Here is a 72,089-nt window from a genome sequence, read left to right on the forward strand (position 1 = left end):
ACTAATAACTTTTATAATACAAGATAATTACAAGGATTTCATATGTGATCAATCTAGCTAACCTTTAATCATTCTCTACTTCATAGCAAGGTAGATTTAAATAATTTTTTATATTCTTCTTAGTAATAATTAGTTATAAAAATATTATTAGTAACTTTTTTTATAATAATGGAAACCAAAATACCTAAGTAGAACCACATGAAATCCTCATCCAAATGTCATTAGAGTTCAGTAAAAGAAGTAGATACCATATGTATACCAAGTTAAGCATCAAGAATGCAATATACAAAATAATCTGCAATATCATTTGCATCTTGTGACATCGACCTGTACAACCTTAATGTCCTGATGTCATTTATGTATTTGTATGTAAGTAATAATTTATATGTAATTTAACTTGATTATAATTGAAAGAAATAGGCCATTAAGATTTTAATTTATCATATTAAAATAATAGCTTAATAACATAATTCTTAAAAAATATACGAGCTATATATGTATAAAAAATGATGTATAATACAAAATTAAACTTAGTTTATCTTTACTATTATTCCTTTTGTTTTACCATACTATATATCTTTTTTTTTCTAATTCTATATATATAATAAGAAATTTAATTTCATAAATATCTTTTGAATGATTTTATTTAATTTTAAATTTCTAAAATAATTTAAAAGAATTTTTTAACAATTTAAATGATAATTTTATAAATTATTTCACATAATTTAAAATTACATTTAATTTTTTAAAATACTTTTAGTGGAAACAAATGTTATCACTAAAGGTAATTATGTATATTATTTTTTATAAAAATACTTTTAGTGAAAACAAATATCATCACTAAAATTCACTTTTAACAGTCACTTTGACTTTTAAATGTTGTTGCTAAAAATATATTTTTGGTGAAAATTTTTTTAAACTTTTAATAACGACTTTGATTTGTAATTGATCATCATCACTAAAATAATTTTTTTTTGTAGTGTATGATTACTCAAGGGAGCTACTTTTGAGCAGGATATATAGCCCGGTTTCTTTTTGTTCCCTAAAGTTTCCACCATGTCAGCCACATAGATTTCACCATTAGCCATCTCACTAGAAGCTAAACGGTGTTAATGGCTGGGGACCAATGTCTTTATCATTAGGATCTACACGAACTTGATTGAAAGCACTAAAATTATAGCTAGGGACTTAAGTACAAAATATGTGAAAGTACAAGATTAAAAGACTAAGTTTCCCTTTCAAGAATATGATTCCTTATTCAAGTGCCAATATATAACATATCTTTTTGTACATTATTATTTGACTGTATTAAATTTAAACATTACTGGGCTTATTGGCAATTACTCTCTTAAATATGTTTTTTTTTACAATCACTCAAACTTAAACTTGAAAACTTATATTTAAGCAATCATAACTTCTTTCACTAAACCCAACACCTAATTATATAACATGTTTAGTAAGTTATTACTAAATATATTCTTTGACCCTCTCCATATCTTTTGCTCCTCTTTCTTCCCAATTCACACAAAAATGTTTCTTAAGCTTCCTTTCTATCATCTCTCTCTTGTTAGTCCCCTCCGATTTTAGCTTCCCTAATTTGAACCTTCATCGTGAAGCTTATGTATTTTTTATCATATTTGGATTGTTTACTGCCTCTCTGCTACCCCCTCTCTAATATATCTAAAATTTCAAACCTTTATGTAGAAAAGTTAGATGAAATTTCTCTGACCATTAATTAAATGAAGGGCTAAGATTTTGAAAATTAGTGAAGTAGGTTTATTTGCTTTTTCCGTATGTGCATATTATTGAGGTCAAGTTGACTTGGCTTCTCAGAGTTTTGATATATCTTGTGCATCCGTATAGTAGAAGAGCGTATGAATTTTGTTAAAATTGTAATCAGAGTGTTTCTTTTTTCTTCTGATGCGGTCGACGAATCATCTGGTCGTTTTAGTTTGCGTTTTGTGTTGAATTTTGTCGTTTGTGTTTATAATCTCCTTTAAAGGTGTCTCAGGCTATGCTCTTTTATAAGCTCCATCGTATACTCATTGGCTCACGTTTGAGTAGTGTGGCTGGAGAAGATGGCCCAGAGAAACCGTTTTCTGTGCTCATATTATCTTTTGGATGCTTCTGAGTCGTAGTAGCATGACCTATGGGTCTGAGGATAATATCTTCCGCATTAAAGAGTATCAAAGACTTACTCGAACACCCATAAGGTTCGTTGAATTCTTGGGATTTCATCAACAACACCACCACCACACAAGATTTTATTTGTGGATTCGTCGGGGTTGAATGTTGGGTCGCAACAAACAGAGTCATGAGTCTCGATCTGTCAAGCAAGGGACTAATAGGCCGGTTTCCTTGTGCCATTCAAATTTTTCATTTACAATTTTAATTGTGGATTTGCCATTGAAAATTTTTATTTTTCAATTGCAAATATTAATTTAAACAATTGCAAATTTAGGGGCCTCAATTGCAAATAAAATATCTAAATTCTAAATATAACTCTTAATATATAATTGAGATTCCTATTTGCAACTATTTGAACCAACATTTACAGCTTATTTTTTTGGAAAAAAAAAATTCTCATACCTAATTGTTATTCATTTTTTTTTTAGAATTTTGCTATCATTCTCCTTAAAAAAAATAAAAGGACTTCATATTATAAGTTGCAAATTGACACGATTATTATGATGGATTTTTTAATTAAAACTCAGCAGAAGTTTGGGTGATCTGATCTTACTTACGTAGTCAAGTCATCCCGATCGAAGCGTGGAAGCTCATCAATGGCTCTGCGTTGTTCTTTCTTCTTGATTTCCATGATTTTTCTTAAGAGCTAATTAATCTGTCTCATTATATACTATATCACAGTCATTTCTTGTCCTTAATTAATCCTTCGATTTTAGCTTCCTCATGAATTATACGTTTTGTCTTTCATTTGTACGTACCAATTTCTTTGATATTGAGCCCGCCCGGATGGAAGATGGTAATTAGGGTCTCGATCCTAAGTGTTTCAGAAGCATCCTCATCCACACCGTTAAATGCATCCAATGTCTCATATATTGCCATGTCATCCCAAGTTGCAGCAACCAACACCTTTGGACCTGTTTGCGTTTGATATTATTTATAATTATTTTTGTTTAGAAAAGTGTCTGTATTTAATGTTTGCAGTATCTTTATAGGATTGTCTTTAATAAAATGACATCTATAAAAAAAAAAAAATATTTATAATTAAATTTTATTAAAATAAGTAAATAGGTTTGCAGGGCCTACAACCTAATCTATTTAAGCTTTACCTGATCTATTAAACAAAAAATCTGTTTTAAAACAATCTACCAGTAATTTTTTTAAAACAAGTTTTGAAAAAAAAAAACTATTTGCCTATTTAAAGCATATAGTGTCTTTGAGCAGATTGGTTTATATAATTAAATTATTTACAATTAAATTTTATTAAAAGGTTTGCAGGGATCTATATAGTTTATCTTATTTAAAATCTTGTCCTGACCTATTTAACAAAAATTTATTTAAAAAAATTGCAGATTAATTTTTAGAACAAATTTTGAAAACAAAAAAGTTAAAAAATATGTTTAAATTAAATTGATAAAATAAATTATGAAAGAATTTTTTTTTTCAAATTTCAATTATTTTAATATGGGATAATATGGCAATGCATGCGACATTGGATGAATTGAATGGTATGGATGTGAGACGCTGAGAGGATATGTTTCCATGGTAATTATTATCCTTGTTCTACGTTGAAAAACATATTAAAAAGGTTTTAAAATCACTTGGATAGTCATTACCAGCACTGGATCGATGAGCTTATCATCACTCAATGCGAAAATTGTTTGCCAGAGCAAAAGTGCTACATATTCGAATCAATTTACATAAATTTATTCTCAAGGATTTTTATCTATCTATTAACAGTTCGAAGACCAAGAAATTAAACTCACAAGACAGCTACAGTAGTTGAGTATATTAATATTCTTATGTCATGAACATATAACAAAGATGATGAACAGCAGCAGAGGAGCAACTAGCAGAAGAGAAGAGAAGCAAATCCACAATCTAAATGCCTATGGCCAGAGGGAACGAGACATCAGAGGGAGAGTTTCTTCACACAATTCTTCACACCTCCTCCCTTTGGTTCCACTATCAATATAACCTAAAATCTCTTTCCATGTCAGCCCACTCCTCCAAAGCCCAATAATCCCGTCCTCTTCAACATTGACCTTGTCCTCAAGGTCAAAGAATTTTGATGCATATCAGCAAGATATTGCCCAGTCATAACCTTTATAGACTCAAAACTTTGACACCTTGACGTAGAGGACAAATAGAGAGGTCTAGCGATGATATGTGGAAAGCCAAGGTATCCTATTTGTATAATGACTCAAACAAGGATGAGCTCTATAAGAAAATCCAAACTACTCCATGAATTAAAAATGCAAGCTAACAGCTGGGTATGCAGATGGGCGTATAAAAGAACATAGTGTCCACTGTCAACAAGACCATATAGATGACGCCAACTTTTCAAAGTCTGCAAGGTTAGGCCTTAAGGAGTTGAAATAAGCATCCCAACTTAAAGGATATTGGAGTAGTGTAGCTTCTTTTGCCTTATCAAGAAGAACCAAAAAAAAAAAAAAAACAGATTTATCACAGTAGCCAATTTCAAGCACCAACACCAGGTCTCTCTTAATATCTATAGGATCAAACACCAAAATATAATCTGGCAGTGAAGATACAAATTTAATTATTGAAGCAGCATCTTCAAATGGAGTTATTTGGTCGCATGGTAACAAGGAAGTGGTCCCTGCCCTTTTGCAAAACCTCCTTGCATCCCAGATAACACAGTCACCGAATATTTCAAAAAACATAATCTGTCAGCAAGGCAGCATAAAGTCAGTTAACTCTGCCTTGTAATGATTTAGCAACAATTTGTAAGATATAATTTAATGATTTAAAATATATAAATATATATATATATCTGTATATAAAAAAAGGTGCAAGGATTATTTTGTGCACTCATTTTTGATTTTACACAAGTCTCACATCGATTGGCTGTGGGTAGAGAAATGATCTCCTTAACTATAAAAATTGTGGGAACGCGTCGTAGGAGGGAAAAAAGGTGGGTGTTGAACAATTCGTGAAAATTACAGTTCATGACCTAAAAAAATAAATAATTAAAAAATACACACACACGTTTGTATATGTAAAAAAGTGTAAGGATTATTTTGTGCACCCATTCTTAATTCCACCCAAGTCTTACATTGCTTGGTTGTAGATCCGATAATTTAAAAAAGTCAGGCTTATTCAGGCCGGGCTCAAATCGAGCTAGGCTTATTTGAATTGGGCTTAAAATATCCTACTCCTTTTAAAAAGCCCATATAGCTAAACTCGACCCTAACATCGTTGGGCTTATTTGGGCTGGTCCCAAATGTCCAAAATTTTTTAAAAGTATTTTTTTATTTTTTGAACTAATTTTAATTTTTAAATAATTTTATTAAGCATAAAATATTATCTTAATTTTAAAAGAATAAAATAAAAAATAACTCATCAACTTTGTACTCTATTATTATTTTGTTATATTATGTATAATTTATTCATGAATGTTTCCTTTACTTGTAAATTAATGTCTTAGTTATTTAAATATTGCTCTTATCATAGTTATATATAAATATTTTATATATTTTAATTAAATTATATTATTTTAATTATGATTAAGTTGATCTTAATTTAATCATAATTAGACTACTAACTTAAAATTATTATCTCAATTAGTTCAAAATTTTTAATAACTTTTAGGTAAATTGTGCTTTTCATTTTTATGAATATAAAAAAAAATCATCATCATTATTTTATATAAAAAAATTATTTAATTATGAGTAAAATATTATTTTTTTGAAATTATTTTTTTTAACTTTTTATATTGTTTAACTCTTATATATAAGGGATTCTTACTTTAGTTTACTCTTAATTTTTAACCAAATCTAGCATTGACAATAACCAAGTAATTATTCAAGAATATTATTTTATTTATTATGTTTATCTAGTAGTAGAGTCAAAAATTCGTACATGCCTAAATTTTATTTTTCAAATTATTTTTAATTTTATTTTTACTTTAAAATTAATTATCTTAATTTGTAAAAAATATAAAATTATTTTTTTATATGAAAATTATTTATAGGACTCAAAAAATTTTTAAAAAATATTGGGTCTTAAAATATTAAAATAAATATTAAAATATATTTTAAATATTATTTTGAGATATTTTATTGATTAAAAATAATAAGAATATGAAATATAACTATTTTTAATTTTTTTTAAAAAATAACTATATTAAAACACTTATATATATAGTATTTTGGTATAAAATGATATAAAACTTAAAAATTTAAGTAATATTTATTATATTCTATTTATTTTTTTAAAATTATTTTTTTATTCGGGTATTTGGGTCAAGCCCGAACCCGATCGAGCTTGGCCCGAATTGCCTCTAACCTATTCGGGCAGCTTGAATAGGTTTGGACAATAAAAAATTAATATTTTTTAGATTTGGTCTTAAATTTTTTGAACAAATTTTAATTAGTTCCTCGGGCTTGATTTAAATTATCGACTCTACTTGATTGTGGGTGGAGGAATGATATTCTCAACTATAAAAATTGTGGAATCGCCTGGCAGGAGGAAAGAAAGTGGTTGTCGAGCGAAAAAGTAGGTGTTGGACAATTTGTAAAAATTACAACTCACCCAAAGATTTGTTGCCCAAGACCCACTTTTTTCCTCGTATTATGCGTTTACACAATTTTTGTAGTTGAGGAGATCATTCCTCCACCCATAGCAAGCAATGTTGGACTTGTGTGGAACCAAAAATGGGTACACAAAATTATTATTGCACCTTTTTTATATACATATACATATACATACATATATATATATATATATATATATTTTAAATTCTTAAATTATAACTTAATTAAGTTAATAAACATCTCTCATATGACTCTAAGCCTAAATTTAATTCATAATTAAATGCCTAAACTTATGATTAATCCCAAATAACCTTGAATATAATTTTTTTAAAATTTAAACGTCAAACAATATAAATTCTAAAATTTGAATCCTTAATAAAACTCAAATTTCAAAATTTATTTATTATTTAAAGATTAGGATGTTACAACTCTCAAAAGTAAAGAAAAATGACACAACAGGGATGTTATCTTCAAGGACAGAATCTAAGCATGTTGGTGCTAAATTTGAAAGGGGAAAAGAAATCGAGCATGTCACCCCGATGATTGTTCGCGCATCCACCCTTCCAATCAATAAGATAAATGCTTGTCTTCAATGCCCAAGCGACGATTGATAACAGCAAGGCAAGCATCAAGAAGGTCAAGGTGAGGAAAATCATGATGTTGATGTGGCTCCCATCAATCATGAGTGTGCTAAATTGCAAAAGGTAAATGGCTACAACCTTGACATCATCGCTCGTCCATGAAGGGCAGGAGAGCAATGAAAGCACCATTATCATGAACATATAACAAAGATGATGAACAACAGCAGAGGAGCAACTAGCAGAAGAGAAGAGAAGCAAATCCACAATCTAAATGACTATGGCCAGAAGGGAATGAGACATTAGAGGGAGAGTTTCTTCACACCTCCTCCCCTTGCTTCCTCTATCTGTATAACCTAAAATCTCTTTTCATGTCAACCCGCCCCTTCAAAGCCCAATAATCACATCCTCTGGCCCATTACTCACTATCTTATAGACCTAATTCATACTATCATCAAGTCCATTTATTACATCTTATTGATTTCACATGTACAAAATTTGATCTCAATACGTAGAAGTACACATAAGATTTGTTGTAGTGTTTCAATATGCTTGACCATGCACCTATGATCACTGGACGAAAATTGTCAGTGATTGATGGTTCTCCCATAATTGATCCCTATGTGTATATAGACAAGCCATAGGTACTTTACAATACCTTACTACTACTCGCTCGAACATAACCTATTCAGCGAACAAACTTAAAGTCAGTTTATGGCCAAACCTACTATTGTCCACTTTCAAGATATTAAAGGGATTCTTAGGTATAGTAAAGGGACTTATTCTTATGGTTTACACCTAAAACCTATAGCATCTATTAGTCTCATAGCTTTTATAGATGCTGATTGAGCTATTGATGTTGATGATAGAAGATCTATGACTAGGTTCTGTGTTTATCTTGGTGGGTCACTGATTTCCTTGGCTACCAAGAAGCAGAAAGTGGTGTCTCAGTCAAGTAATGAGTCTGAGTACAGAGCGTTAGGCTGATGGTGCTGTTGAATTACAGTGGATATGGTCTCTCATATCTAAGCTTGGTATTCGTCCTTACAGACCTTCTTGATATGGTGTGATAATATAAGTGCCAAAACTTTCTTTGCCAATTCAGTTCATCATGCTTAACATATAGAGATAGATATTCATCTTATTTGAGATCAAGTTCTTGCAGGTGTTTTTGATATTCAATATGTTCCCTCGTCTCATCAGATTGCCGATTGTTCGACTAAGGCTCTAACTCCTTCACAGTTTTCTACTTTCAGATGCAAACTCAGGCTGTCTATCACATCCTCTCATTTGAGGGGGATGCTAGAACATAATCTTAATTATGATTATTTAATTAATATCGCTGTGTGTAGGTCATTCTTTATAGTACGTGTTTGTTATGATTTTGTTTTTGTAGATATGTCCTCACTGTGCTACTATACACATGTAAGTACGTCATTGTATATTGTATAATAGAATGTATTATATAATGAGTAATACAAAGCATCGCCAGATACAACCATTTCTGGCTACATATTCATTGATATCATTTTCTTTTGTTTTCAATCTATATTAATATTCTTATTGATTTTACACGTACAAAATTTGATCTCGGTTACACGTAGAAGTAGAATTGGTAAACGATAATTTGATTTAATATTCACATCTCGAAAGTTCTATGATGTTTCACCTTTCTCATTTGGCGTTCAACTTATAACATTAGCTATACTATTGTTTACGTGTTTCCTATAACATGCATTAATAATTTGACTGCATTGACTTGTTTTGATGTGAATAGCCCTTTTTGTTTAATTTGGTGAAAATAATATTAATTAAAGCACTAATAATTAATCGATCTTTTCCATAAGCGGAGAGTTTGAGAGGAGAAGCAAGAGCTCTGTATAAGTGGGTTTATTATTTTAGAATTACGAGTTAACCGAAGTCTATTTGGGATAGAAAATCATGATAAATATCAAGCTTGTCATATTCAAGATATTAAATCATACTTTCATCTGACCACAATATAGGATACTACTAGAAGCCTTGTTTATTCTAAAATATAAAATATTGGATATGTTTTATATAATTTTTTCAGTTATACCCTTACTTTACTATACTCCATCCAAGTAATAGGCAGTTTTGAATTTTTAAAAAATTAAGATTTTAACTAATTTTTAAAAAAATGTAAATTAGTTAACAAGGATTTTATTATACTCAATAAAGGAAGTATTAAAGTATCAATTAATACAATTAATAAGCTAAAGAAAAATACTATTAAAACAAATGTAAAAGTTGTTATCATTATTATTTTGAGTGGAAACTGGGGGACACAAAATCAGCTACAAAAGGCAGCACTGGGATAAGACGCAGCATATTTACGCGTATTCTTTTCGAAGTGATTAATTGATCATAGCGCAACCAGCAGTAAACCCTAAATAGGAAAAACATAATTTTAAACTCTTTTACTTTACTCACATTTTATTATTAATTTTATATTTTTTTATATTTTTAATCCTTATACTTTTATTTTTTATTATTTCAAGTCTCTTGATAAAAAATAAAAATACAAAGATTGAAAATATAAAAAAATATAAAAATTAATAACAAAATGTGAGTAAGGTAAAAAGATCTAAAGTTGTATTTTTCTCTACTAAATACATGTAGGCCTAATTAATTATTGGCTTTAATTTAAAAAAAAAACGTGTAGACCCTGCTTTGACTTGATCAGTCCAGCCCGAAAGGTGGTCCATGACTTCTCGTTTTTTTAATTACTACAAGAATTCATGGGTAAGCTAAGAGGGCGAGTTTCAATTAATTAGAAGAATAAATTATTTATGTTTTTGCCCCTTTAAGAGTAGCCCTCGATCTTTATATATATAATATTTTAATCAAATCAAGTAAATCAATAAAAACTAATTATTCAATTAAAAACACAGTAATATTTTAATTTTACTCTTAATTATTTAAATAAAAAATGAATCTCTTTTTTATAGCAAATTAATAAAAATATTTATCTTTTTTTCTTTCTAATTCAGTAAAAATATAATAGTTCATTCATTAAAAAGTATGCCAATAACATCTTATATTTAAAAATAAAAAAATTTTAAAATTTTTTTATATATAAAGACAGAGGGAGCAGTGGAGAAGAAAATATTTCAATTTGCGAAGTCTCTTCAAGTCCACTCATGATTGTTAGGTTGTTTGGATAACCTAAAATAATTAAGATACATATTCTTCGACCCAGTCCACATGTCTTTTTTCTCCTCTTTATTCTTCCAATTTCACACACAGGTGTGTAATCGCTTGCTTTCTATCACCACTCTCTTGTTAGTCCCCTCCAATTATGGCCTACTATGTGAAGCTTAAGTAGTTCTTTTTCTGGATTCCTCGGCGGGTTTAGTTTCTTTATCTGTACGTTACATGTTATTGAAGTCAAACTGACTTGGTTTCTGAGAGTTTTGATATTTCTTTTAATTTAACGGTGTCTCAGTCTGGCTCCCTGCTCTCTGAGGGGACTATAATCGTATACTGGTTGGCTTACGTTTGAGATTGTTCGTGAAGGCGATGTTTCAGATAGGCCGTTCTTTCTGTGCTCATCATTTTATCTTTTCGATGCTGCTAAGTCGTAGCATGATCTATGGGTGGATAGCTGGGAATGATATCTTCTGCTTGAAGAGTATCAAAGACTCACTTGAAGACCCACATGGCGCTTTAAATTCTTGGGATTTCATCAACAACAACACGCAAGATTTTATTTGCGGATTTGCCGGGGTTGAATGTTGGGTCCAAACAAACAGAATCATGAATCTAGATCTGTCAAGCAAGGGACTAAAAGGCCAGTTTCCTCGTACCGTTCAAAATTGCTCCGGCTTGACCAGATTAGATCTATCACTGAACCAACTTTCTGGGACAATACCAGCAGATATCAATTGGCTACTTTTATTTGTGACGACTCTTAATCTATCCTCAAATGAATTTTCGGGGACGATCCCTGAGGCCTTGGCAAACTGTAGTTATCTTAATTCCCTCAGCCTTGATCGAAATCGACTGAGCGGGCAAATTCCTGGACTGTGCAGCTCGTTGACAAGGCTAAAAACATTTAGTGTGACAAACAATCTTTTGAGTGGTCCAGTTCCATATTTCCAAACATCACAGCGGATAGCTATGCAAATAATTCAGGACTGTGTGGTGTCCCCTTGCCTGCTTGCGTGACCAAGATGACTACGAGTGCCGTTATAGCTGGAGCGGCCATTGGAGGAGTAACACTAGGATTTGGTGTTGCTTTTATCTTGTACCTGTCACTAACAATGAACAAGAAGAGGAGAACAAGAGAAACAAATTAATGATCCATGAGGATATACACCGATGATCATTATTGCACACTTTTAATTATATGTTATATAGTTAAACATGATAATGATAACTTTTTTTTCAAGATGATTTTCTTTTTGGGATAAATTTGACTTCATCGTAGATGTTCTTGAGTAGTCTTGATTATTGGCTTCCTTAATGGCTACCCTTTTTTTAAAAAATAATAATAATTTGGGCCAGTACTTCCTTAATAAGTTTAGATAAAAGGAAGTGGCTGATCGAAATTAAACTAATGGTATTTTGTTAGCTAGATGCTTTGATATGGAGATTCAATTGATATTTTTGCTCTATATAACCTATCATCTTGACAAACCCAGACTAATAAATTACTCGTTAAATTCTGAGGACACAGCAAACACGCACAACGCTCCCCCCCCCCCCCCAAACAAAAAAAGAGAGGTGATATGATGCTAGCTAGCCTTATGTTTATATCTAGTTCCTTTGAAGCTTTAGTAGAAGCCTATGATACACATGTATTGATACACGTACGTATAGTATCTGATATATCAATATTTTCATTTTTGAAAAATACAAAATACAACATGTTTTTGATAAGAATATGTATATTTATTTTAAAAACTCATAAAAATATAATTTCAATTCATAAAATATCCAAACTAACATATATATATATATATATATATAAAGTCCTTTACAGTATAGCAAAAACAAAATAATTAATTATACTTTTATTCTATTTATACCTAATTGCTTGCTGCACAGCCCCTATTAATAGGTATAGTGTCAATATCTCCTCCTCCTTGACAATCATATGAAAAAAGGATAGCTACTATATTTGGTTCATTAAGAGATAGATTTGTCACACCCAAAATTTCAGTACCATCAAGGTTATCCCACTCATCTCCATAATAATGTTCCAAAAAAGATATTGTAATAAAAAGTTTAACACCGAAATCTTTAATAGAATTTAATTTCTTAATAATTTTCTAGAAATATCAACTTATAATCTAGAAGTAATGAATACGTATTAAAAGTTAAAAAATTTTAAATTAAAAATAATATTATAATACCAAATAGATACCTATCAAAGAAGTATCAGCGAGCATCAGTATGATAATAATATGGATATGTGAGGCAATGTGAAGTATCAATACTTTATAGGTAAATACAATTATTTCAAATAGCATTTGAATTGATAGATTTGAATTTAAATTTTAAATGTAAAAGAGTCAAGTATATGATATCCTAAACTTTTAAGTGGTGTAATTTTCCTTTTATTATTTGAAAGAGTTAATTTTAATCAATAGTCAACTTAAAAATTATAGCAAAAAAATTAAAAATTACAGAAAAGGAAATATAAAATTACACATAAGTACCTTATAAGAAATTTTATTTGCAATTAAGTCTCATAATATGATTTTGACCAACCATTATTTTAGACACTTCATCAATATTAATTTTTTTATAGATTACTTATTTGCAATTTATAGGTCATTTTCTACAACTTTTGGATCATTTTTTGTTATATTTTTAGTTAATTAACTATTAAAGTTAACCTTTTAATGGCAAAGTATTCAGTATAATATTTTTAAATGTTGAAGGAGAAAATTACAATAACACATACAAGTTTAAGATGCTAGATACTTATAAGTAAATAATTGTGGGATAAAAATACCCTTTAACTCAATTTAAAATCATATACTTAAAATTTATGTATTTAAAATTTTTTTGTCTGGATAACATAAAAATTTTAAAGATAAAAGAGAGGTAAGCTAATGTTAAAATAAAATTAAAAGATTGAAAGGACAAGTTTACTTTCATTTTTTAATGGTAGAATGAGAAATGAAAGGAGGGGCTATAGTAATAAAAGACACAAAAACAATAAAATTTATAATTAGACCCAACCGGTTTCTTGAATCAGATCGGGTTTTAATTTTTTTAATAAATAAATAAAAAGTGAAAAACCGAGAAACAAAACAAGGGTTGGCACTTGAAAGGTGTTAGAGTGTAGCACAAGTCGTAGAATAGTCAATGTTGTATTCATTTATGCTAACGAGGGGGCGTAGGTGTTTTTGATCTTTTTTTTATGATTTGACTTGTTGACTTTAAGACTTGTTTGAAAAGTTATCTCTGAACAATGATTTTTTGGAAAATGACAATTGTGGACCCTTTAAAGCTATTAATTACAATTAATAACCCAAAATTATTGAGATATCAATAAGAAATCATACTCCTACTTGGAAATATGAATAGTCTAAAATACCTCTCAAAAATAATTTTAACAAATTTTTAAATAACTATTATATATTCATAAGTATTCTTGAAAAATTTTAAAAACGAATTTTAATTTCATACTAAAAAACAATATATTTTAAACTACTATTCATTGATTTTTTAATTAAGATTAACAATATTCCCATTATATAATAGAAATTTCAGTAGTATCATTTCTTTATTTTTCAAGTGATTTGCTTAGTTATATATTAAGAAGTATAAAAATTTACAAGTGATTGAGTTTATACTGAAAAATAATTTTAATAAATTTTCAAGCAACTATTGTATTCACAAGTGTCATTGAAAAGTTTTAAAAGTAAATTTTAGTTTTATATTGAGAAATAATCTTTTCCAAATATTGTAACCTAATTTTCTAATTGAGATTAATAATATTCTTATTTCATAAAAATTATTTCAACATTGTCATTTCTTTATAGAGCAATTTTGTAAACTTATGTATGTTTAATTCCAAGTAAGAACCATAGTTCATTATTGAGATTGAAATGTCAATAATTTAAGATCTTTAATTGTAATTAATAACCTTATGAGTCCCTAATTGTCATTTTTTCTTTTTTAAAATTTCAAAAAATCGTGCAAGGCAAATTGATTAATTGAGATCATGATTTAAAATAAAATAATGGGATAAATGAAAACATCTCTAGATTTGATACGGTGCTTGAATACATCGTCAAATAAGCCATCCAATCTATGCATTTATTAATAATTTAAATGTTTAGATTTTTTATAATTCACCTTTTATTGTATAAATTTTTTGTACGTTGATAAGATTTAGATTATCTGTCTGCAAGGGATAGTCCTATGGCCTTCTATTCCAAAAAAATAAAAAAAAGGTTATTAGTATTATTAATGTCTGGCTTCTTCTGCTTTGAAGAGTATAAAAGAGTTATAGGAAAATGATAGCTAATAACCCTCTAAAAATATTAATTATAATTAAGGTCCTAAAATGTTGATTTTTAAAAAAAGAACTATGGTGTTGAAATTAAAATTCTTTTGAGTAGATTTTTTCAACCTCATCTTCTATATTTTCAGTACTCAATTTCAAAATTTTCAATAGCACCCATGCTCCACTTTTTCAGCACTCCATTCTTTAATTTTCCAATAGTTATCTTAAATATTTTCAATATTTATCTTCTATATTTTTTTAACAATGCTTGTGTTTGATTTTTTTTTTTTTTGTATTGAAAGACGTTGAAGATGAGTATTAAAAAAAATCTAAGATGACTAAGAAAAAAATAAGTATTAAAAATATAAAAAAATGAGTATTGAAAATAAGAAATATTAGTACCCACAATAAATAAATGAAAAAGAAATTTTAATTGCAGCCAAGGTCTATGGCTCTTGTCTAAAATTTCAAGGTCTTTAAATATAATTAATATTCTTAAGGGGTCATTAAATGTCATTTCCAAAAGATTCGTTTGGCTTGAAATTTACAAGATTCACTCGAAGACCCACATGGTTCTACTTCATGGGATTAATTTCAACAACTCCTCAGAAAGATTTATCAGTTACAAGGGTTAATTGTTGGCACCCTGGTGAGAATAGTCTTAAATGTGATCGAAGTTGTCAAACATGGCAATAATCAAGGACAGTTTCCTCGTGAATCGTGGCCTTGAAAATTACTCAGGCTCGAACAGTTCCAGCAGATGTCAATGTCTCACTAGTGATAAAGTCTTTTGATCTTTGGTCATATAACTTTTCTGAGCAGGCCCTTTCAAACTGTAATACTCATCTGAATTTCTCTTAATAAACTTGATCAAAATCGACTCGCCGGAAACATTCCTGGAGAATATTGATGAACTTGCTGATCATATAGTTCCTGATAGCTTCACAAATCGTGGGTGATATATAGCAATGGAAGAAATGCAGGGAGAGAAATTCAATTCAAGTGAAGTTATATATAAATTGCTAGAGCAGCTTTTGGATGAACTATTTTAGGATTAGGCATTGGTTTGTTCTTCTACATTTCGACTCTGCGGTTTATAATAAAATCTTTGGTTAATAACCTAAGACTTCATCGAGGCATGAGACTCACAAAATTTGGTTACAGAAATATTTGATGAAAGATTTCAATGGCACATGACGTGACCGAAACACGATTGCCTTCGTGGTGGGCCTCCAAGTAGCTGGTTTGAAACTTTGAATCTTTCTCGTGATCATTATTTGCTGTTAGAAAATTTTTTTAGTTAAAAAAGAGGCTAAGCCCGCGAAGAAATAATCATTAACACACAAGACAAGGGACCGAATCTCAGTCAGAATCTCGATATGTAACAAAGACATAATCTTTTTTGGAGACATCTCAATAATAATATAATTATCAGTACGGTTTACACTCTTCGTACTGAGTTAATCTGCACATTTGTTACCTTCTTTAGACATATGTATGGTTAACCACAGCGTCAATGTCACTTTCAAGAGTGTTAACTCCATGTTTGAGCTGCCAGAAATCAATCTGTCCTAAATCAAAGAGGGATTGTAGTTGTTGATAGATAGTTGTTGAGTCAGTTTGCTGTTAGAATAATTTTATTAATTAGTAATATAGTATAATTACGGTATCTTAGTGTGCATAAGAACATAATTTCTTTCTCAAGTTTAGGTCAAAAAGGTAAAAGTACATCTTTAATTCAACAATAAAATTTCAGTTTAGTCTTTTAATTTTATAAAATATCTTTTTCAATTTATAATTTTGATATCATTAATTTTAAATGATGATCTTTTGTGTCAATATAATCAACCATCTTTATTTAAAAAAACTTAAAATTATATATTTTATAAAAATATGTTATTAATATTGTAAAGTTTAAAATTGGCACAATGCAACTAGCACGATTAAAATTAAAAGATTGAAATTAAAGAAATTAAATTAAAATTTTATATAAAGTTGTACTTTTGCTAAATCAATATTATCATAATTCAATAACATGATTGAATCAGTCATTTCATTTGAAAAAATTATTAGTCAATAGATGCATAAACAGATTAGATTTTTAAGTTGTGAAAATTGTTTTTTTTTGGGGGGGGGGTGTTGGTGTTGAACCTCTGAAATTTTCATTGCTAGAAGGATAAAATGGCAATGTATAAAACCTTCAATATACAAACAATATTTTCGAAAATCACTGCATTTAATAAATAGCTAAGACCAAACACTGACACTCTGGATATAGAAGGCCAGGCTCTGATCATGTGAGCACATAAATAACTCACGATATTTTAGGTAGGAATTAAGACCATTTTTTTTTCGGAGAAAATATTAAATTATAATTCATTTAATTTGCTCATGTTTAGTTCATTGGCACTCATGTATTTATGTCGGCTTATTTCTCAAATTCAAGCATCAAAATAATCTTATATATATATATATATATATATATTGTTGGTATGAACCCGATATTTAACACTATTAATCCAAATTTAATTAAGTCAGACTGTGTTTTAATTGGGAGGAAGTTTTTCAGATAAAATTTTCCTACATGTTTCAACTTCAAATCTAATTTGAGGCGGGGTATTAATAGTTCATAATTTTTGTTTCCTTCTTAATGTAATCAAATAAAGTTTTTTTTAAATTGAAAATATTTCAAGTGAGTTGTATTCTAAGAACTCACTAGGGTCAGTGTATGTTTTTACGCTCTAAAAACATTTACAAAGGTATTTATAGATGACTCACCACAAGATCCTCGTATTGATAGCGAGATTTAATTTGAACCCATGAATTGTAAGGAAATCCTTATCAATTGAACTAACTTTTGTTGGTCAAATAAAGTTTATTTTGTTTGGTTAAGAAATTGAGGTAACTACCATATATGGGTCTAATGCACAGTTTTGAGGAATAATTAATCATCCTTACTATGAAATAATATGACTTGTTAAAATTTAATCAGTATATTATTATATACAATGAAGATACAGATTATTTTTTCGAAAAATAAAAACTTCTAAAATATTAACATGCAATGATTTTTTTTATACACCTACTTAATTGAATCAAAATTTTGCATTCTCACTCAGATATTTAAATTCGCAATTTCATGCTTAAACAGTCGCTAAAAATTTTTTCTAATAGAACCAACGTTTGTTGATAATATAATGACAAAGTTTATTTATTACTATCTATATACACTGTATCGAGAGTGAAGAGGAAGTGAAGGGGAGAAGGAGGAAAGCGAGTGAGTGAGTGATAAAATGTCATTGTGGGACCCATTAATTTGAAGGGGTCATTTCACAATTAAAAGTTGATAGGTGGAGACGTAATTGAAATGGTAAATGATAGAGGTTGTTTTGTTGTTATGGGCAAGTTCCACAATGTTTCCTCTCTTTTCTATTTTTACGTTTGAGACACTCAATTTTTAGTCAAGAGTGAGCTTTCCGTGTCATCGCTCCTCTTTCACCATATAAAGCATTGTCTTGACTATCAATTTGACTATGCAACCCCCAACATAAAAAATAATACAATACTAATATTTCATTTTGTTTTCTTTTTTCATAGTGTAAATAACTTGTATCTTGAGTTTGCTCCCATGTCAAATTAAAAAAAAAAAACTTTAATGGGCTTCCGACTAATTTAAATTGAGCTGAATTAAAACTCTTGTAAATGAAAGCTTTATATCGCTAATACTATTATATTGTTAGAGTTCGATGGAATTCGAGACTTTTAATTAAACTGATATAATTTTGTTATCAATTAAACTAAGCATTTGGCGGTCTACATATACTTTTTTTTTTTTTTGATAGTAAAGCATTTGGTATCTAAAGCTGTTACCTTTGATTGATCTAATTTGGTATTCAGTATCTACTACCAAATATGGATACATTCTGAAAACTCAAGTTCAAGATCTTTGATTAAATTGATGCAATTCAATCTTAGTTAACCAAGTGCTTGTTGTTATATATATATATATATATATATATATATATCTTTTGATATATGAGGAAATGGTTTGAGCTTGTGACAGTTTTTTGTGTGATTTGAAAAACATAAACATCATGTTGTGTATCTTTTGTTAACATTCGGCATGCTGTATCGAGTAAAAAAAAAAAAAAAATCTATTTTTATATCCCATATCATTTCTCAACTTGCGATTAAGTCAGATGAATTTTTTTTAGCCAAAATTAAGTCAGAGGAATTTGATTAATTACCAAAAGGTCTTTTAATTGGTGTTATTTTTTTTAATACAATTGTGATAATAAAGTCACACTGATTTAAAACTTGCGAAAATGGTAATTTTTTTTGTATAAAAAAGTGACGAAAGAAGACTTAACTTGTAAAAATGAAAGGTAAGGTTGTGAAGGCATCAATAAGATTTGATGAACTTTTTAAAAAAAAAAAACTCATAAAACAGCTTATAACTATATATTAAGATTTGACTTATAAATTATTAAGCTTTGTCAAGAAAGTCCAAAGAGAAAAAGATGAGAAAATGAGGAACAGTTTTATAATATTACAGTTATGCAGTTTCTAATATTTTATTTGGTTTGAGGGGAATAAAGGAAAATGAAAATTTTGATAACACCTTTTTTTATTTTAAAAAAAATGATAGGAAAGGTGGAGAGGAAAATTTTATTAAAAACTTTTATATTTTTTAAAATCAATCACATCCTAACCTCTACAGGATTAATTAAATTCATGAAACTTAATTAGAATTATATTTCTTAAATTTGACTAAATTGTCACCTTTCCTTTACTTCTTTCTTCAAAATAAATAGTCTTTTGGGAATTATCAGTTTGTCTCTCCTCTTTCTCAATTTTTGAGTTATTATTATTTATAATTTGCATATATTATGTTTAAATTTCCTATATATTTTATATTTTTATTAAATTTTTGTGAGATGCATGTACAAAAATGTAAACTTGTACTATTTTCATTGTTGAGTGAAATGTCAATACAATTTGAAAATAAAAATAAAATCTTTAAAAAATTTGAAATTTTTATAACAAATTTTTAACCCCCCGCCCAAAAAAAAAAAAAAAAGCTGAGTCACTAGCGTTAAATGTCAGTCTGCTTACATGATCTCAACGGTCAATTTATCCGGCCGGAGTAAGTGCTGGCTCTACAATAAGATTTCAAATATTATTCAAACGAAATAATTATTCTCTTTATTTAAAAATATAAAATATTTTTTAAGAAGTTAAATTTTAAAAAATATAAAATATTTTTAATTTTTTAAAATATAATAATTATTTTTTTAAAAGTATTCTTATTGATACTGACTTTATATTTATTATAAGATATTTAATAAGGGTAAATATAAAAAGATACGGTTAGTTTGAAAGTAAGTAACTACTTTATTAGAAGATAAAATTTGATTAAAAATACCTTATATTTTTAAATAGAGAGTATGTGATATTCAATTTTATCTTTTATTCTGGTCTCTGATTGTCTATTAGATTTTTTTAAAACAAAATTCATAAATTTATCATGCATTTTTTCTCATATAAAATTATTTGAATTTTTCAACCCCTATTTACTTGTTGGTGAAAAAAAACCCCTATTTACTTTCAGTCCAATTTTAGTATATGAGCTATTTGTAAGTGATTTTTTTTTAATTTCTTTCTCAAAAAATATTTTTATGTTTGTTTTATATTCAAGAATACACTAAAAATATTCATACAATATTTATTAATACTTTATTCGCACTTCAATATCTTATCTAGCCTTAGCTGACTTATCAGACATCTCTTCATAAATTGTGTATATTTCTTCACTTTTCAAATTACAGAAAAGGGAAATTTATATAGAACTAAAAAATATAGTATACGTACATATAACTTATAACCATTTGTCTTAATTTATTTTGACAACTAATCTAGAGTCGAGTACAATTTATTATATTTTTATTATTAAAGTTTTCATTAAAATTAAATATTTCATTTTCTTTAAAAAATAATTATATTATACTAAATTAAATGACATTCTAGTATGTTATACAAATTTAAGAAATGAGTTGCACCAACATTTGGCCAAAAAAAAAAAAGGTTGCACCAACAAACTACTATTTCTTAACAATTATATATATTGATATTGATTATTAGAATAATTGTTACCCTTATTGAAAAACAGGCCACCTAATAAAAAAAAAAAATCAGGTGTGAACAATGAGTGGTTAACGGTTATGGATTTCAACTTTATATGAATATAAATATTTATATAATAATAAAAATTATAGAACTGTTTTCTTGTTTTTTGTGGGGGCTATGTCATGAAATATATTCCTTTTATTTTAAATTATATAACATTTTTTTAAAAAAATTAAATTAAAATATAATTAAATAGATTAAAATTTTATTAAATGTATATTTTTAATATTATCATATTTTTATAATTAATTTATATTTTTTAATATATTAAATAATATGTATTTTTAAAAATTTATATTTTTATTTTAAAAAATAAAATTATTAAATATATTTTATAAAATTTATTAACATGTAAAAATTTATTTAAAAATATTTTATAATTTAAGACTGTGAAAGTATATAGTAATATTAGCTTTCATTGGGCCATCACCATTTTATCCAGCAAAAGCAAGTCATCAAGTCAAGCATCCAAAAAGTCTTCGCTTTCCCGCACGCAGTCTAGTCGTCCCTGAGCTTGGAATTTTTTGCCTCTGCCTTCTTTGACCCGTTGGTTATCTTCTTCTGCTTCCCAATTGAATTCACACTCTTTCGCTTCAGACTTCAGAGGTAACTTCATCTTCTTCCTTTCGATTTTGCCTCTGATTCTTCAAACCTTCTCTGCGCGTCCTTTTCGTCAATTTTTTGCCTTTCCTTCTGCGCAGAGCGATGCTTCCACGTTATTTCGGCAGCTCCGCTAGTGTCTTTGTTTTTCCCGAGCTGGATTCTTCTATAGTTCAGGTGGGTATTGCAGTACTTGTGCAGAATTCTTGTAACTCTCTGTCTCTCTCTCTCGATTGCTTGGATTTTTGCTTTCTCTCTCAGTATCAAAGTCAATTTGACTTGGTTTCTCAGGGTTTTGATATATCTTTTGCATCTGTCAAGTATTAGAGGGTGTGAATTTGGTTTAAATAGTAATAATTCTTGTTTTTTCTTTTTTATTCTGCGACTAAGCAACTGGTCGATTCAGTTGGTGTTGAATTGCGTTTCTGTTTGTTGATTTCTTTCAAATGTGTCTCAGGATGTGTTCTTGAGGGCACTATAGTATGGATTTTATAGCCTTCGTCGGATCCCAATTGAAGTGAGGCATCTGGACTGTTTCTTCTTGGCTTGTGTTTGAGATCGTGGTTAAGGATGGTTCTGAGTAGCCGAACTTTCTGTACTCGTGTTGTTATTATTAATTTCTTGTTGCTGCTTAGTTGTCACATGGTCTATGGGACTGTTACGGACATCTTCTGCTTGAAAAAGATAAAAGATTCACTTCAAGACCCAAACGGATATTTGAAGTCTTCCTGGGATTTCAACAACAACACAGAAGGATTTATCTGTAGATTTACTGGGGTTGAATGTTGGCACCCTGATGAGAACAAGGTCTTAAATCTAAAGTTGTCAAACATGGGACTCAAGGGCCAGTTTCCTCGTGCCATTCAAAATTGCTCGAGTTTAACAGGATTGGATCTATCACTTAACAAACTTTCTGGAACAATTCCAGCAGATATCAATAAGATCCTTACATTTGTGACAACTCTTGATCTTTCTTCAAATGACTTTTCTGGGTCGATTCCTGTTGGGCTTGCAAATTGTTCTTATCTTAATTCCCTCAAACTTGATCAAAATCGACTCACCGGACAAATCCCTGGAGAATTCAGCACGCTTACAAGGCTCAAGGCATTTACTGTCACAAACAATCTTTTGACAGGTCCTATTCCATACCTTCCAAACATCTCAGGTGATAGCTATGTAAATAATGCTGGACTATGTGGTACCCCTTTGCCAACCTGCCAGGCCTCATCCTCCAAGAGTAACACTGCAGTTATAGCCGGAGCAGCTGTTGGCGGGGTGACAGTTGGAGCATTGGCAATAGGTATTGGCTTGTTCTTCTTTGTCAGACGAGTAGCTGTGATTAAGAAGGAAGAAGACCCTGAAGGAAACAAATGGGCTAGAAGTCTAAAGGGAACTAAAGGAATAAAGGTAAGTTTTATTCATGCATCACTCATAAAAAAAGTATCCACACACTGAGCAGCTATCTCTTTTCTTCACATCTCTGTTGGCATATTTTAGAAAATTATATGATTTAAGACATTTTTAATATTAAAAGTTTTATATAAATCATTTTCAATTTAAAATATTTTAATAGATACTATTTTAAATTGATAGTGTAATAAAACCATTCTTGGGCCTGCACTTGAACAACCTAGTTCTTTGGATGAAATGGTCTTTGACATCAATAGTTGAAGGCTCGTGGTTGGTTTTATTAAAATCTGTAACTTTCACATTTTTCTCTTAAAATCGTTGTTAGCATTTACTGTTAGAACTTAGAACCATGAGCTTCTGCTGCTCTGTACCAGATTCATGAATGTCATGTTTTTTTTTTTTAAAATAATACCAATCACTGGAAGATTGGAAAATATATGGTTATTGTTTGAAAAAACAAACAGCCTCAATTTGAGTTGCATACTCTTGAACTCTTGGGACAACAATGCTTACCTGTATTGAATTGGATCAGGTTTCAATGTTTGAGAAGTCGGTTTCAAAAATGAAATTGAGTGATCTCATGAAGGCTACTAACAACTTCAGTAAAGGCAACATTATCGGGACTGGAAGAACAGGAACCATGTACAAAGCTGTCCTTGATGATGGCACATCACTCATGGTAAAGAGATTGCAGGAATCTCAACACTCTGAGAAAGAATTTCTGTCTGAGATGTCTACCCTTGGGGCTGTCAGGCATCGTAACTTGGTTCCTCTTTTGGGTTTTTGCCTGGCCAAGAAGGAGAGGCTTTTGGTCTATAGATATATGTCAAATGGCTATCTTCATGATCAGCTACATCCTGCTGAAGGTCAGAGCACCCTGGAGTGGCCTACGAGGCTTAAAATTGCAATTGGAGCAGCAAAAGGATTAGCATGGCTTCATCATAGTTGCAATCCCCGTATCATCCATCGTAACATAAGCTCTAAGTGCATCTTACTGGATTCTGATTTTGAGCCCAAAATTTCTGATTTCGGGCTTGCTCGACTGATGAACCCAATTGATACACATTTGAGTACTTTTGTGAACGGGGAGTTTGGGGATTTAGGTTATGTTGCTCCTGAGTATGCAAGAACACTTGTGGCTACACCAAAAGGGGATGTTTATAGCTTCGGGGTTGTTCTTCTCGAGTTGGTGACTGGTGAAAGACCCACATATGTGGCTAAAGCTCCGGAAACATTCAAGGGAAGTTTGGTTGAATGGATTACCCAACTGTCAAGCAGCTCTGAACTGCAGACTGCCATTGATGAATCGTTAGGTGGGAAGGGATTTGATAACGAGGTTTTCCAGTTTCTTAAGGTTGCATGCAACTGTGTTTCATCAACTCCAAAAGAAAGGCCCACTTTGTTTGAAGTATACCAGTTTCTAAGATCCATTGGGAGTAACTACAATTTCACAACTGAGGATGAGATATTGGTACCTACGGATATTGATGATATGGGAAATCTTGAGGAACTTATTGTCGCTCGAGAAGGGAATAATTGAAAAGGTATGCGAGATATATAGGTCTAATTTAATCAATTTTCATGTGTAACTCTCTCTTTCTTTGCAGTCCAAGAATAAGCCCTAGTGTAATATTTTCTTGGTGATCTAGATTCAGTTGTGTGCTATCAATATTGAAACGACTATATAATATCATCTTATGAACGACCAGTATATAGAGGTGAGTTACTTTTGTTTAGTGCTTACAGTATTTTGATTTCCTTATCCTCTCCTTTGTAATGCTGATGTGTATAGAAGAAATCTCCTTTTAGCATTAAGGACTCTCATTAAAAAATTAGTGGGTTATGAATTATTGATTTGAAATGCTGGCTAGTTTGTTTGATTAGTAACTTTGCTCCGTATTGTGGTTTGGAAAGTTCTAGCAGACTAATTCCATTCGGCAAAATGACTTCAAGCTATTAGGGGCATGGCTATCCTATGTGGCTATTCGCCGTTAGATTTTGTATTAAGAACTTGACAAATGAATAAATATATATATATTTTTTTTTACTGATCAGTGCTGTTGCTAAATGAAGGTGTTTCGAAACAAACCTTGACGTTTTATGCTTTTATTGGATTACTCCTCTGGTTTTATTTATATGATAAAAAGAGAAGAAATTTCTTTGTCTATTTGTAAAGCACATCGACTTTTTATCACAGGGTTTCCCTTTTACTTCTAAATGTTGGTGAGTTATTAATGTGCTTATATTTAATAGGTTGAAAACTTATTAAATTTTCAGATAGGATTAGTAAGTTTTAAGATTTTTTTTAGTTACAAACTTCCAATAAAACATATTGTAAGCAATTTATAAATAGAATTAGAAGGAGTATGTGATTCCAAACACTCAGTAAATTTAATGGCGTTTAATCATTCTGACTTTCTCTGGTTGCCCTTTGCTATTTCTGGTTTTATTTTGAATCTTGCACAATCTCTATGCATGTATTACCGATTTGCAGTCTCGGGTAGGCTATTCAGATCCTCTGAAGTAAGAGATACTGAAGTTCATGAAATTTAATGCTTAGTATGAGTACTTTATACTTACTTTTCTTTATATATATATTTTTTAATTTTTATTGTAAGATATTTTTCATTATATTAAGAAAAGTTTTTTTATTGATATCATGAAAAAGTGAAAGGTGCTTTTATTTTATCATTCGCTTTAAATAATAATATAATTATATTAATTATTTTTATGTCAATCAAGAAAAAATAAAATTAAAAAAATAATTTAATTATTATAAAGTGTTCTGAAAATAGGATTGGGGAAATTACAAGACAAGGTTTATATAATGCAATATGCAAAGTACTAACTGCCAATAGTCTCAATAAAATTTGCAGAACTCATTGTATTGGATCCAAATTTCTTGGGCTGGCTTGGACAGGATACATTAACCGTCTAAACATCCAATTTAATCTTTTCTAGTCATGCAGACTAGTTAAGCATTTGGAAGAGAAAGATGTACAAAAGAATGAGATTGAATATAACGTTCATTTTCGTTGGTTCAAAAAAAAAAAAAAATACAACGTTCATTTTCATTCTTTGTGCACTTCCCTCTTTTCTATTTATTTTGTCTTTTAATTGAAATAAGGTATACTACTATTTTGTGAAAGAATAACATTTTAATATACTACTATTTGAAATTAAAATCATGCTTTAATCTCTTGATTGGTTATTGAAATGTTTTTTTAAAAAACATATTATTTATATAAGTTATGGCTCGTTACTCATTCAGTCTTTACCCAGATAACTTGGATCTTATCATTTCAATTTGAGGTTAAAACATCAACGCGAGATTCAAGAAACCAACCATGCACGCAATGGGACAAAGAATTTGAATGAATGATAGTGAATTGGGATAATGCAACTTTTACTTTCTCAAATTTGTGTCAGTTATTGATTTAGTATTTTAAATTTAATTTCTATCAATTTAATCTCTTAAATTTACTTTGATTATCAATTTGATTCTTATTGTTTAAAAAGAAAATAACAGTGTTAAAATTTATTAACATGGATAATAAAATATTGATGATAGCCATATACATTAATTATTTAAATAGAAAAGAATCAGATTTTAAAATTTTAAAAAACAAGAATAAAATACATTGAAAGTGATTATATTGATAAAAATTAATTGATTTGAAGGTCAATTGGTTCTCATTTAACTATATATACATGTCAAGTTATCAATATATTTTACAAATTAGATCAGTTTAAAAATTAATTTGTGTTTTAAAACTTAAAAAACTCATATAATAATGTAAGAAAATATAAAAGATCAAATTGATAAAAATTAAACTTGAAAAACCGAATCGACTATTAAATCAAATTTGAGAGATTGAAATTTTTACTATCCCCAATGAATTCAAACCTAGACTTTTTCCAAGAGGAGAGGTGATGCTGCCAATATAACAATTAGCCGTTTAACACTAGGATAAAAATATATAAAATATTATAGTTGTTAAAAAATTAAAAAAAAGTAAGAATATAAAGTAAAATAAAGTAACTATATTTATTTATTATTTTTAAGTATGTAATATAATAATTTATATTATTAATTTAATTTTTAATTATTTTTATTCCAAGAGAGAATCATATCCAAGAACATCTCAAAAAAATTATTCACAAATAAGAATTAATGTGAAATGGATTGTTGTTAAAATAGGAGCATGATTTTTTTTTCGAATGGGATTTATTATTAATCTTTGTTAGCGAATGATTTCCTTGAATGGTCCTTGGATGTGATTCTTTCTTATTCTAATATTTAGTTTTTCTAACTCAAATTCTTTCTAAAGAGAAGGTTGTGAAATCAAATCAAAACCATATATTATGAGTTTAACATAATATTATTTCAATTACATATTATTTATTATTATTTTGTTTGAACAAAATGTGGAAAAAAATTCAATTGATTGATTAGAAAATTTAACACCTAAATCGTTCAAAAAATTCTTGAAAACTCAATTCAAAAAGATCGATGAACAAACATGACCAAAGAAGTAATACTTTTCTTTAAAATTTACATTTAAATTAGCTTTGATAAAGAAGCTTTAATAATTCTGTAATTAATGAGTTGGATGCAAAACTTTGGTCCCCCGAAGTTTAGTTAATCTTGCTTCAAAGTTAGATGCACAAGTTGTTTCACCCATGAATGTACAAATGTCTAATTCTTACCCTGTCAAGAACTTTTGTTGGCATATATAAAGAGAAGCTTCTGTAAAATTTTTGTGATATGTCCAATTTTAAATATATATGCAGTAACATCTATGTTATTTGCAGTAATTTTTTAATATATAATTATTGATTACATAAGAGCAAAGGATTTTAAAAAAAATTGGCAGAAAGGATTTAAAAAATTAATTAATTCAATCTCTGACACTTCTCTAAAATCTCATGAAATAATAAAATAACTCTATAGTCCCTAAATCCTTTAATGTAAATAACTCTTGATACTTAATTATCATATTGGCCATGTATTGAAAAAGGAAAAAAAAAAAAAAAAAGCCAGATACTCTTTCACTCTAGAATCTGGATGAAGATATTAAAAAAAAAGTTAATCTTTTATTTATTATAAAAATTATAAATATTTTTTTGATACAAAAATTATTAAATATTTCAATAAATCTGTACCATGCTGGGCGCTACATTTAATCCAGTTTAAAAAATTCAAATTTAAAATTTTTAAATGATAAATTTATTTTTTAGTAGAGCAATAATTAAAAGATTATCTTTATTTTTAATTTTGTATTTATTTATTAAAGTAATTTTTTAAAAAATATAAAAAATACTATTAAATATGTAACATTATGGTCTCTGGAAATCGAAGAGAAACCCTGGATCTCGTCGAAACCCCAGCTATTTGAGGTTGTCCACCATTGCTTGAAAAAAAGTAGCAGCTGAGGATGAAGAGTCGGAGTGGGAAGAACGAGGGAACTAGCAAATCCTTCAACAAGTCTGAATCAATCAATAGACCCAAATCAAAGACGATGAAGAAGAGGAAGAATAATAATCTGCCGAGGGTGGGTGCGGGTGGCCTTTCACTCAACGCCTTTGCAAATGCAAATCCAAGGACAATCACTATAACCCAGCTCTCATAAGTATGCATCTTTCCGCTTTTTATTCATTCATCTTCTTTTTCCACTCTCGACTCCTTTATTGGCTGGGACCTTGGTCTTGGTCCTTTCCGTCTCCGTCAATTGTTTTTATTTTAGTATATGAACTACTTTGACTGAAAGTGATACAAGTGATTGAAGTCATAAAAGAGTTTGTGGAAATCCTTAGAAATTGATTCTGGGTTTAGTAGAAACTTTGTGCTTATATTCAATTTTAGAGTATTATTGCTTCGGCACTCGGTTTTGATATCTACTGCTAAAGCTTGGGACTTGAGGAATGAACTCCTAATGTCCAGGCTTGCTTGCTTGAAGTCTTTAACTAATCCATATTTGTTGGCCTTGCCGTACTCGGGATGGAAGTTGGATTCTGTTCTAGGTTTCTCGGGGATAACCTATCAGTTTATCATTTTATTTTATCAATCCTGACTAATAGCCTTACCTGCTTTTGCATTCATGCTTGACAATTTCCCTTGCATATCTTGGAGATAATACTTTGTTCTTGTTATTCTTTGTTCTAAGTATTCGGTGACGAAGGATCTTTGGGTTGATATTCTATTTTGGAGAATTATTGTTTCTCCATTCGGTTTTGAGTTCTGCTGCTAAAGCTTTGGAGTTGAGGAACGAACTCCTAATGTCAAGATTTACATGCTTGAACTAATCTGAGCCCTATGTTTTGGTCCAAGTATGTTGGCCCTGCAATATCTTGGGATAAAAGTTGGATTTGTTTATAGTTTTCTCAGGAGAGCCCCTGATGTAGTGCCAGTTTATATTTTTTTTTTTTTTTAGAGCAATCCTTACTAAATATCCTCACATGCCTTAGTGTTCAGGCTTGCCAGTTTCCCTTGCATATCTTTAAGATAATGCATGCGTTCTTGTTGTTCATGGTTTTGTTTACGGGGTGATGAAGAATGTTTGATTTGTAAATCCACGTTATGAGTTTTGAAAACTATATGAAAGGCAAGGGATTTCTCTGTATCCTTCAATTCATGATTGTATGTGCCTTTTGTTCTCCTGTTTTGACTTTGACAGAGGTAATAATTGTTCATCTGAACTTTGGCTTGAATTCTATTAGTCTCTACATTTCACTTATTCTACAAAGTAGTATGAGAATGACAGAATGTGGATGTCTTCAATGCCATACCCTAACTATGTCATATAATGCAGTTTCCTGATTGACATCTTCTCTCTTTTCTCAGAAAAGCAAAGGGAGTTCTATAAGAATGCTAAGAAGGTGAAAAAGTTTAAGAAGTTGTTAAACCAGCAAAATGAGCAGCATGACGTCACCTTAACCCAGAGGCTGATTGAGGTTTGATTTACTTTCCCTTCTATCTGTTGGCAGCGATAATTATTTATTTATCTAAGTATAGTTCAACACCTTGCCACTAAATTAGATATGATTGTCAAATAACCTGTGCCACCTCTTTTAGATTTCCTTAACCTTGTATGTCATTCTGGAAACAGTTAATGGTTGGTTCGAACTTCCAGTATTGCATCATAGAATTTTTAAACGAAGAACTTTTCCTTAGCATCAGTTTTGCTCTTTAGTTCTTTATCCGATGCTGATAACTAGTTGTGCTGGATTTGAAGAATAAAATCGTTAAGAGACTCTTAAATGTGGATTTTTAAGTTCTTTTCTTTTGGCTGTTACAGAATGAGATTGGAGTGGAAGGCAGGGACAAGAGCAATAACAGGAGCAGAAAAGATGCTTCCCTTAGTCTGGAAGAATTGTATGAGAAGAAACACGAAGAGAAAGAGAAAGAAAGGCTGGAAAGGGAGGCAGCTATCAGGGCAAAGAAGGAAGAAATAGAAAAGGCTGAATCTCGGAGAAAGGCTATGCGGGACAAAATGTTCAAGAAAACACGAAAAGGGCAGCCTGTTATGAAATATAGAATAGAACATCTTTTGGATACAATTCAAGGTTCAACTAAAAATTAAATCTGGAAAAAAAAAATCCCAATGTGTTGGTGGAAAAAAGAGAGAAAATTGGGGAGAAAGTCTTTAGTGTTTCTGAATTCTGCCACCAGTATTTTGCTCTTACATTTGTAGAATAGAACATCTTCAGGTGCTGGTAGAACATGAGAGAATGAGTTATAATATATAGATTTTGTAGTGTTCTGTGCCATCCTTTCCAACATTTGGCTTCCCCATAAAAACTAACTTAACACACTTCTTGCTTCTATCCTATTCCAAACCAGTTTAGATACCAATACTTGTTGCAAACCACCATGATAATATATTGATTATGCAGTTTGAACTGTTTCTAAATGCTGGTAAGGTTTTGCTACCTTATCATCTACTTAACAGAAAACAACACTCGATTTTTTTAAATTTTTAAAACAAAAATTCCTGTTATGTGGTGATAAGCTGTTGAAGATATTCAGATACCATGTTTTTTTTTTCCCCACCATAATACTTGAGCATATAGATTTGAAGTCCCGTGCAAACATGCAAAACAGCATGTTGAAATTTGAAATTAACTATAGCATTACTTGTTAAGATACAATACCAATGCTAAGTGAATTCATCATTCATCTGTACAATCTCTTGAGAAAGATCTATTAAATACTAATAAGAATTTAGTGACAACAGTGTAACACAACCAGTACTTTTTGACCATCTTTAACCAGCGCCACGCTACACTTGCAAGGCTTTTCATGCAGGTCGGCAAGATGAGAGTTTTAAGGGGGAAAATTATATCACAAGCAATTAAAAAAAGAGGGTTTAGGGTATTTGAAAGGAGGTTAATTCCAACATATTATTAGGAAATGTGACCAATCTTCTAAGTCTTCTCATTCTTGGTCTTTTTTCCTGTTTCACTTCTTAGGTCACCTTCTCTTGATCAATCTTCTTGAAAAAAAAAAAATATGAAAGGATCTACAAGAGCCAGTAGAATTGAGGGAAGGATCCTAAACCTGTTATCAATTGCTCATACCTACACTCACAAAAGGCGATTCAATCTGATAAGATTAATAATCAAATTGGGTGTTTTTCTCTCTATGCTATGCATCTCCTTGGTGGATTGGAGAGAGATCCTACTTGCAACATGTGAATCTCACAAAATTGAGTTCATACTTTTACATCTCTCTCTCCCCTCATTTCAACTAATTATTCAGAGATTCAAATTTTCACTTTCACTCACTCTAGAACTTGAAATGTCATAAATTTACTGCCTTATGGTAGTGGTAATAAATAGGTAAATAAAACATCTTCAATTGCCTAGTTGTGCAACATCTATTCAAATGAAAAAAAACCGGGCATTATTATTATTTTTTAAAAATTCAATCCTTTGTTAAAACTTTCGAGTTAATTTAACAAGAGGGCATATGGGCATTCCAAGTAGGCTAACATTCCTCACACAAAAGACCTGTTTCCCTTGTGCTTTGACAGCTCCAAGCCGTGTAAGAGTTTTGAGGCCTAAGATGAAAATATTTAACTGATGTATTATTCTTTCTATCCTTATTATATGACACTTTTTGAAAAGATTTGGTCTTTAATTTAAGGGACACGGATGATTATTCATTACAATTTTCCAATTTTGTTCCTATTGTAAATTTAACAAAAAAATTAATCATTTAGTTTTTATAATTTTGACCTAATTGTAACTTAGTCCTTGAATTTAGACTCGTTATAATTTAATCTTTGAAGTTTTGACTCGATTATAAATCAGTCCTTAATCTTTGTCTCTTGCAAGTCCTTAAAGTTTCAACTCTTAAATATTATTTCCTATATTTTTAAAAATTAAAATGATAAAGATTAAAAATATTTTAAACTTTTAATATTTATAAAAATTAAAAAGGTTTAGTAATTTAAGATATTAGTAATAAATTTTAAAAATTTTTAATTTTTATAATTTTATTTTTTTACATATAAGGACCAATATTTAAGAGGTTGAAACTTCAGGGACTAAATTACAAGAAGTAAAGTTTAAGGACTGATCTACAACCGAGTCAAAACTTCAAGAATGAATTACCATGAGTCAAAGTGTAGAGACTAAATTATAATTGGGTTAGAACTACAAGGACCACATGATTAATTTTTCTTAAATTTAATTTTATGACTCACCGTATATTATATATCTTTCGCTTCCTATTTTTAATAGGGATGAAGTTGGAATATTTTTCTATTTTAAGATATTAAATGAGTTAACTGTCATGACTTGGTTTCAGTAAAATAGTTGAAGCTTTATAATATGGACCAAGAAGAATATGATTTATCTATCTTCATATCAATTTTCTTAGTGACTAGATATATAGGATATAAGCAAGTAATAAATTCTAAATGAATAGATATAATTAACATTAATGTTTAACAGGAAAAATAATGACCAACTACATAGAGTATAAGTGAATATTTTTTTAGGCCTAAGGCGATGGTCTTAATTACCTAGTTTGTGACACGGCCATGGCTCCAACTAGTTTCTGTATGTTACATTTTTCAATGTACTTACTCTGCATTTACATATTTATTTGCCTTTGGTTCTTGAAATCATGTTCAGGACAAGGTCGTGTGAACAGTACATCCAACTCAGCCAACCCTCTTCCTGAAGCCATTCTTCCTTCTAAGTAATTTTAATATAGGTTTCATTTAAGAGTAATGATATTGAATTAATTATTTTATTTTGTTTAATGTCACATGGAGCAGTTACGACATGCTAGGTCCCTCTTCACACATGCTTGAAAAGCATAATTGACTAATACTTTCTTGATTATGTAGAGCGTAGACTTGTTGAAAAGAGGAGAAAATATTTAGTTTGATTAATTTCACTGTGCTCAAGTTTATTTCATTAAAACAGAGATATCATCATGTAATATTAGGTTTTTCGATTGTAAGTAAATAATCGTTGAGTAAAAATAGGAACTAAGCTGTTTAGTGGAGAAAAATGAGGAGATATTTGAGAATTTTACTAGGTCAAAATTTAGACCACAACGATAAAATACATGGATTAATTTTAATTAAAATTAACCAAAACAAATCCAGCCAATTGAATAGTAAGCATATTTTTACATTAAAACTAATGGAGATGAAACTTTGGATTTATTCACAACACTTTATGTCGATGATCATCCATCACAAACTCACTGTAATTACAATTACAAAATTTAGCTATATGTAATATTTCTTGAGCATGTTATTGCTCAAGTGAATTTATTCACAATGCTTCGTTCTCCCTTCAAAAATAGTTTCTGAAAAGCAATGCCACTGACAAAAAAATTTTATAGTACATATATATATATATATATAAATGAATTTTCTATTTCTTTTTCTTCAAATTCAGATCATGTCAAAAATTACAAGTTTCTGTATGCTGGTTACGGATGATTAAAGATTAAAAATCTAAATTATTGAAGCATGCCTGATGGGTGAGCAATTAATGCATCTATATGCTGAACAAGTGGCCAGAGACTATTCTCTAGTAGATAAATTCCTTGATTTTCTTGATAATTCTAAATAGGGTTTTATTATGTTTTAATCTTCCACCAATCCCTTCATATCAATCAACCTAGTAAAAGCTATGGAAATTCAGACCCTGAAACGCATATTATCATTATGGTTTTATTCAATTAGTAAAGGCAACAGAAGCAATGGACCTGCACACAAGCTCTGTATTTCAGACTGGAAAATATATGTTCAAGAATATCACAATCTAATCTAATCTAATCTAATCGAGAAGAAATATCAAGGCCTTTGTTGATGATCCCACAGGCCTAGGGCTCGAATCAGGCAAGCCGAAGCAGCGACGACTACGACGGCTAGGATAGGCGGAACGATGACATCGAGCTTCGACTTATGAAACAGGGGAGCCGGAAAACAGAGTATAGCACCTGGAACGTCCAACGGCACTCTGATGGACTCATCATTCTTGCACTTCTGAGAAAAGGAAGAAGAAGGCGATACGCCGACACGAAAGCCACCTCCGGCGAGAACGACGCCACAGCCACTGTCAACAATAGACACATTGTCCAAGCGGCGGCATACAGTAGCAGAGGCCACGAATATGAGGCTCGGATGCACACAGGGATGAAGCTAGAGAGTGACAGAGACATTGTGACAAATTCTATGTCACTGTGTTACGATTTGAGAGCTGATCGCCTGATCATGATAAAAGGAAGGCGGTGGTGGTGGTGGACTATCAATAAATATGATAATACTCCCAGTTTACATGTTCTGATTTCCATTCTCATTTTGTTCCTAAATACATGTTCGGTTACAAATTTATGGTATAATTAAATAGAGGTAGTTAAGATTTAAAATAATGTGAATGAAAAGCAAACCTGAAAAAAAAAAAAAATTCTATCATTGTATGCCGATTTTGTTTTCCCATTGATTATTTTGTTTTTTTTCCCCCTATGCTCATAAGTAAATTGGGATGAAAGGAGTGCTCCTTCTTGACCAAAATATAGGATCTTGGTAATTAATTTTAATTCAAGGTTCTGAAAAAATATTAGTTGGAGCATTAATTTCTTAAAAAAAATTACATCTTTTTAATTTTATCCTCATTAAATACTTTATACAAATGCTTTGATAATTATAATTAAAAATATAATACATCACTTTTTAAAAAAGAATAATAAATGAAGTAGGGATATAATTAAAAAAATAATAAAAGTTAGCTAATACTATTTTGAACTAAGTAAGACTTTTAAAAGATGTCCTGTGTTATAATTCAAAAGGAGTACTCATCAAATAACATTAGATAAGAATGTTAAAAAGAATTTTTAGATGCTAAAAATCCAAACCAAATACGCACTTATCTTAGATGACCAAGGATAATGGATTATGAAATTTTTTGAATATCTTAATTATCTTTCTTACATTGCTACAGCCTATAGGACTACTAAGTATCTTGAAAGATCTTAACTTTTATTGAAATGCCAACTTCCAACAGAATTAACATTCACTTTAATTCAATGGAAGTTCCATTGCTCATTCAATGTACCTCTACCGAAAACTATATACTATTCAAACAATCAAGAAAATTAAAGATCTTACAACGAAAATGGGACAACTAATTTTCACTCTAATTCAATAGAATTTTCATTGTTGCAACTCTATTGAAAACTATGTACTATTCAAACAATTAGAAAAATTAAAGATCTTACAATGAAAGTGGGACAACTAATGTTGGCAATGTTTTTAAATAAGCTAATAAGTACATCAATATACTTGCATATCAAACCTCCAAAGAAAATTTAGATATTATATTCCTCAACGATCCTTAGAAACGTCCTTGTATTATAAAAAATTGTCAAGGCAAAGGGGACAAACATATGCAGTAACTTGTGATGCAACGAGGATGGGTGCACAATAGAACAATTGTACTCTTGGGACAGGTTTGGTTTCATCATCAGGCTACTCGTTTTAACTCTTCTCATACACTTTATGCCATATTTGGTATGATGGAAATAATTTTAATAGAAATGAAAATGGATATGAAAATAGATATGAAGTTTAAAAATATGTTTGGTTTGTTTGTAGAATTGAGATATTATTTTTATTCAATATTAATCTTAAAAATAAGAAAAGACTAAAATACCCTCATCTCAAAAAAATATACCCCATCATAGATTAAAAATTTTGTCATCCAAAGAAAAAAAAGCTCCCACCCAGATTCGGGAAGAAACCATTGTGAAGCACCTTCATTGGACTTTCGCCAAAAAAGAAGAAGACCGAAAGATGTTATTGTGCTAAAGAAGCTCGGAGTCTGGCTCGAAAAAGATTGTTGCTGGAACCATGTTGCTAGCTTCATCATCCTTTCTCTTCATCAACCAGCCATTGCCGTGAAAAAGAAGACCTGTTGTCAACAAGAGAGATCGTGAAATTGCTAGATCCTTGGTTCATCCTTGTGGTTTGTAGAGAAGGCAGCTGTCATTCAATTTGGTGGATAAGAGGACAAAGACAGGTGGAATTAATGAGGGAGGAGGTTGTCAACATTGGTGAAGGGAACAGCATGAGCAATGGTGGCTGAAGAGCAAAGGTTGGAAATCGAACGTCAGAGGTCAATCTTTATTATGCTGAGTCACCGTCATTCAAGAGAAGGTGAGAATGGAAGAGAGAGAGGAAGGGTAAAAAATGAAAAAGGAAATTTAAAATTACAAAACTGAATTTTTTTATGAAACTCAATTCCATCAAAATATATAGAAATAATTTTTATATGAAAGCCAAATCCAACCTCATTTTAACCAATCAAACATAAAATTTCAGTTCCAATTTCATATCCATTTTCACCCTCAATTCCATCATACCAAACGGATCCTTATTTGTCATCCCACCTCATTGAATTTGGCAGTCATGCATCCATAATGCCCCAGAAATACCGTCCTCGTACATGAGAAAGAAATTTGAAATTTCAATTTCAAAACCTTAAAAACTAAACAGACCTTAGGCAAACGCATTTGGAATTCCGATTTCAACTTTTGCATATCCAATACACTCGACCTGATCATAAAATAAGAAAATTACAAAATTACAGGCCTGTTCCTCAACTGAAACCACGCTCTATGAGCATTATGTAGATAAATTTAAGTCTTCCGTAATAAAAAGAATCCTAGAACTCGACAGGTTTACAGACAAAACTTCATAAATAGTTCAATCATCAGGGAACAAACGCAAAATTAAGCAATGGCCACCCTCAGTCTCCTCCCTCGTCTCCCACAAAATCAACAGCCAAATTGATCAATGATCAGATCAACGCCTGGACGAGGACCATGTTGATGACGACCTCGAACCCCCACCAGCACCAAAAGCAGGTCTTCGATCGTCACTACGCCATCTGTCACCATCCTGCCTGCCAGAGTTTGTCCATCGATCTGTTTCTGGAGGAGGAGCAGTATGGCTTGTAACGTCGGTTCTCTCACGGCGGAACTTAGGAACATATTTCCCAGGGGTCGGCGCAGCAGCAGCTGCAGCAGCTGCAGGAGCAGTAGATCCAGCCTCCGATGGGCAGGCTGAGGGTTCAAGAGGCTTCACAGCCGCTTCACCACTTCTTCCAAATAACGCTTCTTTCTTTTGCCTCTCTGCCTTCTCTTCCAGTTCCCGCTCTCTTTGCCTCTGCTTTTCTGCTATCTCAGCCAATTTGGCCAAGCGCTCAGCCTCTTCCTTCTTCCGCCTCTCAGCCTCTGAAAATTCATCAATACCATTAAGCAATGCAAATATAGAAAGGATGAAACGGATCTGACTGTGGAACAGAGCATTCATAAATGAGTGTGTTTATGCAAATAAGTTTGTGGTGAGGTTACCTTCGCGCTTCCGAACCTCCTCCTCTTCACGCAATTTTTGCTGTATCTCTTCTTCTTGCCTCAGATAATACTTCAACTTCCTCATCTTTTCCCTCTCTTGTCTCCTGGACTGTAAAATCCTTGAGATTCGCTCCTCTCTTTCCCGCCTCAATCTATTAAATTCTGCCTGACGACGACTGACAACTCTCTCTTGATAAATATCCTGCACAAACATTACCACGATTCAGCAAAATGGTGAGTCAGTGAGAAAATGCAAGGTTGGTCCCAAGTAGGTGGAGAACAGACCGGAAGCACATTATAATGAACTAGAAAATTAAATGCCTCAAACAAAATTCTCTGGTAGCGTTCTCTAAATAGTTTCCATCCACTATTAAAGCCGATAACACAAGTCATCTATTACAATTCTTAAAAGACCATTAACAGTAAACAAGCCACAAAAGTTGATGTTTACTGACTTTATTGCCAACCATACGTGCCAGCCTTTCCTTCTCCTTGAGATCTCCTTCATGGCGCTGTTTGCTAACTTCTATCTCAAGCTGCATTAAAGCATAGGTAGGTCAAAGGGATAATTCATTATTTTATCATGCAAATAAAAGAATCAAAATATTACACTAACAGTAATTCCAATAAACCTGTTGCTCACGCTCATGAAGAAGCTTCTCTTCAACTAGACGCTTTTGATACGCAGCTTCAATCAAGGGAGCAGCCTCCTCTCTTTTGGCTCTTTCCAAATAGTCCATTGTCTTAGCTAATTTTTGTAGTTTCTTTTCCATTTCTTGTCTTTCCCGGAGTTGTTCAGTCAAAGTCATCTCCATCAGTGTTTGCTTGGTCAGTTTCTCCTGCAGATATAACTTCAATCAATAGCTACCAACCAAAATAATTGGAAATTTAGTCAGGAAGTAGACTTCAACTTACACCCTCTATGATTGGCTTCTTTCCCTTCTTTTTAATGCGCTTCTCAGCTTCCTGAAGCAATGCTTGAGCTTCTTCCATTTCTCTTTCTTCTATTTCTCTGAGGATTCTCTGATTCTTCCGCTGCTCATACTCATTGGCAAGTCTTCTTTGTTCTGCTTCTTCAGTTATTTTCTGCAGTCTTAATCTCTTTGATTCCTCCTCTCTTTCCTTCAATTACACAAGATTAAAGGGAAAATTGAATCGCTTAAAATGATCAGATTGAAATTGCAATCCATGCAGCACTAACTCACAAGCCCATACCATTTCAAGAAGCTGACGTTCTTGTTCTTCTTTTCGCTTCTCAATAATTGATTTCCGTGCAAGAAGCCTCTTGTGTTCCTTGGCCACAACCTCGTTCAAAGTGGGAAGCAAAGCTGCAATTTTTGATGGTTTTCTATCAGGAGGATAAATCATTTGTCTTGCCTTATTCAGATGCTCAGCAAAATTAGCCAAATGATCCCTTAAGCCATCAGACTCAAGACTCTGCAATATAAACCGAGCAATTACTATTCACTTTAAGTACAGTTGGACTAACCAGCAAGATTTCTAGACACCTCAGGATGGTGTTAATTAAAAGCCCCATTTTCAACATATCACAAGGAACGGTGTTTTCAGCAAAAGCAAAATTGATTGCCAGGTACATCTATTTAACATGCCAAAGATTGAATCTGAAACATTATCAGGCAAAAGGGTATTGTCTTCCTATCTTATCATGCAATAGTAGGGCAACTAAACTAATTGAATGGAAACATACCGTCTTGCAGAAAACCACAACATTCCTCATGTGGTCAACTTTCATGGATACAAATTGATGCTTCGCAGCATCCACAGAAATCTTTTCCACAACAGAAAAATCAAAAAACGGGATCATTCCGGATAAGGTCTCAATCTTCATTGTCTGGTAAACATTGGACACCTGAAAAACCAAAAGGACAACATTTAGCATACATAATTAAACATTCCCAGAAGAAACAATTAAACATCCAAAAATTGACCCCATATATTAAAATGCACCTGCTGTAGCAACCTCAAAGTAGCTAGTTTCTCCAGTGCTGGGACATACTGAGACAGTTGTACCTCCGGGACAGAAGCAGTGGAAAGCTTACCCCCTAGCTTTGATATTTTTGTTACGAGAGGCTGAACTTTTGATGGAAGATCTAGGGGAAAAAATTCATGTTCCAGGAGATGATAAATGTCCTTCACTTCCTGAGTTACACAAGACATTACACCCTTGGACACCTGTGGTGACAACCAGAAGACATGAGATTAACTGTACCACCGGTAATTTAAAAAATAGATATTTGTGAAACTTTGCTGGGGTCAATGTGGCACATATACTCCGAACCCTTTATTTTAACCTCACTATCAATTATTTCTAAGCTGCAGGCTAAATGAAAGGATGAATAAATGGAAGGGGGACGGAGGGAGAAAGATGGGGGAAAATTCCACAGAAAATTCTGATATCCAGAATATAAACGAAGTCTTACAACCTAAAGCTTTTTAGTCTTAAGTTTCGCAACCTAATTAAACATTTAAACCCCCCCAACCACAAACCATGCAAACAACAAAAATTAAAAAAAAAAGCACAAGCATGTTATGTAAGAAAAGAAAAGAAAATAAAACGCACACAAGCAATAATAACAGCCATAATGGACTCTACCAATATCACATCCTGAATTAAGTAAAAGGGCAAAGATAAAAGACAAATTATTCATAATGCACCGATGAATTTTCAGTTCAGTGCACAAAATGATGAAGAAATTGATGCACACTAAAAGTAAATTAAAACAGAATTGCCAAGCTAAACAAAGATTCAACCTTACCAGTTCAGCAAGAAGAGCTGACCTTGAAAGCTGAGGGAAGGGAAAAAGAAAAAGGTAACAAAAGCAAAAAGTTAGAACCAGGGAAAAATAATGTACCAACATGAGAGAAGAACAGTTAAAAAGGTATGTTACCACTTCTCTGCTCTCTGGTTTACTTTCAAGGCTAAAACCAATAAGATTAGCCATCCTCAAATTCCTCTCCTTTTCATGCTCCAATTCCAAATGAGAAGCACCCTGAGTGTGATCATGGGGAGGCACTGAAAGTGCAGCCAGAACAACAGATGAAGCTATCAATTGCAGATCCTTCTGGCTCAGATTCTTATTGAAGCTCTTCTGAAGCAAAAAGAGCCTGAACCATGCATATGCATGATAAAGATGGCTTGATGATATCCAAAATATTTCTGTAAGCTTAGCATAGTAAAGAACCATCAACGATGCCTTGGGTGTTTTCTTGACAATGCACATTAGTCCATGTATATCTTCAATAGATCTAAAAGCTTCCTGCAAAAAAAAAAAATTCAAGTGTGTGTTGCTATGCTACAATTCTTTAAAAGACACTAGAAAAAATAGGAAAGAATAACTAACCTGCCAGAGTTCAAGTTCAGTGGCCACTTTCAGTTGCTCAAATCTGGTATCTAGATATAGTTGCAAGCTTTCAGGTGCTGAAAGATCAGGTCGGTCCCGTTGGTCTCGATATTTATTAAGATTGGCTAGATGGTTTCTAATAATTTCACAAAGTCTGCGGAACTCTGTTGTTCGCTTATATTGCTTACAAAATTGAAAAGCGCGATGCGCTGTCATCTACGCAAAGGAAAACAGTTGACCAAGAGTTCAATAAATATTCAGATCAAATCAAGGAATACAAAATATCTGAGTGCAATAACAATTAGCAAAACCTATAATACCCAAACCCAACCAATTAATTACTCGCTCCTGTTAACATTTTAAACTCAGGAACAGTGTATTGTTAATCAATATGGACCACAGGTGCATGGCAATCACATTGTCCCTGAAGCCAGAAAAAATTATACATATCCATGAGGCTCTATTCTTTCTTAGATATTCTAATTAAGATTACTCTAAGATAAAATGATGGCTGGAGCCATCCATAGAACGAGCAATACCAGATATATATATATATATAAAGGGTTACATTTCTGAAAAAATAAATACAATAGGGAATTTCAAGTCTGGTGATAGTCCATATGTCAACGACAAACAAAAATTGAGAAAGAGATCAATAAATAATTGATTAGGGTGAAAAACTTTGGAAGATAAACGTGAAACTTTATAAATAACAGCTAGTACAGCAAAACAAAAGGGGGGAACAAAAGGCTTACAGCATACAGAGCTTCCAGTTTTGAATTGTTCCGTAATATTTCAAGCACTGTCCTGTATGTTTCCCAAAGAAATTTAAACCATGGAGTAACAACTTCCCGGTCAGATCTTTCTTTTCCTTTCTCCCCACTCACATAGCTAAGCATCAAGTCCTCGGGCCTTTTATCCGCCTCTAAATCATCAACATCAAGAGCCTCTTCTAACGCCTGTGCCTGGCTGCGAGCTTGTTCAGCTTTCTCAGTTGACAGATGCATGAAATGTTTGATCACCTCCTCCAGTGAACTAACATTAACTTGTTGACATATAATACGATACTGAATGAGCCCATCCTTTGCAAATCGCCCTTTCCGCATGTCTACGCACAGTTCTACATATTTAAACATTATCCTTTCAAGCGTCTTCTGCCATGCTCTATATCTTTTTGAAGTGATAAGGCCATGAAGAGTTTGCAAAGCATCTTGCTTCTGTCCAACATTGATCAATTCTGTACATTGAATTTTACAAAGAATAAAAACACTGCATTAATACATTTGAAAATAGAATCATACAAATAAAGGACTGAAAGTATTTAGCTAAGAAGTTAGGAAGTAAAAGTTAATCTCTCAAACTGACCTTCAGCTCTTTTTAGAGCGTTTTCAGGCTTCAGAAAAGAACTCATTTTGGGCTTTCAGCAGAAATCAACTATCCCCTGCTCAAAAATGAAAATATAAAATGAATACCAAGAGTAAACAAATTTCCTATTTACAGAACAAAAGAGAAAAACTACATCTACGTAAAATATGAGGGCAATCGGGTAAATCTAGGAACTTTCATAAAGTTACATTTTTTTCCGTCAAACAGACATTGGAAATATAAAATCATCCATTGAGTTCAGCCGAGTTAAGCAAAACCTTGCCGAGAATCAGTGAATTAAAGGCTCAGAGATGCGCAAATAACGACAAACCGAACGTATCACCGAAATAAGGTACAGAGAACAGAGAAGTGTCATCAAATTTACGATCGAAACTACGATAACTAATACAGGGGGAAACTAGATAAGCAGGAAAAAAAAAGGGTTACAATTTCGAAGATCACGAACAACACTAAAACCCTAGAAATCCACGGCTGCTATTGAGGTAGGGTGAAAACCAAACAGAGCCAACAGGGATTCATCATTATGAACGTTCGTCAGTTACAGAGACTCAAACGGGTGTGCTCACATAAAAAGAGTGAGATTGAGAACGGAAAGTGAGGGAAAAAACAGAGACAAAAGAAACCTGGGTCGTTTGTTCAAAGAGTAGATCCCACAGAGATGGCCGCCCACTCTCCAGCGTTGGTATTACCCTAGAGAGCACGAGAGCACAAAAGAGCGTTGCGATGTGCTGTGCCGAGCAACTTACCTATTCTATTATTATCACTTGTAAGTTGTAACAATCCGGACCGGATTTTGGGCCATGAACGGGTCGAATTTTCCACATCTATTTATCTTTGGGGCTCAACCTTCATCGGCCCAGGAGATGCCCCCCTTTTATTATTTACAAAATAGGTAAAACACATTCATCAATCTCAATCATTTCATCCAATTTTATTTTTAATATTTATAATTTTTTCTAATATTTTCAATTTTTAATAAACTTGGGTGATTTTATTTATATTTTTAATGTTTTTAATTTTTATAATAAAGATTGAAAACTTTAAAAATAATACAGAGATTAAAATTTAAATATAATAAAATTACAAAGATCAATGATTGTATTATATATATATATATATATATATATTTATAAAACTGTTGATCTCTCTATTTTTTTTAACATATTTTGATAGTAGTTTTTATACTGTCTTCATTACTCCAAATCCTTTAAATTTTATTAGTTTATTTACAACATCATTATTTATTGTCATTGATAGAATTAAATCTACTAATATGTACATAACTTTAATAATTATATTATTGAGTCGATAAAATTATGATAAGTTAGACATTATGAACCTATTTTTTTATTTTTTATTTTTTTATTTTTAAAAATAAAAAAATTAAAAATTATTTGGATAAGTATTTTTCATTTAATTGTTTCCAAAACTATTTTTATTTTTTATTTTTTTAACAAAAATAGAAACAACTTTAAGTTATTTTCATTTTATTTTTTTATTTTTAAAATACATTATATTTGATTATTAAAAATTATAGTTACCTTGATTAATTTTTATTATTAATTACCACCATTAACTATTTATAATTATCATTGTCAGTCTATTTTTTTATTCTTAAACTGTTTTTTAATTGACATAACTAAATGAATTTTTATTTTATTTTATTTTAAAAACAATTTTAAAATATATATTACAAAACAGTTTTTGAAAATAAAAAATAAGAACAGAAACCAAACAAGCCCTACATGAGCAAAATGGTCACTAACTTTACTACCTATTGCATGTTTGAGAATTCCAATTTAAAGTCCCCCCTGTTTTTTTGGCCCACTACTCATTTTTTATACAAGTAACAATATTTATGTATATATTAGCCATGATTAAATTCTCATAGTCATATTTAAAATTATAGGTACTAAAATTGTAGACATATAAAATTTCAGGAGTCAAAAACAATGAAAAAAATATAAAATCTGACACCATAATATGCTAAAAATATAAGGATTAATAGTTGTACTTTTTCTTGAAAAGAAAAAAAAAGATAATCCACGTAAAAATAAATTGATTTTTAAGAAATATGCACGAGAATTAAGTTATTATATTAAAATTGTGAGAACTTATATTTCTTATTTCTTAATAAATTACATTTTGTATGAAATTTAAGTTTTTAATATAAGTACATCTTTTCTCTCGAGTTACTATAACACTTGGCAAAATAGATAATCATCCACACAGTTTGAAGAACCAAAGGATTGTCTAACATGTATTCATTAATATTTTTTAACTTTACGTCAGCCAAGTATCATTGCTTGAGTGGAATCTTTTGGAAATAATACGAATCATCAATATCAATTTAACATTTAATACATTTAAAATATAAAATATAAATATATGTAAATTACAAATATTAACTAGTTGTGACTATTAGAAGTTTTTCTTCATATTTTTTATTCCGGGAAAATGATAGTAAAATCTTAAAAGAGGAAATGAATTGGAAAAATAATAATAAAATTCTTCAAATTATATAAATAACAATCTGATTTCTCAAAAACCATAACTTCACAAAGATTCCTAAAGATTTTTATATCAATAAATTTAAAGTAAAAAAATTATTTTACTCTTATTAAAAGCAACAAACCCTAATCACACCTTGAAGGATAACAACTTTTATTCTATAAATTATAAGAGTTAAATAAGAAATCACAACTTGTTAATTGTAATTTCACTATTACAGGAAGCACTTTTAACAACGATTATTTTAAACTTTTAATGTTAATTATTAAGGGGAAGTAAAAAGAGGAGAAGTGAAAAGTAGACTTTTAACGTCAGTTATTTAACCGATGTCAAAAATTACTTTCCATGTCGGTTATATAACTAATTGATGTGAAAAGTCTACGAAAATCAATTAAATTTTTTTAAAAAAATTAACTATTAACAATGATTATTTAAAAACCATTATTAAAAATAGTTTTAACCATAGTTGTTAACAACGGTTATTTGGAACAACCATGGTTAAAACTATTTTTAATAGTGGTTTTCAAATAACCACTGTTAAAAGGTAATTTTTTAAAAAAAAATCAATTGATTTTTTTTATAACATTCAAACTTAAACTTATAAATTTTTTTCTTAAAATAGGACATCAAAAAATTTTAATAATCACAACAGCAACAATTAAAAATATTTACTAGAAACATAATAATTCTAAAACTTTAACTATCAAAATTACACAACAAAATTGATTACAATAAATTTAATTCCTTATATAAAGGATAAATTTCACTCTATCAAAAGCTCAACCAAAAAGCAAAGAATTTCAATTTCTCCCCTTAATATAAATAACATATCAAAAAAATAACAAATAAAAAAATTATGAAGAACAAAAATAAAAATGTGAAGATAATAATTTAAATCCAACTACTATAATTTTCATAAATCAATAAAAAATACAAAAATAATAACAATGAGACTTACTTAGAATTTACTAAAGAAGAAAATATAACTCAAACAATCCACTTAAAGTAACACCCAACAATGGAGAAGGAGGAAGGAACAACCATTCACTGAAAAAAAAAACCATATGAAGAAGATTCACCTACAATGGGAGAAGAGGAAAGAAGGAAGAAAGCAAATGGAGATCTAAAATTAAAGAACTCACTTGAACCCATACACAAGAGATGATAACAATGGATTTGCTCTAAAGATGAAGATTGATAGCAACGGAGCTTGATGGACTTTGAACAGTGAAAGGAGATGGCCAACAAGCATTGATGGATAGTGAATGGAGCTTCTCAGAGACAAAAATAGGTAAAGGTCAAAGCTTTGAAGGCTAGACGAGTTTAGCAGGAGAGAACTTGAGAAGAGAGAGAAAGAAAGAAAAAAAGAAATAGCTATTTAAATGGTGGATGAAAATGTAGGGAAACCAATTTAAAGAGAAACAACATTGATTTTTTTTTTTCTTGAAAAGAGAGAGAAAGAGGGAAAAAAAGAAATAGCTATTTGAATGGCGGACGAAAATGTAGGGAAATAAATTTAAAGAGAAACAACATCGGTTTTTTTTTTTATAAAAAAAACCGACGTTGTTTCTCTTTTCAACATTGATTCTATAAAAATTAATGTTGAAAATTTTTAAATTTCTTCCCTTATTTTAATTTTTAAGCTCTTTAACGTTGATCATTTGAATAATTGACGTGAAATATACTTTTAATGTCGGTTATTTATATAATCGATATTAAAACTCTTTACCTTATGTACAAAACTATGATTGCCTTTTTTTACAACAGATTTTTACTTAACCAATGTTAAAAAGCAATGTAAAAAATGATTCTTTTAGTAGCGTTTCTATTATTGAAAAATAAATTTTTAAATTAATAAGCTTCAATCACAATTTTAATTTAAAGAGTAGCATCTTTTGTTTTATAAATAACGAGAGTTGAATAAGAAATTATAATTTATCAAGTGTAATTTCTATTATTAAATTCTCAAAATAATAAGTTTCAATCATATTTTTATTTAAGGAATAACAACTTTTATTCAAAGGATTGTAAAAATTGAATAAGAAATCGCAACTTATCAATAATGGTAAAATAATTTTTTTAATTTAAAATTTATTGACACAGAAATTCTTAAGTACTTTAGTGAAATTATGACATTTTAAAAGATTAAATTGTCATTTACATAATTCTCTAGATTTTATTGTCATTTTCTCAAATTAATATCAGTGAGGTTCCTAATAATTTTTTTAAAAAAAATGGTAAATAATAATTTAAGTAATTATAAATTTAAGAATTTCACTTTCAAATATGATATTTAGGGATTGTTTGTTTAAGATTAAAAATAAGTAATGTTAAGATAATTATAAAAAAAGTATTTATTTTGTAGTGATTTTATAAAAATCATATATTATTTTATGTTTGGTTACAATAATAAAAAGTAATTATTTTTTAACTATTTTCATATTTTATGATATATTTGTATATCTCTATTTTAAAAATATTTTTTTATCAAGTTATTTTAAAATTTTATAATATCTTCATGTATCTCTACATTTTTATAATATTCTCTCTCATGTAATGTACCAAATTATTTTTGGAAGCCTTTCAAAGTAATTTTTTAAAATAATAAAAAATATACTTTTTTTCAAATTCAAATTATTTTAAAAAATTTAAGCAAAAAAATAAAATTTCACAAAATAGATTTTTTGAGAAAAAAAAGTGATTTCTTCATTAAGAAAAAACTTTAAAAAATGGTCTCTTAAATTCTACATGTATCTTTCGGTTTACATTTAAAATTTCTATTTGCAATTTATTAGTTCTAACTGTTATTAGTTTCCTCTTAGGAGACTTTATTGTCATTCTCTGATTTATTTTAGATTAAAAGTTTTTAACTTTGAATTTTTGCCTATATTCTTCGTATAAAGGTGGAAACATCAAGCCAACGAAGAGCTTCTCTATTTGATCGGTTTTCTTTCTATTGAAGACTCACTCTCCCAATTTTCAGTTTCAATATCCTGAAAACTCATCTCAAGCTCCAAAGAAGTATTTCAACACCGATTCTTGACACACAATTTATTCTATTCAATTAATTCAGCAATTTATAACTTAAACTACTGCACATTACACTTTACATATAGCTAGACTAACATGATAATGGCAGAAATATTGGCACCAAAACAGAACGAGAAATTTGGATGAATAATTTGAGATGCAGTCAATTGCTCTACATTTCTTCCTTTGGTTAAAACAGCCCCTGAATCTTGACTCGTCATCAATGAACACAAATGAGAAGAACCTGTAGCAATAGAACAAAAAGTTCTTTCTCTTCCCACTGGACGGAAATAAGTGCTCTGTGCTTTTTCACAAAGTTGGGTTCCATAAAAGATACTATTATTCTTTTTAGAAGTAACATCATTTGAAAACTTTAACTGTATATATATGAAGTTAAATATATTTTCCTATTTTATTAACAAAAGCATGAGAAAGTGCTATCAATAAGAGGAATAATATAAAGCTTGCTGTTCTGATCTTTCTGAAACAACGAGGACAGATAATTTTGAATTAACTTCTAACAAGCACAACACATTGTGTATGTGAGCAACATTAGTTTCAAACCTTTTAATTCAGACTCAACTATATAGCTAAAGATCATGAAGCTCACTAGTGCTGAGAAATCTTAGCCACAAATTCTGCAATATTTTGATCAGAACTTCCTCCCTCATTGACAGAATTCCTGATCAAATTCTTCCATTTGATTGCATTTTCCTTCATTTCTTTTCCTTTTTCACTTTCCATTACTTCCTTGACACAATGTTTCAACACTTCTTGTCTGAGAATTCCTTTCTCATCCATTGAAACTCTGAGTCCCACTTTCCAAACATCCACAATAGTCTTCAAATTAGTGCTTTGATCACTCCAGTTTGGTACTCCAATCATTGGAACTCCTAAACTCAGAGCTTCTAAAGTGGAATTCCACCCACAATGAGTAACAAAGCATCCCACAGCCTCATGTGACAGTACTCTTACTTGGGGACACCAAGTCACAATCAAACCCTTCTCTGAACTAATTTCTGGAATGTTCTTTGGAAGCTTGGGCTCTTCAGATTCCCTAACCACCCACAAGAAATAAGTGTCTGTATCTATCAAACCACATGCTAATTCCTGCATCTGCTCCTCACTGAGAGATACTAAACTTCCAAAGGAGACATATATAACTGATGCTTTGGGCTTATCATGAAGCCATTCCATGCAAATATCATTTTTGGGTTTGAACGTGCTCATATCATAGTCATCATCGTCTCGGATCCTCTCGTCTAAGAAAATGGATGGCAAAGTCGGTCCTATTGTCCTCAATGGCCACATCTCTCTCATCCAATCCACAACCTGAGAGCTTTTAACTATCAGTTCACTAGAAAAGTACTAGTTTGGAAAATATGACCACATGGAATGGCTGCAAAACAAGCACCTAGAAATCGATCAACACATTGATGTATGAAAGTTTTATCACATGATGAATTATGCCATGAAGAACTAAAACTTGCAAAATTCACACCAATTGGCAAAGAAAGGAGCCACTGAAATTTTAATTCCAGAAGAAAACTGAAGTGAAATTAGATGGCATGAAATTCTCAGTTTGATGAATACTTTAGATTTATTTCTCGCGTAGCATGCTGTCAAAGAGTTATCATACCAATTTATGCAGTATTATTTCTCTTTCAGACCAAATTCAAACCAAAAGTCCAATATGGAAGCAAAAAAATACAATTTCACAACTTAATTAATTATTCTATTTTGAAGATTGCCGATAACCTTGTAGGTAACATACAAGCTCTTCGGTAAGTTGGAGGTCACAGGTTTGATCCGCCTCTAATCTCATCTCAGATTGCAAAAAATCTATTTCGAAGATCTGTATGCACACATACCTCGTGCTCAAGTTCATAAATCGTGTTGGAGAGGACCCAATCAGCTTTTCCAATGTTGGAGAAATGTTCGACAAGATAGTCCCAGAAGAAAGAGTACATCCCATAGTGAAGATATAAAAACGATGGCAAATCTGAAGGCTCAAGTTCTGGCAATCGAGGAAGCAAAATTTTACTCTCCTTGATCGGAAGCTTCAGAGTCCCTTGATGAAGGTGGAAGTAAATGCTATTGACAGTACAAGATTGGGTCATAAACGCAGCACCAATAAGGCCAAATTTCTTGGCCACATCAAGAACCCATGGAAGGAAAGTATCATAAATAACACAATCTACAGGAAGGAAAGTATCATAAATAACACAATCTACAGGAGCCATTTTTTGAGAGCTTGTCGAGAAGTTCAGATAGGGTTTGAGATCCTACCTTCTGAAAGCGTTCTATATAGGCTTCGGTACTCTCTGCTGCTTTTCTTCCTCCTTCGTCATAGCCATCTGAGATGGTTTCAAAAGCTACGGAAGACTTAGAAGATGATTCAGTGGAAATGGATTTCCAGAAAGAATGAGGGATAACAAAAGTAGCTTTCACTTTGTGGTATACTAAGCGCTTGGAGAACTGAAGCATTGGATTGACATGGCCTTGCAAAGGATGAGGCAATAGAAGGCAATGAGCTTTCCATTGCTTCGCCATTAATTTCTCTCGTGTTCAGCTGTTTTAGTTTTTCATTTGCTTTTACAGGGGCCAGAATCAAAGGACACTCTAATATTGCTTTTCTATGTTCTGTGGAAAGTGGAAACGCTTGAAAAGTTTGATTACATGAGATGAGTCCCACTTCGATGGCATCAATATACAGTATCCTGCTCAAGGCATTTTGTTCAAGATTCGAATAATCAAGCATTGAATAATTTTTATGTTTTTTAACCATATTCTTTGTTCGGTGGTAAAAAAATCATATCATTTATTTATTTATTATTTTTAAAATAATAGTTTGTTAAAATTTTAATTATTATTATCAAGATTCAAATCCTCGCCATGTCAAATAGGATTACTTTGACACTTGTGACTAATAAAAATATTTATATAGAAAATTTAATGAGAATGTCATTACAAATGTACAATATTTTAAAAGATTTAGGTTTAAACTAATTTTTTACTCTTTTTTTTTGCCAGAATTTTACACAATTTACTATTCCCTTTGTCTCAATTTGTAAAACAATTTTTAGGTGAATTTATATTTCAAAATATAAGATACTTTAATAAAAATAAAATTTTATTAATCATGTTTATCTGAATATTTTCCTTCACTCCTTATTATATTTTTTCTCTCCGTGTAAAGTTATATTAAATTAAGGATATTTCTTAAAATTGTTATTTGTGTTTTAAAAAAATTGTAAATTATATTAAATAAACTATATTAATATACGTAACTTTACTAAAAAAAATGTCTTATAAACTTATATGAGAAAGTATTATATTATAGTATGTATAATAATTTTAACGATTCTTTCAACTTCTAATATTCCAGTTATTAAGAACTTTTAGTCCTTTATTAAAAAAAATTAAAATATTTTTAAATTGAATTCAAATTAATATATTGGTCTCAAAGTGTCCTAGTATACATTTTCTACTTTATATGGAATATTTGGTGGAATATCTCAAGGCTTACACTTTTAGCCTAATAGGCTTTGCTACTCAATTTGTACACGGCAATGACTTTTTACATGAGTTTAAAATTGTTGTTTTCCGACCACTCACTTGTAATGGTTCATTGGTTGATTTGGTTTTTGATATATGGGATCAAACAAAAGAGAAAATTAATTTATTATTATCATGCGAATTTCTCGTCATCATATTATGTGGCATTTGGATCTTGTTACATGTAAGAGCCCACGAGTTCAATCAAGGGGCAACCAAGGAGGGTATATAATGATGGAATTCTTGTGGAATTTATATGCATGATTGGTTACGTTGATTTTATTCTTAAAGCTATCTGACATTCTGTAATACTTTTGCGAAGAAGTGGCCACTAACCTGCTTGGATCTAGAATTTTCTGCATTTACTAGGTTGATTTCTTTTATAATCATGATAGTTTTTATGAAATTGAGTTTGATCTCTTTCTATCATGATCAATGTTTTATAAAATTTTTTAAAATTTTTTATATCAAGATAATTATTTTTTTTATTTTAAATAATTTTTAGTATTATGATATTTGTTTAAGTTCTTAAGTTGTGAGGTTAGGTAATTACAAGAGATGAAAGTGATAAAAGCGCTCGTCACTCAAGGCACAAAGAAATCAAGAGGTTTGAATTGGTTGAAATTTTAATTAATAAATAGTGACAGGGTGTGTAGAAGAATTTTGAAATTATAAAAACATTATAATAAGACATGGACATAGATTTAAATCAAATTCAAATTCATAAATTTTTATATAAGTATCAGGGAAATTTATATACAGTGATTTCAAAATTAAATTAAACCGAATAGTCTGACCAATTGGACCACCAGCTAGTCCTTGTTCTGGCTCAATTTGAATCACAAAACCATTGATTGTTAAAAAATCATGAATTAGAATGGTTATGTGAAAATTGGACGGCTCATTTGTTTTTTACTTTATTTCAATTTTAACTTTAAAAAAAAAACTTCCCTTACTTTTCAGTAGAGGTGGGAATAGGTCAGGTCCTTAAATAGTTTCAAGCTAGGTTAATGCCTTATTTAATTAAGTCTATTTAATTAAATAGGCCAAGCTTATTTTTTTAAAAGCTTAGCCTACGAGCCCAATAGATTAGCTTATTTATATACACATATTATATAATATATCACAAACACATTAGTTTTACCATTTAATTTTTAATCAACTTATTCTTTTTTTAATTTCTAGTCATATTTTTAATTATATTAACACTACTATAAAATATGCTTTTAGAAGTGCCTATGGATAAAAGCACTCCAATTACTACATGCAAAAGATACAAGAGTGCTTCTATAAAAAAGCAATCCGATATGTGAATTGTATAGGAGCACCTAAAAGGAGTGTTCATGTATCTTAACATACAGGAGTGCTCTTCGAAAGAGCGCTCCTGTAGGATGAGACTTATAGGAGTGCTTTTATTAATAGTGCTTCTATAAGTTTGTGGTTTTTTTTTTTAATTTTTTAAAAGCTAAAAGCCTATAGAAGTGCTTCCTGTTAAAAAAAAAGCCTATAGAAGTGCTTAGATTAAAAGTACTCTCATATATATAATATATAAGAGTGCTAGATATGAAAGCACTTTTGAAGTGCTCTTGTTAACCAAAATTCATTGCTCCCATAAGCCATTTTTGTAATAGTGTAGACTTATATATTAATGTTAATGTTGTTACTGTATTGTAGTTGGTAAATCATTTCAATTATTATATATTATAATTAATAAATCACATTTTATATTGTACACTATAATAATCCTATTTGAGATGTTTAAAGCCAAAACATAAGTTTATTTAAAAATACTTACTTTAAGAAGGCTTTCAAATAGGCTTTTAGGCTAAGTTATACTTTAAGTAGGCTCAAGCTTAAGCTCTGAAAAAAGCCTTGTACAAGCTTTAAGCTAGGCTTAGGCATCTGATTTAACACATAGGCTCAGATTTATTTGGCTAAAGCCTAACTCAGACTAATTTATTTCCACCCTTTCTTTTCAAACTCCTTAAGAAGGTGAAATGAATTTGGTTTGTGCACTTTGTTCCAATTTTAACCCTATATTAGAACAATACCTTCATTTTCATTATTTTAGACACCTTTTTTTATAAATTATTTTCACTCTGTTTGTATGTTTTAGTCTAAATAAATATTCAAGTAAAAAAATCTAAATCACTATAGAGATATTTATTGTAAGCATTAGTATTGAATCATTTGATGTTATGTTATGTCATGAGGCTTATTAACTCATAATTAACTTGAAATATTTAGCTTTATTTTCAAGTTATGTTGCAATTTTATATTTATATTATATATATAATATTTTTTAATTTAATTGTTACATTATTGATTCAACCGTGAGTGCAACCGATTGGGCCATGCGAATTTAGTTCAATTATGAAAATATTGCTTATTATATATTATAGAGTTTATGCATTTTTTTTATTTGTTCTTACTTAACTAATGAACAAATGAATGAATTAAAAAGCTATGCAAGAAGCCCAAAAACCCAAAATGCCCAACCTTGCCTAATGGTTTTTGTCAATGACCGTGCCTAAAATAAGCTGCTTGAAAAAAAAAAAAGGGCATGGTCAGACTAAACTCAAACCTTAGGTTGGATAGAGTTTAGGATTGGAGTATCAAATTAGTCAACCTTCCCCAACTTAAGGATATATATTATTTTTCTAAAAAGCATGATATTATGTTTAGGTTTAACAAACAATGTCTAAAAGAAAAAAGAGCAAAATTGGACATTCAACTTGACTTGCTTGATCTATGCCCAACCCTTATATTAATGGGCATCTTTTAGGTAGGGTTAGGCTTTGGGCAAGATTCTTTTTTACCCAAAGAGAATTAGGATAAGGCAATGGGTTAAGAGCCTGCCTTACTCAACCCTCCCATGCATAAGCCTATATAAGAGTATTTTTGGATTTTAAACTCATTTTTTGTATAATAATTTTTTTCAACTTTTAAAAATGATGTAATTTAATTCTTATTATTAATAAAAGTTAACTCTAACCATTAATTAGCCAAAAAATGAAAAGAACCTCAAAATTTAAAAAAAAAAGACTAATAAAATTTTATTGGTTCTTTTCTATGATTTTGTGTCCTTGTTTGTAATTTTGAATTCAACTATAATTTTTTTAGTCATTTTTTATAATTTTTAAGGTTTTTTCTGTCATTTTCTAATTAAATAATGATTAAAGTTAATTTTTATTAACTGTTTACATTAGACTGCATCATTTTCTAAAGTTGAAGGAAAATATTATATTAAAAATAATTTTAGAGTTCTAGACATTCCTGAATTTATAATTTAATGGTGAATTTATCCCTTTTATCCTGTTAAACTATGCTCTCACTTGAAGGCAACTTTTATTTAACGCGAACAAACCTTAATTAGAACAAAGAATTATTTTATTTTATTAAAATAAACAACATTTCCTTGTTTCTTCCATATAGAGGATGCGTGGCGACGACAATAGCCACGACGTTTCAACAAGTACAAGGCAAGAGGTCTTGCCATCTTGGATATGATCCGAGTCCAAGAAGTTAAAATTAAACAAGATACCAAAATTATATATAGAATTGTATACCAAAAAAATTATATATAGAATTTGAAGTTGATTTTGATTTGATAAGCATATATTGATTACATAAATTTGATGTTTATCCATTATACTATATAAATTATACAAGGACAGAAAGAGGCAATATTTATCTTAGGGAAGGGACAGATAAGGACAAATTAATTTAGCATAGGGGTGCAATTCATGAAATACCATAGACAGCTAAACACTTAGCATATGTTCTCCCTTGTCAAAATTCCAAGACATTTTTCCCCCATATAACCTTGATCCAAAATATAGAATACTTAATTTTTTTAAAAATTTATCCTTGTATTAATTGACAATAAGAATGTGAAATATAATTTAATTAAACATTTGTTTCCACTTTTCATAATAAAAGGATTAAAGACAAAAAGAAAAAAACATATTATTTTTTTAAGGTACTGAAAATAAGACCAGTCATTAAATTGGTCGAGGCAACAATTTAAATGTCAGTAGTCAAACTAAAATCCAATTGAACATGATTAAAATAACATAATTTAATCAGAAGTACTCCCTCCGTTCAAAAATGTAAAGCATTTTTAATTGAATATAACTCTTTAATAAAGTAGTTACTTACTTTCAATCTAACCCTATCTTTTCATATTTATCCATATTAAACACCTTACAATAAATATAAAATCATTTATTAATAGGGGCACTTTTTTTAAAAACAAGCAATGATTATACCTCAAAAGACTAAAAATACCTTATATTTTTGAACATCTAACTCCTTAAAAAATGCTTTATATTTTTGAATGAAGGAAGTAAGTTTTAGTTTTTTTTTCCTCCTTTTTTCCCCTTATTAACGAAAAATAACATAATTTAATTAAGATATATAAGAAATATTCTCACTGGACTATAAAAAATAATACATAAATAAAAAAATATTAATTCTAAAATACTATTTTGTAAAACATAACAAGTAAATGAAAAATAGCACAAAAAATTAATAATGATAAAATAGATAAGAAATTGGAGAACTAAAAGATAAGAAACAACAAAAATAAAAATATGATTGAACTAAAACACATTAGGATTAAAGAGTTGGATCAGATACACTAGATGGAAAAAGTAGACAATACTAATAGTTAACGTGAATCCTAGAAATGCTGGTAAGGCAAACTGAAATGTTAGTGTTAATAATAATATTTTAAATATTGTTTAATTTAGTTGGGTGATATTTAATTTTTTTTGAAAGACCTGTGAGTAGCGATTACTTCTTTGATTGAACCAATCAATGGATTAGTTCATTGATTTTATCAATTCGATTAACCGGTTCAGTCTGGATTTTAATATCATGATTTTTTTATGAAAATAAGAAAATAACAACTTCTATTGATATGTGAAATATCCTACAATTTAAACAGAAAATTTACTGTACTTCTAGATCCCTTTTGTCAAATGCTCCTTGTCATCTGTCTCTTTATTTTTTATTTATAAGTAAAATTACATGAAAAACTACGTGTGTACCTCCTTGTACTGAGGGATTGAAGTCATAGTCAAACTTGCTTTCATTGGTGACTTTACTTGGAAGCCAACAAAAATCTTTTCTTGAAAAATTAATCAAACTAAAACCAATTCCATTTGTGTTCACACGTAATTCAACCATAAAATATAAAAATATTTATCACTATTACTCAAGATATTTGTCGCTAAATCTTTTCTTTATTTTTTTAGTTATTTAAGATATTTTAAAGCTCACAATTGTAAAACTAATTCCTTAAAAATCCAAGTATCATTTTGTCTAATCAAACTCTAAAATGATATTTAAGAGAGATGGACCTGTTGGCGACAGATAGGAAAGTGAAAGCTGCTTGAGTAGTGTAGAAAGACACTGTCCTTAAGAATTATTCCGTCACATTTAGATAATTGATTGGCAATTTTTTAAGATTAAACAAGCACGTCTTGCACAAGTAAGACAACAGAACAACAGTACTAATAGAAAAGAAACTCAGATAGATGAACATGGCACAATCAAGATAGAGGAGGAATGAAGTGGCTAGAAAATTCAAGAGCCTGACAAATGGTTCTGTCCTCATGCATGCCTATATGTAGGCTGATATCCTAGACGAATGTTGGAGCAACAATCACTGAATTAATTCATCATTAAACCTCAATTACAAGTATATTATTTTCATTAAGCATTGAGTCGTTGGGGGGAACAACACACTAATGAAAATTGATTAGCAAAATTAAAATTCATTTAAGAAATTGTTTAAAACCTAGAAATAGTTAAGGTTTGAATTCAAACCCCAAATAGTTAAAAATTAAGGTTTTTAGGTAAGCTCATATAAATAAATAATTATTTATTTTTTGCAAAAATAATTTTGTAAAGAGAACCCAATGCCTATTTAACTTGTGTGCATGGGGGTGAATTTGTTGTTTTCAATTGTGATTGCCTTAAGTTGGCCTGTTTTGTGCCTGTGAGGTCCATTTCTCCTCCAAGTCCATTTTACTAGCCTATTTCATTCTTTAGTATTTATACATTAGGAGCTTTCTTCATGTGGGTAATGTGGGACTTCTTCTTTTGACACACACAAAATTACTACAATAATCCCCCCATGTATTAAAAGGACCTACTATCATCTGAGTTATTCGCATGAAAGATGACCACTTTGAATTTAGTGTCTTTCGACTTGAACCAAACATAGAGTAATAAAACTTAGTATAAAAAAAAGTTAATGTAACTTTGTTATTGAACCAACAGATCTTGAGTATGTACTAGAGATCTTATCAATTAGATTATACTCACCATAGCCTTTGTTGTTAATAATGGTTTTGCATGTTATCAACCATACGCACGCCTGGTTTTAACAAATGCTCTAGAGATTTTGCCACGATCTCATAAGAGCGGCCCCACTCCACATTTGTATAGGTGTTTTTATCAATTGCATCTGCAATGAATATACAATTCACAACGACTATGAAAACATTAAGAGCTTTCGCTCAGCCTCCATTTAATGCATTCTAGCACTTTCTCAAGCCATAAGAAGGGACAGATAATTTAGTGCTAGCAGAACTAATAAGTGACTTGTTTTTACTCATTGAACTTTTTTTATGGGATCTCCAATCACAAAGGCTGAATTGCCGTTACCGTTAATTTCAAATATACTTAAGTCTCATTTCCCTTGGCATTTCAATAATAAATTTCTCCCCTAGGGGCTTAGTTAATAGATCTGCTAGATTTAACTCTAATCTTATATAATCAATTAAGATGACCCCATCTTTGAGTAACTGTCTTATAATATTATGTCTTAATCGCATATATCTACTTGTGCCATTAAAGGTCTTATTTTTAGCCATTGCTATTGCAGACTGACTATCACAATGTAAAGACACTAATGGTGTGGGCTTTTTATCTATTGGAATGCTCACTAAGAAGTTTTTCAATCATTCAGCCTTAGTTCTAGCTAGCTCCATATCAATAAATTCAGAATCCTGTGAGGATTTTGTATTGATTGTTTGTTTTGAAGACTTCCATGTTATTGTGCCATTACCAAGAATGAATATATAACTACTAATAGACTTTGTCTCTTCTAAATTCGAGATCTAGTTAGCATTATTGCATCCTTCCAATACAGCATGAAATCCACTATACAATATACATTAATTCATGGTATCTCTCAAATATGTCAAGACTCTCATCGGAGACTCCTAGTGTTTATTGCCTAGATAGTGGGTATATTTGCTCAATCTACCTATAGCATAAGCTATTTCAGGCTTGCTGAAATTCATCAAATGCAATAAACTTTCAATGATCTATACATACGCAAATTGAGCAATTGGGTCACCTTTGTGCTTTTTTAAGCACAAAGTGAAATCATAAGGAGTACTCAGAGAAGTATCTTTCAGGTGTCCAAACTTTTTGAGAATTTTCTCAACATAATATTTTTGGGAAAGTAAAATCCCATTATCGTTCTTTATGATCTTCACACCCAGGATCACCTTGGCTTAACCCATATCTTTTATATCAAAATTTGAAGAAAGAAAATTTTTAGTTTCATTGACAACATACATACTGGAGCTAAAAATTAGCATGTTATTCGCATATAAGTTCACAAGTTTTGTATAAACACATCTTTCTATTCAATAGTAGAAAATCCACCATTTGTCAAAGTTGATCAAGTTTTTCATGTCGTTGCTTAGGTGCTTGTTTTAAGCTATACAAAGATTTAACAAGTTTACAAACTTTATTTTCTTGCTTAAGAATCACATGTCCCTTAAGATGCACCATATAAATCTCTTCTCCTAAATTACTATTCAAAAATGCTATTTTAAAATCTATTTGGTGAACAAAAAGCTTATAAATTGAACCAAAGTAATAAGAATTCTCATAGAAAAAATTCTAGTCACAGGAGAAAAGGTGTCAAAATAATTAATATTTTCCTTTTGCATAAAACCCTTGGTCACAAGCTTTGCTTTATATTTATCAATTGTACCATCCGAAAAATATTTTTTCCTAAAAATTCATTTACACCTAATAACCTTTGCTTCTTGAGGTAAATTTGCTAAAATCTAAGTTTTATCTTTCCTTAGGAAATCAATTTCAATTTCAATTGTTTTTTTTCCAAACTTAGCATCAGAAGAAGAAATAGCTTCATAAAAATTAATTGGTTTATCTTGCACTAAATATGTATAAAAATCATCTCCAAAACTTATTTCTTTTCTTTGTCTTTTACTTCTTCTTAAAACTAAATTCCCATTCGAATTTTGTTCAAACTCAACATTCTCAATGGGTTTAGAAACATGCTCAATTTTCAAGAAAAAAATATGTTAAAAAAATTTAGCGTCTTTAGTCTTAACAAATGTGTTTTGGTCTAAAACATAACTTTTCAAAACCAAGAAACGATAAGCTATACATGGTTTAGCATATTCAATAAACATGTAATCAAAAGTTTTAGAATTAATTTTTCTCTTTTTAGGATCAGACAATAAAATTTTTACAAGACACCCCCACACTTGCAAATATTTTAAATTTGAGATAAACTCTTTCCACAATTCATAAGGCATTTTCTTTGTTTTCTCATGAGGTATCCTGTTTTGTAAAAAATATGCAAATGAAATAGCTTCATCTCATAAGTTATTAGGTGTAGAAGAACTCACAAATAAAGCATTCATTATCTCTTTAAATGTTTATTTTTTCTTTCGATAACACCATTAGATTTTAGAGAATAAGGAGGTGTTTTCTTTTGAATAATACCTTTTTTTCACAAAAATCATTTAAAAAAACATATTCTCTACCTCTATCATATCTGACTCTCTTAATCTTTTTATTTAACTGATTCTCAACTTCTGCTTTATACAAAATTTTTTTTCAAAAGCCACATCTTTATTTTTTAATAAGTATACCTTCATATATCTTGAAAAATCATTAATAAAAGTGATATAATATTTTTTACCACCTCTAGTCATGATTTGTTTCAAATCATCTAAATCAGTGTAAATTAAAAATAGTAATTCAAATTCTCTTTGACAAGAAAAATGAAGTTTCTTTACTTTGTTTAGTTTCAGCACACACTTCACATTTTCCAAAATTGTTTTTAATTTCAAAAAGAAGTTTGAGTTGCTATATCCTATTTATATAACCTTTACTAACATGACCTAGTCTAGCATGCCACAAATCAAAAGAATCAACCATATAAATAAGCATATAATCAAGAGATGCAATATTATTCATTTCATCAACATTCAAAATAAACAGTTTCTGATTACAATATCTTTTTTCAATAAATATATTATTTTTATCATTACAATCTTGTCATATTCAAATGACACTTTAACCTCAACTTTTTTTGACAGAGCAATTGAAACTAAGTTTGCTCTAACTTCAGGCACATGTAAAACATCACTCAAAGGCAAAGTCTTCCCTGATGTGAGCTTTAAGACCACTTTTCCTGTTCCTTAAACTTTAGCAGTTCAGGAATCAGCAAGGTAAACACGGTCTTCTCCTTCCTTTATAGGATCATAGGAGGTAAACATCTCCCGATTAGCATATATGTGCCTGGTAGCCCCAGAGTCTACCACCCATTTCTTCACATCAGAAATTAAGAGAGCTTGAGACACCACTGCAGCAATGATGTCATCATAATTGTCATCATCTCGTTGTGCCAAATTTACATTTGGCTTTTGAGCTTTATCATGATTTTCTCTCTTCTTACGCTGTGCTGCATAGTGTCCTAGTTTATCATAAATAAAGCAATCTCCTTTTTTCTTGAAAGAGGGGTTAGAAGCATTAGGTTTATAATCAAAATTCCTATTCTTTTTGTTATCTTTGGTTTTAGGGTCATACTTCTTGTTGTGAGGCTTTGTCTTCACCAAATTGGCTTTAGATGTCATTTCTCTAATTCAAGTTGGCACTACCTTACGGTTGGTGTCTTTGATTATGATGTAAGTGATCAGGTTAGTCAAGGACAATTGCTTTTTGTTTGTGTTTCAGCTGTTACTAGCAGCTTCTTAATAAGAATTCTAGCAATAAACTCATTTGGGAGGTTGATATTCTTTGCACAAAGCTCCTCCAGCAGTTGTGATACTTATTAATATGCTCCTTCACATCTTTGTTCTCAGTCATCTCCCATCTATAGTGATTTTCCATAATGAACTTTTACTTGCCAACATCCTCAGTAGTGTATTTTGTCATCAGGGACTCCTATATCTTACAAGCTTCCTTGTAGATGTAGTAGACATTGAACAAATTACTAGATAAAATACTAATGATAATGTATTAACATACCTTGTTTGCATGAGTCCATACAATCCTAAAACCTTGTTCTTGCTAGCGTTTGAAATTCTTGTTGTCAAAGACTTCTATCTTTGAAATATCTGAGAATGGCCTTGGCAGGGAATGACAACTGCAAGAGGGGTGAATTGATCTCTACCAAAAGTAATGAGGGCATCTTGGGGAATAGCATTCTCATTATTAGATGCCATATTAATTCTTAAGATTGTTGGCGACAGATAGGAAAGTAAAAGTTGCTTGAGTCGTATCAAAGGATACTGTCCTTAAGAACTATTCTGACACACTTGGATGATGGACTGACTGTTCAAGCATGTCCTGCGCAAGTAAGGCAACAGCACAGTCAAGGTAGAAGAGGAATAAAGTGGCTCAAAAACTCAAGAGCTTGGCAAATGGTTCTGTCTGCATGCATGCCTATATATAGGTCGATATCCTGGATGAATGTTGGAGCAAAAATCACTGGATTAATTCCCCATTAAACCTTGGTTGCAAGTATAAATCCATTTAAGAAATGGTTTAAAACCCAAAAATAGCCAATAAGCTCATATAAATAAATGATTATTTTTTTGCACAAATAATTCAATAAAAGAACCCAATGCTTGTTTAACTCGCACGCAGGGGGCGGATTGACTGTTTTCAATTGTGATTTCCTTGAGTTGGCCTGTTTCGTGCGCGCGAGTCCACTTGTTTTCCAAACCCGTTTTACCAACCTATTTCATTTCTTAATATTTATGCACTAGGAGTTTTCTTCATATGGGCAATGTGAGACACAATTACTACAACAAGACCAACAATAGGGCCTCATATGAATAAAAAGTGCCAATATAATAAAAATCTTCAACAACAAAGCTTCATACCCAAACATGTTGGAAAAGTGAGTATAGAGAATATTGCTTATTTGTAATTTGTAATAAAAGCTGTCCTTGTAATTAATGATAATTTGGCCAATTAATAAACAAAATCTAATATTCTTTAAATGTGAGGGTTTGAAACTTTGAATGTTATAAATATGAAAATATATCAAGAGAATTAATTGAGAATGCTTAAAATCTAACTTGATAATATTAAATAATATATCAAACATAAACGTATAAAATCTAATTGCTTGTATCCTAACAAACAATACATTACTTTCATACTAGTGCTTGCTACATGGCTTATAAAATTTATATAACTACAAAGCCTAGCTAGCTTACTGATATACATTGGTCGAGTGATTTCTCAAGATATATTAGTAACCTAGCTTACTGATATATATATTGAGAAATCACTTAGAAATCATAGCTACGAATTCAGCAATATTTTTATCTGAACTTCCCTCCTCATCCATAGAACTCTTGAACAAATTCATCCATTTGATGGCTTTATTCTTCATCTCTTTTCCTCTTTCACTCTCCATTACTTCTTTGATACAATGTTTCAACGTTTCTCGTTTAAGAATTCCTTTCTCATCCATGGAAGCTCTTAGACCCACTTTCCAAACATCCACAATATACTTCAAATTTGTAGGCTGATCACTCCAATGTGGAACCCCAATCATTGGAACTCCTAAGCTCAGAGCTTCCAAAATCGAATTCCACCCACAGTGTGTAACAAAACATCCGACAGCTTCGTGTGACAGTACTGTTAGTTGATCACACCACGCCACTATCAAACCTTTGTCTGAAACTATTTCTTGGATGTTCTTAGGAAGCTTGGCCTGTTCAGATTCCCTAACAACCCACAAGAAATAATTCCCAGTGAGTCTCAAACCCCAAGCTATTTCCTCTATTTGATCTTCTCTAAGAGTTGTTATGCTTCCAAAGGAGACATAAACTACGGATGCTTGAGGCTTATTGTGGAGCCAGTTCATGGAAAGATCCTTGTTAGGTTGGAACATGCTGATACCATAGTCGTGGTCGTGTTGGATCCTTTTGTCTAAGAACATGGATGGTACTGTTGGTCCTATTGTCTTCACTGGCCACATCTTCCTCATCCAATCCACAACCTGGTAATTAAGGAAAGCTTTCACTTGTCAATTTTCTGTAACACAGTAGACAAGTGGCCGACACATGAAGCTATATTATTTATTATTGATGGGAAAGAGGCGCACTTGATAAAATCAAACATTTTAAATATTGTTTATTGAGAATATATGATGATAATATCTACATTATGGATATATAAGGATCATCCAGGGACCGACCCCACGTAGGCCTGCGGAACTAAGAAAAGGGACAAATTATAATCTCCCCGGCAAACATAGTACGTACACATACACACCCTGATACACAATTTACATTATCATTGTCACCCCCTTCTTTAAAATTTGCAACTTTCGCATGTGCAAATATTGTTTGCCTAATAACGCGAGTATTTGAAAATTATAATTATAAAAGGATAAAAGGACAACATTAATACACTTAAAATATTATAAGTGCATGAGTATATGGAACTTTAATTTTTTTTTTGGGTGTAATTTTTCTTCCCAATATTTTAAAAAGTCGTAATATGCAATGTCTAACATTTTCTCTTGTATAACTTGACCATCAACATCAATATAATAATTAATGGAACGGGGCACATTGCGACATTTTTAAATGTAAAAGGACAAGATTAAAAAAAAAAAAGTTTTGGATCCCAGATTTTTCTGTTCCTGTAGTTTACAGGTAATTTTACCCTTCTAACCATTATAATAAATATCTTCAGTACAAAAATGATCATATTTGTCATGATATTATATACTTAATTATTCTTTTATTATTTCATTTAAATTTTCATTACTCCCTCCATTAAAAAATGTAAGGCATTTTTAATCAAATCTCTCTTTTCACTAAAGTAGTTATCTACTTTTAAATTAACTCTATCTTTTTATATTTATCCCTATTAAATACTTTATAATACATATAAAGTCATTATCAATAGGGACACTTTTGAAAAAAAAGTAATGATTATACTTCAAAAAATTAAAAATGCTTTACAGTTTTGAACATTTAACTTTTCAAAAAATATCTTATATTTTTAAACGGAGTGAGTATTATTTTATTTATAAATGAATATGTAAAATAGTAATATCTATTGGGATGAGTTTTCTTGCTCATCTGTGAGATGAGATTTGGATCATTTAAATTATGGTCCAGATTTAAAGAATTATTTTATATTATATTTATTAAAATAAAAATTTATAAAAATTATAAAATAATTTTAATAAATTTTTTATTTTTAATATGGTCTAGATTTAATTTAGAGGGTACAATTCAATATTAAAATTTTTATAATTGATGTATATTGATTATTCAGATGTACTTTGCACAGTTCAGATTATTAAATTCATCTGGACTATGTAGAGTACATCTGAATAATCAATATACATCAATTATAAAAATTTTAATATTAAATTAGACCCTCTACATTAAATCTAGATCAGATTAAAAATAAAAATTTTATAATATTTATAAATTTTTACTTTAATAAATATAATACAAAAATATATAATAATATTTTAAATTTGGACCGTTTAGATTAAGATTTGGACGGTCTGTATCTCATTCCAAGAATTAGCACATGGTGTAGGAAACTGATCCCATAACAATTGAACTCCCTCCTCCAAAAAAAAAAAAAAAAACAAACAAACAAAGTAAAGCAAAAACAAAATTCCGATTCCGCCGCCCAGGAGGCATCCAGAAAAATGTGTGGATAGAGTTTAGCTTGCAAAGCGAAGATCTATCTCTAAGACTACCATTTATTACCAAGCATACAACACACAAAAATACGTACCTCAGGCTCCAGTTCATAAACAGTGTTGGAAAGCAAGCAATCAGCTTTTCCAATGTTGTCAAAAGGTTCAACCAGCAAGTCCCAAAAGATCGGAAACATGCCATAGTGCAGGTACAAGAACGATGGCAAATCCGAAGGCTCAAGTTCTGGCAAACCAGGAAGCAAAATCTTACTCTCTTCAATAACGGGAAGTTTCAGAATCCCTTGATGAAGATGGAAGTAAACACTATTAACAAAACAAGGTTGGGTCAAGAACGCAGCACCAAATATCCCAAACTTCTTCGCCACATCAAGTGCCCAAGGAAGGAAACTATCATAAATAACACAGTCCACAGGCAAACCATTGTTGAAAAGCTTGTCAAGAAGCTCAGACAGAGTCGGTGGTCCTGCTTGCCAGAACCGTTCTGAGTAAGTCTTTGAGTTCTTAACATCTGGATCGGCTCCTTCGTCGTACCCATCTGAGATGGTCTCGAGAGCTATGGAATCTGCAGATTTAATGGAGTCATCAGTGATAGTGGCTTGTTTCCAGAAAGAACGAGTGGTGACGAATGTGACTTTCACGTTATGGAACTCTAATCGCTTGCAGAATTGAAGCATTGGGTTGATATGGCCTTGTGAAGGATAAGCCAATAGAAGGCAGTGAGCTTTCCATTGTTTCGCCGCCATTATTGATGCTTAAGAATGTACAATTTCTTAGTATGGTTTTGAGTTTGAAGGTAAGAGTCACTTTTATTTATATAATTGGATCACATATGGATGAGGAGGTGCGAAATATCAACCTTGCAGTGTTTCAGATTTGTTGGACAAAGTACCACTATCATTTTGGTTTTGGTGCATGCACCTTGCAGAGTTACAGTGATGAGCACCATGCTTGATGAAATCAGGACCATCTAAAATTAATTCCAAGACTATTTTGTAATGACAGTAACAAGATTATTTTTTTTGAAAAAAAAATTCTGTACTTATTGAAATGATAATTTATTCAAAATATAAAAACAATTTATCAAACGCAGACCGCGTCCAAATTAAACTTGGACGATCATATTGGTGTTCATCGCACCAAACTGGGTCTCACTATCATATATATGATGGTTAAAGGTTTCTTTTCTTGGAAAAATGGCAATTACGGACTCCATAAAAAACATTAATAATAACTATAAACCTTAAATTAATATCAATAATAGATCATTATTGTTGCTTATAATAAATTATTTTTTATTGATTGGCTTGAAATTCAAAATGAACTTTAGTAAATTTCTAACTAGCGTTACAAAAATTTTCAAATATTTTTTGTTGATTTCCTAAGCAATAACAAAAAATCATGAGTGATTAGCTTTCTATTCATGAATGACTTTTGTAAATTTTTAACTGATGTTACAAACAATATCAAATGTATTTAGTAAATTTTTAAATGATTTATCTATATATTGAAAGAAAAAAATCATAAGTAATTAACTTTCAATTTATAGTTAATTTTTATAAATTTTCAACTAATGTTACGAATAATCTCAAATATATGTATTTAATTTTTTAAGTGATTTATCTATATATTGATAGCAAAAAATTCAGATTCTCAATTAACTCTCATAAATTTTTATCTAATGTTAAAAATAGTCTTTAGTGTAGTTAGTAAATTTTTCAACTAAATATTTACTTTTTTTTAATTGCAAGTAAGAATGTTGTTTTTTATTAAGATTTTAATAATTTAAGGTCCTGTAATTATTATTAATGTTCTTACATAATCTTTAATAGTTATTTTTCCTCTTATTTTCTTTCTCTTTCTCCCTCTTTTCTTTTTTTTTTTATTGAAATATTCATATTTAAAAATAAATAACATTGCTGACAGACAAAATTTAATTGACTTGCAGCTACTAAAAAAATTACAAGAATTAATCCTAAAACATGTTAAAATTACAGATATTTTGTCTTAGATCCTTTGATATAAGATGAAACTCCCATAATATAAAATTTTGTTTAAAATTAAAACTTTGGTCCTTTATTATAATGTAAAATATTTTATTTCTAAATTGTGATCGAATTAAATATCGGTCTCAAAGTGTTATTTCTCTTGTGTAGTATACATTTTCTACTTTACATGGAATATTTGGTGGAATATCTCAATCAGGCTTACACTTTTAGGCTAATAGGTTTTGCTACTCAATTAGTCAATTTGTACACGGCAATGGCTTTTTATATGAGCAATTGTTTTCAGATTTAATGGTTCATTGGTTGATTTGGCTTCTGATATATGGGACCAAACAACAGTGACAAATACAGGGAACCTCTTTCTCAACGATGTAACGCTTAATTTATTATTATCATGTGAATTTTCCACAATCACGTTACGTGGCATTTGGATCTTAATAGCTAGTTCAATCAAAGAGTAATAAAGGAATGTATAATGATGGAACTTTTAAATTTTATATGCATTGTTGGTTAATTAGTAGGGTTCCACAACGTGCCAAAATGTCCAATTAGCTCAACTTTGCTTGAGGCATTCAGGCACATCAAGTCAGGTTTTATCCAAGGCATTGTGTAGAGATCAAACCTTATCTTGCTTGGCCTGAACATGTGCCATTTTTTGTTTTTATAAAAATTTTTGTGAATAATACTTATTTTATAATATTATTTTTTGTTGACAGTTATTATAAAATATATTATTTTTATGATTTTTTGGACATTTTTAAAAATAATTTTTAAAATTTCTTTCGAAATTCAAAATTTGTTTTTAAGTTAATATTATAAAAAAATAATTGACAATTGATTGTTCATCTGTACTTTTTTAAAAAAATTGCTTTTAATTCTAACATTAATTTTATGAAAAATATATTTTAAATGATGATGATAATATTTTTTTCTTAAAAAACCTTTTTATATATTTTTTAAAAAATACTTATAAAAAAATTTTCAGGTTGACCGGACTAAATCCGACCCCATGCTTGGGCCCAAATTATACATAGAGTTGAGCACTAAGGGGGGCATCGGTTGGGGTGATGCCCGGTAAAATTAACCCAATTGACTGCCTATAACTTTGTTTAGTATATTTTGTAAATTTTGTTGTGATTGCTGGGATCTAGAATCTTCGATATTGTAAATGTGTTTATTAGATTAATTTCTTTTATAATCATGGTAACTTTTATGAAATTGAATAGTTTAATCTTTGATATACCATGCATGTTAAGTATTTTTATTGTTTTTAATAATTTTTATTGTTATGATATTTGTTTAAGTTCTTAGGTTGTAACGTCAAGTGATTACAAAAAGGTGAAACCGAGAAAGGCACCGAAGATGTAAAGAAAATGAAAGGGTTGATCAAGTGATTGAAATTTTAAATAATGATGAGTAATGACCAGATGGATTTTGAAATAGTAAATATATTATAAGAAGAAATAAATTTGAATTAAATTTATGAATAAATTCATAAATTTTTTATTTAGAAAGAGATTTAATTAAAATTCAAATTCTAAGAATCCAAACGTAACACAAGGATTTGGGTCGGAAGCTTAAAATATATATATATATATATATATATTGTTTTTATTAGGCAACGAAATGAATGAAAATATGCTCTTACTTGAAAGGCAACTTTATTTAACGTGAACAAACCTTAATTAGAAAAGAGAATTATTTGCTGGAAAGCTCCTAATTAATACTACCAAAAAAAATTATTTTATTAAAATAATAAAAAAAAAATTATATTTCCTCGTTTCTTCTACAGGGAAGATGCATGGCGAGGACAATAGCCACGTGGTTTCACCAGATACAAGACAAGAGATCAGTTCATGTTTGGAGAAGTTCCAAAAAGTTAAAATTCAACAAGATACTAAATCTTATTGCTGGCTTGTCGCACTGACCAAATTATATATAGAATTTGAAGTTGATTTTGATTTGATTGACATTTATTGATCTTTGTTCAATGATTATATAAATTTTGATATATATCCATTATATAATAAACTAACAGTCACTCCCCATAAATTCTTTTTATTGACTATCATACAAGCATATGCTTTCCATGCATTCAGAAGCAAGTGTTATGGACTTACCATGTTAATGAATATGAAAGAATTAAAATAAAAAATAAAATTATTTAAATATAAAAAAGGGAAATTTAAAAAATTTATCAATAAAAGAAATAGATGACAAAAAAGCTAGGGAGGATGACACTAAAATACCTCCTAATTAGGTAAATGACAATAAAATATCATGAAATATAGTAATTATTGGAAAAAAATGATAATTAAGTTTCAAAATACTAGATTAATGATAGCTAAGCCTTCAATAAAATTTTTTACAAAATAAATTTTAAATACTAATTTAAATGGTTATAAAAAAATTTTTTTATTATAATTTAAAAATTATATTTAATATTTAAATAATTATTTATAATTAAAATTTTTAAATTTATAATTATCTATATCTATTTTCAATTAGCTTTTTAAAAAAACTATCAAAAACCTAACTATCAGGAGACCTAATTGTGATTCTTCTTAATTTTTATGAATTCTCCAAAGACTTGTTTGATATTGTATCATCGTGCAAAATGACTTTTTTAAACCTCTGGACAATGAACAGTGAAAAGGCAGTGATTGTTGACACTTGACACGCGGCGGCTTGATTGTGGAAATCTGCACCTCTGCATTCCTCCTCATTCCCTCAAAAACACAATGTTTTTGACAAATGATACACATTAAAACCCAAAATTTTATAACTTCTTAGGAATACAATTTTTTTGAAATTTTAAATTTAAATATATAACCATGTTAAATATCAAAGTGATATAAAACGGGAAGAGCAACAGAGAGAAAAGAAGGAGGGAGAGAAAGAAGGAAAAAAAAAGATCAAAATTTTTAAAAATTTTTTATTCAATAATACTTAAAAGCTGAATATAAATGAAAAATCTAACTTCATTTATAGAGCTCTAAAAGAAATAAAATAATAAAAATTTAAATTGAATTCTTAAATTATAAATCTAAATCTAATCTTAAAAATATTAATATCGCAGATAACAATAAAATAAATAATAAATCTTAATTCTAATAGATAAAATCCTTATTCAAATATCTCTTATAGATAATCTTAATATTTTACATAAATCTTAAGTATCTTAATTGATCATCATACCATATTCCATCACAAATTCATTAGCCTGACTATATATAAATAAATAATAAAAATAACTATAATATTTTAGATAATTAAAATATTTTAAAAGTAAATATTACCAATAAATAGAATTTTTTTAAATAAGATAGAAAATATTTCTAAAAAATAAATGATCAAAGTAATAAAATTTAATCTTTAAAATAGTTTAAAAATGAAAATTTACATTAGTATAACTATATATAAATCCATAATAAATCAATGATGTCAAATAATACCTACTATTTATGAACTTTAGTGTAAACATTTAGATTAGTTTTAAGAGTAAAATACTCTGAGCTTCTTATTCTCCCATCTATTTAATAAAGAATTTAGATCAAAATACCCCTCTTTCAATATTTTCTAAAATTCATTCAAATTACCCAACAAAAATAATGTATATATTTTTTAATTTTTTATATTTTAAAATTTTCAATCTTGTACATTAGTTGGCTGAAATAACATTCTGACACAAATTTAAGAAAATTTATAAAATAATAAATAAATATAATAAATTACTCTTTTACCAAAAGAATAAATTACTCAATGTAATTTATGTTTATTCTTTAAAATTTCATTGATTTCAACACAAGAATTTTAAATTATTTATTTAAATATTAATAAACATAATTTCTTAAAGTTTTAAAATTGGGGGAGAGTAGATAATTAAATCATAAGGGTAAATTAATAATTTTAATTTTTTTTACAAAATTCAAAATAAAGAAATAACTATTTTAGAATTTTTAATAGAATATTCTTAATGGTGTTAAATAGAATTCCGGTGTAATTTTTGAAAATAAAGAAAATGCCTCTATAATTTTAACAAAATGAAAAGAAGATCACTGTGTTTTACTCTATTTTTAATGATTACATTTCATGACTTTGATTGTTTATTTTTTTAAACATATTTTATAGCTTCTTTAGAAATATCTTTTATTATTTGGTAATAGTAACTTTTAAAATATAATACTCATCTAAAAATTTAATGCGAATTGATTTTGATGTTAAACATAATTATAAAGTTTATATTAAAAATCACAAAAATATGTTTTCTGAAAAGTTATAAATGTGTACTTTTTGTCAAAAACAGTTTGTTCATGGAGGGAATCTGAAGAAAGGAGATGTTATGATATACTG

General features: G+C 30.0%; 5 protein-coding genes and 2 pseudogenes across 5 annotated transcripts; 3 read left to right on the top strand and 4 right to left on the bottom strand.

Annotated features, from left to right (window-relative positions):
- The first annotated feature begins 10,864 nt into the window (after positions 1-10,864).
- On the top strand, positions 10,865-11,643 carry LOC129289012 (inactive LRR receptor-like serine/threonine-protein kinase BIR2; annotated as a pseudogene).
- A 9,804-nt stretch (positions 11,644-21,447) lies between these two features.
- Positions 21,448-24,893, top strand: LOC129289503 (probably inactive leucine-rich repeat receptor-like protein kinase At5g48380). The gene is made up of 4 exons (XM_054926276.1): positions 21,448-21,602; positions 21,698-21,773; positions 22,054-23,003; positions 23,539-24,893. Exons 3-4 carry the CDS (start codon positions 22,167-22,169, stop codon positions 24,544-24,546), a joined length of 1,845 nt encoding a protein of 614 aa, XP_054782251.1. The 5' UTR covers positions 21,448-21,602; positions 21,698-21,773; positions 22,054-22,166; the 3' UTR covers positions 24,547-24,893.
- A 3,469-nt stretch (positions 24,894-28,362) lies between these two features.
- Positions 28,363-30,786, top strand: LOC129288881 (uncharacterized). The gene is given in 4 exon segments (XM_054925686.1): positions 28,363-28,598; positions 28,601-28,639; positions 29,851-29,960; positions 30,305-30,786. Coding segments are annotated over 4 exon segments (588 nt in total). The 5' UTR covers positions 28,363-28,444; the 3' UTR covers positions 30,590-30,786.
- A 3,461-nt stretch (positions 30,787-34,247) lies between these two features.
- On the bottom strand, positions 34,248-34,768 carry LOC129287818 (uncharacterized; annotated as a pseudogene).
- Positions 34,769-37,033: 2,265 nt separating this feature from the next.
- On the bottom strand, positions 37,034-43,376 carry LOC129288553 (eukaryotic translation initiation factor 3 subunit A). The gene is made up of 14 exons (XM_054925185.1): positions 43,262-43,376; positions 42,618-42,693; positions 42,008-42,489; positions 41,253-41,468; positions 40,800-41,168; positions 40,668-40,697; positions 39,859-40,083; positions 39,599-39,760; positions 39,106-39,327; positions 38,806-39,012; positions 38,523-38,729; positions 38,346-38,426; positions 37,891-38,092; positions 37,034-37,770 (listed from the first exon to the last, which is right to left on the bottom strand). Exons 2-14 carry the CDS (start codon positions 42,661-42,663, stop codon positions 37,340-37,342), a joined length of 2,880 nt encoding a protein of 959 aa, XP_054781160.1. The 5' UTR covers positions 42,664-42,693; positions 43,262-43,376; the 3' UTR covers positions 37,034-37,339.
- Positions 43,377-48,632: 5,256 nt separating this feature from the next.
- On the bottom strand, positions 48,633-50,849 carry LOC129288638 (UDP-glycosyltransferase 74G1-like). The gene is given in 3 exon segments (XM_054925316.1): positions 48,633-49,511; positions 50,051-50,410; positions 50,412-50,849. Coding segments are annotated over 3 exon segments (1,404 nt in total). The 5' UTR covers positions 50,733-50,849; the 3' UTR covers positions 48,633-48,788.
- A 12,248-nt stretch (positions 50,850-63,097) lies between these two features.
- LOC129287997 (mogroside IE synthase-like) lies at positions 63,098-66,501 on the bottom strand. Its single transcript, XM_054924300.1, has 2 exons — positions 65,811-66,501; positions 63,098-64,041 (listed from the first exon to the last, which is right to left on the bottom strand). Exons 1-2 carry the CDS (start codon positions 66,474-66,476, stop codon positions 63,322-63,324), a joined length of 1,386 nt encoding a protein of 461 aa, XP_054780275.1. The 5' UTR covers positions 66,477-66,501; the 3' UTR covers positions 63,098-63,321.
- Positions 66,502-72,089: the final 5,588 nt, after the last annotated feature.

Source organism: Prosopis cineraria, unplaced genomic scaffold (assembly GCF_029017545.1).
Source record: "Prosopis cineraria cultivar Desert tree isolate PC_DT_omini unplaced genomic scaffold, ASM2901754v1 PC12, whole genome shotgun sequence".
Classification (NCBI taxonomy): Eukaryota; Viridiplantae; Streptophyta; class Magnoliopsida; order Fabales; family Fabaceae; genus Prosopis; species Prosopis cineraria.

Excerpts from the sequence above, each read along its gene's own strand:
- LOC129289503 (XM_054926276.1), top strand. The coding sequence starts at position 22,167 with ATGGTTCTGAGTAGCCGAACTTTCTGTACTCGTGTTGTTATTATTAAT. Across the intron at positions 23,004-23,538 it reads AGGGAACTAAAGGAATAAAG|GTTTCAATGTTTGAGAAGTC; the intron begins GTAAGTTTTATT and ends GAATTGGATCAG.
- LOC129288553 (XM_054925185.1), bottom strand. The coding sequence starts at position 42,663 with ATGAGTTCTTTTCTGAAGCCTGAAAACGCTCTAAAAAGAGCTGAAG. Across the intron at positions 39,761-39,858 it reads CTTTGAGGTTGCTACAGCAG|GTGTCCAATGTTTACCAGAC; the intron begins GTGCATTTTAAT and ends TTGGTTTTTCAG. Across the intron at positions 38,427-38,522 it reads TTCATGAGCGTGAGCAACAG|CTTGAGATAGAAGTTAGCAA; the intron begins GTTTATTGGAAT and ends GCTTTAATGCAG.
- LOC129287997 (XM_054924300.1), bottom strand. The coding sequence starts at position 66,476 with ATGGCGGCGAAACAATGGAAAGCTCACTGCCTTCTATTGGCTTATCCT. Across the intron at positions 64,042-65,810 it reads TTTATGAACTGGAGCCTGAG|GTTGTGGATTGGATGAGGAA; the intron begins GTACGTATTTTT and ends CTTAATTACCAG.